The sequence below is a fragment of the Humulus lupulus genome, chromosome 1 (genome assembly GCF_963169125.1).
Source record: "Humulus lupulus chromosome 1, drHumLupu1.1, whole genome shotgun sequence".
NCBI classification, from domain to species: Eukaryota; Viridiplantae; Streptophyta; class Magnoliopsida; order Rosales; family Cannabaceae; genus Humulus; species Humulus lupulus.
Genome location: NC_084793.1, coordinates 203,465,467 through 203,537,555, shown reverse-complemented (window position 1 = coordinate 203,537,555; position 72,089 = coordinate 203,465,467).

Here is a 72,089-nt window from a genome sequence, read left to right as displayed (position 1 = left end):
GTTGTAGCTCGGGTATTTACTTTGTTATCTTCTTTCCGTTGTATTACTTACTTTCACCTTTCTCTTTCCTGTTTAACCTCTTGTGTTTACTTCCATGCAGATATGTCGACTCCCAACATCTTTGACATGTATCAGGCTGAGGAAGAAGAAGAAACCCCCCAACTCACTCGGAAGCCAAAAAATAGAACTGGTGAATCCAGTCGGGGCCCTCCAGCCAAGAAAAGTCGACCACAAGACCCTCCTCAGGGCACACCAACTGGGCAAACTCCTACTCCTCCTCCAGCTCCTTCTGAACAGCAAACTACTCCTGTTCGGCCGAATCCTCCAGCTGCGCCTGCCAGGGAGCATCTTTCTCGTGAAGAGGCTCATGGGGCCAGACTTATGGGCCGTGCCATCCGATCTGCCCGGGACCGCCTCGATCGCATTGGTAAAGGCGAGCGTGTTAGGGCCGCAATGGTTCAAGCTGAAGAGCTGCCAGTCGAACAGATCATGAACAGGGCTTTGAACGAAATCTCCAGCGTAAGTGCTTCTTTATTCTTTGAGTCTTTAGTTTTCTAGTCCTCGTGATAAGTTCTGACTCCTTTTTCTTTGTGCACAGGCCTTACTTTCTGCCATTACTGCCCGTACCCGAGCCCAGGCTTACCTCGAACAGGTCGAGGCAAAAGCCATCGAGAGGTTCCAGGTTAAAGCGGCCGAGGAGCTCTTAGCTGCTGAGGCTAAGCATGCTAAGGAGTTGGAGGCGGTGATCCGAGAGAGGGATGCAGCGGTGACTAAGCTGTTCGAGGATGAAGCTGCGAAGGAAGCAGCAGTCAAGTTGAGGCAAGAGTACCGGGAGATCAACAAAACCCAGCTCCGCGAAATCAAGCATCTGGGGGAGGTACTCAAGACCAAGGATAAGGCTATTCTCTCCCTCGAGGGCAAAGTCAAGCAGTTGGAGCTTGACAACTCCAAGAATCTGGAAAAGTATAAGAGGACAACACTCCGATGTTTCTACAATTTCTGGAAACACAATCAGGGTGCTGACTTTAGCTACCTTTCAGAGGAAGTCAGAACTGCAGAGCTGGCCCGATGTGCTGCCCAATTGGCCGAGGAGGAAGCAAGAGCCGCGACCCCTGCCACTCCAAGCATTGCTGGTTTGGAAGAAGAAGATGCTGTTGAGGACGTGACTAACCAGGATGCTGCTCAGGACCCTCCAGCCCCGAATGCCTCTTGAATTCTTATTTGTTTTTTCTTCTTTTTTTTGGATATACGACCCAAGGGTCGTGGTGTAAAGACAGTAATTTCTTTTTAAACTTTTCTGCACGGACAGTAAATCTTTTTTATTTGAACAGTTACATCCAAGCAGCGATGCTTGCGGTGTAAAAGCTTAACTCTTGGTGCTATAATATTTTATTATAACATTTATCCGTATGATCGGACTTAGCATAGTACTTTGGCATGATTTAACAAAACATAAATTTTAAAAATACTCTAAGTACTGTAGCATGCTTTCACTTATTTTGTTCATGTGTTTACATACCTTAAGAGTATGCTTTGCAATCGATGTGCCTTATATGCCCCCCAAGTGATCGAGGAGCTTTAGGTCCTTGGTCACTTGCCTTGACCATAACCTGTTCGAACGTTCCTGTTCGTAGTAAAACTGATACTTGTAATACAGCAAAATAACACACGTAATGAACAAATACTTGTAAATATAAATTCACAAAGGTTGGCAAGAATGACTGGCTGAGCACAGTCCCTTATAATCTCATATTAAAAATGGACTAAACATGTCTTTACGAGTGATTCTGAAATAGAATCTTACATATACGAGCAGTTAGCCATACATCGTGGCTAACCCTCTTTGCAAAACTTGTAAAAATTAAAAAGAGAAATTTAAACAAGCTAGTCCTTTAAGAAGGGTTGTTCATTGATAATACTTGCGCAGGTGTTCTCCATTCCAATAGCGCGGAACAAGATCTCCGTTTAAGCGTGCAAGTTTGTAGGTGCATGGGTGAAGGACTTCTTCAATCTGGTAAGGCCCTTCCCAGTTAGGTCCGAGCACTCCAGCAGTGGGGTCGCAGGTATTTAAGAAAACTCGTCGTAGCACCAAATCTCCGACGTTGAATTTTCTTTCTTTAACTTTGGAGTTAAAGTACCGGGCGACTTTTTGCTGGTAAGCAGCAACTCGGAGTTGAGATTTTTCTCGTATCTCATCGATCGAGTCTAGGGACTCCATCATCAACTGGCTGTTCACGTCCTGGTCGTAAGTCAAACGCCGATGTGAGGGGGGATCTAACTTGACAGGTAACATTGCCTCATATCCATAGGCTAGAGAAAATGGGGTATGCCCTATTGCTGTTCGATGAGATGTTCTATACGACCAGAGGACTTCAGGCACCTGTTCTGGCCACGCTCCTTTAGCTTCTTCAAGTATTTTCTTCAGGGTGTCCTTGAGAGTTTTGTTTACAGCTTCGACTTGCCCATTCACTTGGGGGTGTGCGACTGAAGAAAAGCTCTTAATAACCCCGTGCCTCTCGCAGAAATCGGTGAACAGGTCGCTGTCAAATTGGGTCCCGTTGTCTGAAACTATCTTTCTGGGCAAACCATACCGGCATACAATGTTCTTGATGACAAAGTCAAGGACTTTCTTGGTCGTGATGGTTGCAAGTGGTTCAGCTTCGGCCCATTTTGTGAAATAATCGACTGCCACGACTGCGTACTTTACTCCTCCTTTTCCTGTCGGCAGTGATCCAATCAAGTCTATTCCCCATATTGCGAAAGGCCACGGGCTCTGCATCTGCTTTAGCTCGTTTGGAGCTGCTCGTGGGATCTTGGAGAACCTTTGACATTTATCGCATCTTCGTACGTACTCCATTGAATCCGCGTTCATTGTTGGCCAGAAGTAGCCTTGTCTTAGAACTTTTTTCGCCAAACTCTGCCCCCCAGCGTGATCTCCGCAGAAGCCTTCATGCACCTCTTTCATGAGTTCCTTAGATTTTTCTGATGTAATGCACCTGAGTAGTGGCATTGAATATCCTCTTCGGTACATAACACCGTCGAGCAGTATGTACCTAGCAGCCCGCCTTTGCAGAGTTCTGGCCTTATTTCTATCTGCTGGCAATGTTCCATTTGTCAGATATTCCAGGTAAGGCGTCATCCATGTATCTTCTGCACGAATCTCCATGTTGGCTTCGGCCACTTCAATGCTTGGCTTACTCAATCTTTCTACCGGGACTATGTTCAAGGTGTCAGCATCCTTTGCGCTTGCGAGTTTAGATAAGGCGTCTGCATTCGAATTTTGGTCTCGCGGAATTTGCTGGAGGGTGTATTTTGTAAACTGGGCTAGCAAATCTTTCGTTTTATTAAGGTAGGCCATCATCTTTAATCCTCGCGCTTGATATTCTCCCAGGACTTGATTCACGACCAGCTGAGAGTCGCTGTAAATATCAAGCACTTTTATACTCATATCCTTGGCCATTCTCAGTCTAGCAAGGAGCGCTTCGTATTCTGCTTCATTGTTTGATGCTGCGAAGTCAAACCTGATTGCGCAGTGAAATCGATGCCCTTCGGGCGTTATCAATATCACTCCCGCTCCAGCGTGGGATTCATTGGATGAACCATCCGTGAATAGTTTCCACGAAGGAGTCTCGTCTTGAGGCATGGGCGCTTTAGGCTGTTTGCACAGCTCAATGTTGGGGAGTTCGGTGAACTCCGCAATAAAATCGGCCAAGATTTGCCCTTTTATTGCTGCTCGCTGTAAATAAGTTACATCGAACTGTCCTAATTCGACCGCCCATTTTAACAGTCGTCCAGCCGCCTCAGGTTTTTGGAGGACCTGCTGAAGGGGCTGGTCGGTCAGAACTGTGATAGGATGGGCTTGGAAGTACGGACGCAACTTTCTGGAGGCTAGAATTAAGCAATATGCTAACCTCTCGATTGGTGGATATTTCAATTATGCACCGATAAGCCTTTTGCTGACATAGTAAACAACTTTCTGTACGCCTTCTTCCTCCCGTATTAGTACCGCACTAGCAGCAACTTCGGTAATCGCCAGATAAATATACAAAGTCTCTCCTTCGATTGGTTTTGATAGGATGGGAGGTTGCGACATATGAGCTTTTAAGGCCTGGAATGCTCGCTCGCAGTCCTCCGTCCATTCAAACTTCTTATTCCCCCTGTGTAGATTGAAGAATGGAACGCACTTGTCAGTTGATTTTGAGATGAATCTACTTAGGGCAGCGATCCTTCCGGTCAGGCTTTGTACATCCTTGATTCTCCCCGGTGACTTCATGTCGATCAGGGCTTTTATTTTGTTAGGGTTGGCCTCGATTCCTCTTGAATTTACTATAAACCCCAAAAACTTCCCTGATCCGACTCCAAAGGAACATTTGAGGGGATTCAACTTCATCTGATACTTGTTCAACACATCAAAGCATTCTTGCAAATTCCTCACATGTCCTTCTGCCTTCTTGGACTTTACCAACATGTCATCCACATATACCTCCATGCTTACCCCGATCAGCTCCTTGAACATGTGGTTGACCAGTCGTTGGTAAGTTGCGCCTGCGTTTTTCAGCCCGAAGGGCATTACTTTGTAACAATATAAGCCTGTATCGGTCCGAAAGCTGGTATGATCCTCGTCAGGGGGATGCATGCTGATCTGGTTGTAATCTGAATACGCGTCCATGAACGAGAGGATCTCATGTCCTGCAGTAGCATCGACAAACTGGTCGATCCTTGGGAGTGGGAAACAGTCCTTTGGGCAGGCTTTATTGAGATCTGTAAAATCCACGCAGGTCCGCCATTTGCCGTTAGGCTTGGGGACCAGCATCGGATTGGAGACCCACGATGGATAAAATGCCACCCTGATGAACCCATTCTCTTTAAGTCTTTCGACTTCTTCTTTCAAGGCTTTTGATCTGTCTTTATCGAGCAGCCTTCTTTTTTGTTGCACAGGTGGAAAGGCTTTGTTTATGTTCAGGATATGGCTGATTACTGCTGGATCTATCCCAACCATGTCTTTATGCGACCAGGCGAAAACTTCCTGGTTCTCTTGCAAGAATTTCACCAGTGCCTGCTTTGCGGTAGGCTCTAAATTCTTCCCAACCTTCATGACTCTGGTCGGGTCTTTTTCATCGAGTTGGACCTCCTCCAGGTCCTCGACGGGTCCAAAATTTTCTTCAAAATCCCCAAAGCGAGGATCCAAATCTATATCCTCACTTTGGGAAACACCCTATTTGGTGACGTTACCACCTGATTGGGCTTGTCTGTCTTCTGTCATTTGCAATCGGTCTGGGGTAGTGCTCTTCGATGTTCCACTTTTTTCCTTTGTGATCGAGGCGTTATAGCGCTCCCTGGCTTCCCTTTGGTTTCCTAAGACGCATCCTACCCCTGCGTCCATTGGGAACTTCATGGCTAGGTGCCACATGGAGATGATGGCCCTTAGTTCAACCAGTACGGGCCTTCCAATAACGGCGTTATATGCTGAAGGACAATCGACCACTACAAAAGTGGTGAGTAATGTCCTTGAGGCAGGCGTTGTACCCGTTGTTACTGGGAGTTTGATCATTTCGGCTGGGGCGAGTCCTTCTCCAGAGAAGCCGTATATGGTTTGATTGCAGGGCTCCAGGTCTTTTACGGACAACTTCATGCGTTCAAGTGTTGACTTATACAGGATGTTCATTGAACTTCCTGTATCGACCAGTATTCTTTTTACCATCATATTGGCCATCTGGATGTCCACGACCAGCGGATCGGAATGTGGGAACCGGACGTGTTGGGCATCGCAATCAGAGAAGGTTATCCCATACTCCTCTGACCGAGCCTTTTTTGGCGGACGGTCCTCCACAGTCATCATCTCGATGTCCTGGTCGTGACGTAGAGTCCGAGCATATCGTTCTCTAGCCTTTCCGCTATTTCCCGCGAGGTGCAGGCCTCCACAGATGGTTAAGAGTGTTCCGGCTACGGGGGCAGGCTGTAATGGTGGCGACCGTTGGCGTGTGGACGTCTGCTCGTTGCCACCTGGAGCTTCTCGTTGGGAAGTTCCTGAGGCCCATACATACCTTCTCAAGTGTCCTTGTCTAATAAGGAACTCGATTTCGTCTTTTAACTGGTTGCATTCATTAGTGTCATGTCCGTAGTCGTTATGGTAACGACAGAACTTGGTAGTGTCTCTCTTCGAAATGTCTTTTCGAATGGACCCAGGTTTCTTGTAAGGTACACTAGAGCTTGTGGCCTGGTAAACCTCTCCCCGAGACTCGATGAGGGCAGTGTAGTTAGTGAACCTAGGTTCATTAACAATTACTCTTGGCTCGTTTATTATCGGAGGTTGAAGGCTCATTGTGCGGCCGTTTCCCACCGTTCTTGCCATTACCGTTGCTGTGCCCGTTGCCTTTGCCGTTGCCATCAGGTTTGGAACCATTGGCGGCTTTGGCGGGTTCGGCGGCCTTCTTACCCTTGTTCGAGGGTTTTCCATCATCAGCAATGGCCTCTTCGAGCTTGATATAACGATCAGCTCGGTCCAAGAACTCCTGGGTGGTTCTAACCCCGTCCTTACGAAGACTCTTCCATAGAGGCGAACGGCGTCTCACTCCTGCGGTTATAGCCATCATTTTTCCTTCGTCTCCGACTGTCTTTGCTCCAGCTGCTGCTCGCATAAAGCGCTGGATGTAATCCTTCAGTGATTCTCCATCCTGCTGGCGGATTTCGACCAGCTAGTTTGCTTCGGTTGGGTGCACACGACCCGCATAGAACTGTCCGTAGAACTCCCTTACGAACATTTCCCAGGAAACTATGCTTGCAGGTGGGAACTTAAAGAACCACTCTTGTGTTGCTTCAGAAAGTGTTGCAGGGAAGATCCTGCACCGAGCGTCTTCGGACACTTTCTGAATGCCCATCTGAATCTCAAATTTATTCACATGCGAGACTGGGTCCCCATATCCATCAAAGTTCGGGAGCGTAGGCATTTTGAACTTGCTAGGAGTTTCAGCGTTAGCTATCCTCTGGACGAAAGGGGTACCTTTCCTCCTGTCATGGTCGATGTAAGAAGTCCTTCCTTCGACCAGCTGCTGCACAACCTGATTGAGTGCGTCTATCTGGGCTTGCACTGCGGCAGGAATTGTGGTGGCCTCTGTGGCTGGGGGGATGTTCTCGCCGTGCCTTTCTCGATGATCGTTGAGTACATCTCTCAGGTCCTCTTCTCTTCTTCGTTGCTCGCTACCTCCGAGCCGGTTGAAGACATTATTTTGTCTGGGCTGCCCCCCAGCATCTTGTCTATTTGGCTGGTCACCATGAGGTACTTGGCTCCTGCCTTTACCGCTTTCTCCATTCCTCCCACCAGCATTTCCCTTGCCTGAGTCGGCCTCATTGTACCCGTGACCATCTCTGAACCGTGACTGGCTGTGGTGAGACTGACTGTTTCCTCTGTTACCGTCTCTGGCAGAAACGCCCCGAGCGTTAGAGGGGGGCCTGCGCTGGTCGCGGTGTCCCCGTGCATCGTTATGCCGTGGGGGTCCACGGACCGCAGAGCCTAGTTCCGAGTCCCTTCTGTTACCAGGAGGGTAGTGACCTCTGTTCGCTTGGTTTGGCCTGTCATTCTCATGGCGCCTAGGACTACGAGGCTGACGCTCGGTCCTATTCTGCCTTTGCTGCGGGGAATTACCCCGAGCAGCTTGGGATGGCGGATTTGCCTCGGGGTCCAACGGGACATCGTCATGGGGCGTCTGAGGCTGCTCAGGCCTTTGCGGACTTGAAGGCTGAACTGGTGGGCTAGGATTGGGACCCTTCTGAGGTGGCCCATTTTCAGGTTGGTTAGGCTGCGAGGCAGGTGTGGCCTGATTTCTAGCCAACAGCAAGGCCGCTTCAAGGGCTGCCATGGCCTCGGTCTGGCGGCGATCCACCTCTGCTTGTCTCTCGCTCAACTCCGCCAGCTGACGGTCAAGCTCCTGCTGCTGTCGCGCCATAACTTCTGCGGCAGTCTCTTGATTGGCCCTCAGACTAGCCAATTCTTCTTGCAACGCGCCCAGGGTGCTCTTCAGCGTCGCATCGTCCATTTCCTCCTCTTCAAAATCTAGTTGCAGCTCATCTTCCGCCATGCTTGCAGGGGGAGGAGGAGGTGGTGGGTTCGACGGTGTAGCGGCAGTTGCCTGCCCAGTTTTCCTTCCTGCTTTCGCCATTGGTTTTCTTAACAATAATGAATCGTCCTCTCAATGAAAGCACCAGAATGTTGACCCATGATTTAGCCAACTGACACGGAGTCAAAATATGAATGATGTAGACGAATGTATAGAGAATAACGTAATGACAAAAGTAAAGAAAACACAGTAATTTATAGTGGTTCGGCCCCAGGATCTGATAATGACCTACGTCCACTTAGAATGATATTGATATGGAACCAAAAGTGTGATCAGAGAACTTGGGTTCAATGAGTTTCAACACTTCTGACAAACAATACAAGTTTTCTAGGAGAAATTTTATAATCTCTATGATTCAGAAGCTCAACCAAACTAAAAGTCCCTTCCCTTGAGCTATCTCTTGCTATTTATAGGCTCATGGAGGGTTACAAAATATTGTTACAGATATTATCCCCTGAATAATGGGATATCCAGAAGATTGCATGAGATAAATTCGGGATTCACAAAGATCTTCCCATAAATGTTGCCTTGTTTGCGGAACTACCGACCAGACTGGTCGTGGGTAAGACAGGCTTAACCTGCTTCTGCTGTGAATCCAGGTCGATACTCTAGCAGACACCTTCCAGGTATCAGCCACGTGTCAAGAGATTATTTGCCACATCACAAATGCTAATTTATTGGATAACAGATACATGGGATCCCAAAAACAGGATTTGTGTGGTAAATACAACTCCCAAAAGTTGGTACAACTAAAGCCAGTCTAACGGCAAAATAAAATTTAGAGCTCTATTCCTGAAACTTTCCCTCGGTCATGGCGATCGATCAGCTGACGATGTACACTCCTCCCCCAGAGCTCTCTAACTCATGGTTGGTCCAATTTCCCTTTACCTTTACCTGCACCACATAGCACCCGTGAGCCAAGGCCCAGCTAGAAAACCATAAACAACAAACACTTATAGCAACAATAACACTCACTTATTCAACAAAGTACAAGCATTAAGCTACACAATGGTAAACATATATTCTCAAGCATACATCTCAATCAGTAATACAAATGTTTAGGGTCGGTGCCCTTAGGCCGAGCCCTCTGTTTATCTAGCTGATCCCGGCTCACTTAGGCCAAGCTGCATTCAGTAGGTTTATCATCAGCCCCGACACCGTTAGGCCGTACTTTCTTATAACGCATAACAACCATACAATCACACAGTACATATATTCAATTACTGGGAACCTCAGTCCCGTTCATAACCTCAAGGGTGCAATTTTCTTACCTCAAATCCCGAGTGATAAATAAAGAGCGGTCTCGAGCACAATCCTCAGTCCTGAGCCTTAACCATAATCCTAGTCACAATAACAATGGGTAACTATCAATTTCTAATCCAAATAAATGTTTAGGACACAAATACCAGCCTCTGGGACTCTGAATTCTGCTAAACCGATTAGTAGAATTCATCCCGAGCGATTAGGTTTGAATCCCCGAGCCTCCCCGAGCCTAAAACCTTAGCTGCCCTTTATCTCTTATTTAGGGCCGCGATTTTCCCATAAGTTTCGCCCCTTAGACAGAGGCCAAGCCTTCCTGCTGGAGGGCATAGACTTGCACCCCCTTGGGTCGTGGCGCGCCGGGCGAACAGAGGCATCCAACCTCTTCAAGCACACGGGTCGTGGCGCCTGAAGAACAAGGTCGCGACCCAAGGTCCCAAACCCATAAATTCCATCTTTTTTTTTCAGCATTTCCCTCAAGCCTTGACCTTAAAATCCAACCCAAATCTTCATCCAAACTCATAATTGAACCGATAACTTTATCCTTACAACATAGACATCATAACTAGCCTATAAACCAATTCTTACACTTATAAAACACCCAAAATCAGCCTAAAATCCACTATCATGCACACTCTAAACTCAAATAACAATTCATTATAATTGAGTAATTAAAAGTTAGATTCTTACCCCAATTTGTAGCTTGAATCCACCAATTATACTCTGTCTACTTCCAGCCTTAAATCCAAGCTTAGTTTCCTTGAGTTTTCTCCTTCAATTCTTCAAAATTTTCCTTAGGTTTTAGAGTGGGAGAGAGATAGAGAGAGAGAAAATGTGAGATGGAGAAAAAGAGGGAGAGATGATGACTTAGTATTTTCTGGTGGGTTCTAGCCAAGTTTAGACTTCCCACTGAGTTACTACTTGCATAAACAGAGACCAAATTGCCCTTAACCTTTCTCAGCCCTCTAATTGCATCTTGGGGTAAAATGGTCATTTCTCGATTCTCACTAGTTCCTCAATTAATCCTACCAATTCCCAATCAATCCCAACATATCCAAATAATTACCAAATACTTATTCGTTACTCAATAAACCCCAAATTGTATTCTAAATTCCTAAAATACCCCTAGGCTCACTCCGAGCCGGGTATTAAACCTCGTTGTGACTATTTCGCTGATCCGCTGACTAGGATCGCCTCGAGACATATACTAAAAATATATCCTCATAATAATGTGGTCTCATCCATTTATCACACATAATCGCATTTATGCCCTAACGGCCAAAATTACAGATATGCCCTTATAAACGATAAGGGCCCACATGCATATCTAATACTCATAAACATACATATAGTATAATCACATCATCATATAAGTCATGCATGCCACTTAGTCACGCATTTAGATCACATAATCACATACATATCCAATTATGCCATCTTGGCACACTAATCAAGGCTCTAAACCCTATTAGCATTTTTGAGTCGTTACATGCACTTTATAACTCGTGTGTGTGCATGTGCATGATTTCAATGTGAGCATGCAATAGTTTTCCCAAGCATTATTATAGATTTTTTCTTTTATTTCTTATTTGAGTTAATTTAATTAGAAGAAAAATAATGGGAGAAATAAAGAGAGAAGACTCTAGAAGTGTAACGCCCTGGATAACTAAGCCTGTAACGCTGTGTATTTTAAAATAGTGTAAGACTTGCTAATCTATTCTTAAAGTCAACTATCAGGTTAGGGTTAAAAGATTTTTATTATAAACAGTTAATTTTCATTAAAAAGGATGTTTAATACATGGGATCCCTAAAACAGGGCATAAGCGATAATTTACAATCTCCAAAAGATAATACAAACAAAAGCCACTCTAATGGCAAGACACAAGTTTTAGGGCCTTATTCCCATGCTTTCAATCCGTCGTGGCAGACGAGCAGCTGTCTATGTACACCCCGCCAGCAGAGCTCTCCAACTCATGGTTGGTCCAGCCTACCTTTGCATTTTCTTGCACCACGTAGCACCCGTGAGCCAAGGCCCAGCAAGAAAACCAGAATCAGCAAACACATATACAATAGTTGCATCCAATCAATCTTAACACAGTCATTCAGTAATTCCACATAATGTAATTATCAAGCTAATAATAGTAAACATGTATCATCAAGAATATATTTTAACCAACAATAAAAATGCTCAGGTTTGGGGTCCTTAGGCCGAGTCCTCTATTTACTAAGCTGACCCTGGCTCGCTTAGGCCGAGTCCATTTTTTATTTAGCTAACCCCGGCTCACAGTGGCCAAGCTGTGTCCAATGCGCTAATCGTCAGCCCTAGCTCGCTCAGGCTGTACTATCACATTTCACATAATAATAATACAATTACACAACACATATATCCAGGTATAGGGAACCTTAGTCCCAAACACAACCACATGGGTGCAGTTTTCTTACCTTGAATTCCCCAGCGATGAATTAAGAGCAGTCTCGAGCACGATCCTTAGTCCTAAGCTTTAGCGATAAACCTAGTCACAGTGTCAATAGGTAACCATCATTTCTGATCGAAATAAATACTTAGAGAACAAATAATAGCCTCTGCGACCTCGAATTCTACTAAACCGAGTAGTAGAATTTGTCCCAAGCGCCTAGGTTCAAACCCCTGAGCCTCACCAAGCCCTAAAACCATTCTAGGCCAAAGTTCCCTAGGCAGGCCGTGACCTGGCCCTGAGGGTCACAGTGCACCTCAAGTCAGAGGCGCAGCCACATTCCTCTTGGGGGGAGGCGGGCCACGACTTTCCCCCTAGCACCGCGGCATGCCTTCAAGACAGCAAGCCCTCCTAAGGCCTTCTGGGCATGCAGGTCGCGACGCCTATGAGCTGGGTCGCAGCGCGCCCCCTCGTACCCAGAAATCCTTGGGTTTCCAGCATGTTTTGCCTAACTTCCAAACCAGAAATCCATCCTTAACATGTATTCTACCCAAAACCAGGTTCAGGTACGAGTCTAGAACTCTTAGTCACACACCTTAAGCATAAAAACACCAAAAATCCTTATGAATTTACCATCCCAAATCATCACTTAACTAATACTCAAGAACCTAGACCAATTGATCATATGACCTGAATTCCTAACTCAAACTAGACAAAATTCTTACCTCAATGGCAGCTAAACCCTCAGCTTTAAACCTTCAATCCTTGAGCTTAAATTCCCAAGTTTCCCAGCTGAATTCCCTATTTTAATGCTTCAGTTCCTCAAAACTTCTTCAAGGACAAGAGAGAGGTAGAGAAATTGTGTCTAGAGTCCCCAAAGATTATATCCTTTAACCCCTAAAAAGACTAAATTGCCCCTTAGACTAATTTAGCTCCTCCTTCCCATAAGGGTATAACAATCATTTTCACCTAGTTTCCGCTAATTCCTCAAGTGTTCCTACTATTAACCAAGTAATCCCATCTTTCCCAATTAATTATCAAATACTTATTCGTTACTCAATAAATCCCAAAATACCCCCAGGCTCCCCCGAGTCAGGTATTTAAACTCTGCTGTGACTATTTTGCTAATCTGCTCACTAGGACCGTCTCGAGTCATATACTGCAAATATATCCACATAATAATATGGTCTCAACCATATATCACATAAAATCACATTTATGCCCTTAACGGGCCAAGCTTACAAATATTCCCTTATGAACACTAAAGGGTTCACATGCATATTTAATACTCATAAACATGCACATAACATACTCACACAATCATATTAATCATGCATGCCACATAGTCACGCATTTGACCAATTACACACACATATATCAAATTATGCCCTCCTGGCACGCTAATTAAGGCACTAAGCCATATTAGCAATTTTGGGTCATTACAAGAATGCTTGTGTTCACACAAGAAAAAAATAGGAAACAAATGGTAAGAAGAGAAAGAGTTGCCATTTTTTTAATTCCCGTAACTCTGGACCAGCCACAGTAAAATAGCGATAACTTATGTTGTATTTTTCCAATTTGGACAAACTTAGTACTGTTAGAAAGATAATTTTATTATCTACAACTTTTGTGAAATATCAGGTTTCCCAAAACGCAACAAATAAGAGCCAAAATCGAATCCCAAGTGGCAGGACCCTAGAACTACGAATATTAGACATTTCCTTATTAGTGTGGTGTGCCAAGGAAGGAAAGAGAGAAGTTAGTGTGCTTTGAATTGTCAAATGAATTTGATTGGCTGAATAATTATTATTTTATTTTATTTTATTTTTGATTTATTGTTAAAGGAAATAAAGGATTAATAGAAATTAGGTTGTCTTTTCTTTATATTGGAAAACCTACTACACTATAAATAAAACCTTAGAAATGGTATATATAATTTGATACTTGTATTTTAGAAAGAAAGAAAGCAAGAGGAAGAGGTAGTTAGGGATTTCAAAATCCCTAAGGGTATGTATTGGTTCTTAGTGTTGATTTCATTAGTCTTCTTCTTTTCTTTTCTTGATGTGGGTTTTGAAAACCCTAGGTGTGTTCAAGAGAGTGGCCATAGTTTTTGGGTCCTTGATTTCTATCTAGAGAGGTAATGAGAATTCCTAGCCTTTTTGTTGCTTGATTGTGATTTTGTAATATTGGTTTGTGTTTTGACAAGATATATGCATGTTGGATCTTTAGTTTTAGAGGAATTATTTCTATGTTGTAGATTAGAGATTTTATATTGAATAATGAAATGGTATATATAATTTGATACTTGCATTTTAGAAACATGCTAAAGATCTCTTTGTTATGGGTTTAGAATGATTAGTTATTGCTTTGAGCATATGGATTTAGGCTAGGGCCTGCTTTGGAAATCATGATCTTGTTGCATGTTATTGTTATTGGTGTATTCTTGTTTTATTAGGAAGCATGTTAGAGTAGAATAAGTGTTATTTCCTTATTTTGTAACCTAAAGTTTCTTGTAAATTGTTAAGAGTTTTATGTATGTATTTATTTAATTATTTGAACATATCTTTATGAAATATTAAAATGGGAGCATAGTGGTTTAAAGAGACAATGGTGTCTTATGATAAAAGTTGCAAAAAATGATGCTAAAGTCATGATAGGGGTTTCGATCATGGGTGTTTATTGTGGCCTAGACTTGTTTGAGTTAAGGTTGTTAGTTTTGCATGTTTAAATGTGGTGTGAGGTGCATATAAGCATGTGTTTCAATTTTATGCTTGCTGATTTTGTTATGCCTTATGTGGAAATGTATATAATTTTGCAAGGGAACCAATCATGTTTTTGTAATTCACATTTTAAAACAAACACAAGCAAAATGAGTATACTTCACATGAAAATATAGATTTTTCCTTCATCAAATGCATGTAGATTTTTTTTGTTCATACATAAAGAAACTAATTTAAAAAAAAAAAAAAAAAAGCTTACGAATGGAATTGTTAAAATTAGTATAATAAAATGCTTGCTGGAATTTTTAGTTTCTTGGAAGAAAGTTTTCTTTTAATTAAAAATATAAAGTATATGCTCAAATAATTTAAGTCCTATATTTTATACATGAAAAATGTGTTTTCTACACTTTTAAAAAAATGTGAATTCTCAATCTTAATAATGTAGTTTTTATTTGTAAAATAATCAATTAATTGACAATATATTTTGTTAAAAAGAGACTAAGTAATCTTTATTTGAATAAAGTGGAGTATAAATGAATTTTTCCAACCTATTAATTATGACTCATACGAAGAATGTGGTAACTTGGGATATAACTATCTTTTCAAAGTTAAATATTTAATTAGTATCTATTTTATCTGTTTGGTAAAGTGAGTGAGTGCCAAATTATTCAATACTAATTCATTTTGATAAATTAATTATTTTGTGAGAAAAGAAATATAAAAGGGTTACTATATTTTGTTTTATTTTATGTAAGATAATAAATGGAATTAATGTTTGGTAAATGGAAACTAAAACAAAAATAAGTCTTTTATTAAGATTTTAAGTACAATTTTAATGCGGCATTGCAGTATAAATCAAGACGGTAACATAATTTTTTATTTAACAAAATATTATGAGATTACTAAGAAATAAATGGACTAAAATCTACCAACTTCTACGTACGTTTTAAGAGTCTTCCCACGTATGCATGACGCATGCAAGTTTAGTTTTACGTTAAAAAATACGCCTATTATTCAAACATGTGATTTTTATGTAGTAACTATGAATGATTGATTAGTATAAATAACATTATTATTTTTATGATTTTATGTGGAATTATCGCATGTTTGAAATTGTAGTGCAACTTGTGCCACGTGTGCATGGCCAGTGCACACGTGGAGTATGTATGTTGGGCATGAATATTCTTACGTGATTTTAAAGACAAATGTTTGGTTATGATTATAGGCTCGTTGTGACATTTTTGCATTTTACTTTGCTCGGACCGGAGGCAAGGAAGTTAGATAGAATTTTCTATGTTTTATTCTATGAAAGATATGACTTCTTATGTTGTAAGAAATAAAGTGCTGTATAAATGGAAGTTCTATGTTTTTGATATGTCATGATGAGCCAAGTGTTATGAAAAGTGAAATTCTATGTTTGATATTCCATGATAAGACAAGTGCTTTGAAACTTGTAATATCTATGATTTTGATGTGAACTATATTACATGTGCTTGTATGATGAATGAAAAGATAAGGTTGCTAGTGTGATGAACATGACACAACAGAGGAGTTACTAAGGATATGACGTAACTCAAAGGGTGGACCCGCCGAGGTTATTCAAGGACCTGAGATCCTGTTTACCTCATAGAGGAGGTTTTACCAGCATTGTTTTACTAGTTACCTCAAGATGTGACATAGACAATAGAGGTGTCATGATCTCAAAGAGAATGTTTATGATGTGTGATTGTGATGTATGACTATGATTATGTTTATGATTATAAACTATGAGTATGAAGATGATATGTTTTGCCCTTATTTACAATATATGATCTTCTTGCGATTTCTTTGATATTGTTGTATTTTTTGTACTTCCTTACTAGGCTTTTAGTTCACCCCTTACTTTCCCCCTTTTAGGTAAATAATAGGGTTTCTCCTTGGCACGCTTAGTGATATGGGGAGTTCCGACGTCTAAGTATGTATGGCGTGGGGTGTCCTATGAACGAACAACGATCAAGTTGAGTGCCAAGAATAAAAGAACCTATGTTATGATTTTTAATTCAATCACGTTAGTTGGACATAAAAAATTATTTCATTTCAAAATATTTCATAAAGAAATTTTATTTTAATTTTAACTATTATGCCCAATTTGCATGTTTTATCAAGGCCTACTGAGTTTTTCCATAAAGTGTTATTTTTCTAATAATTATGAGTTGAGCAACGTTTTTATAAAGTAGTAGATTAGGGCGCTTTACAATTTCAAACTCTCAGAACAACTCAATCATAAACATGATTTTATCCTCAACATACTCCTCCTTACACCCTAGCACCATGAATAAAAAAATAAATAAACTTAAACCACCAAATTTCCTCAAAACAGTGAAGAACATCAAATAAGGCTTACCTCTCCAATGATATTCAAAATTTTCAGTTCATTATGGAGTCTGGAGCAGCTTCTATCCCTTCAAAACACCTCAATCCTCCCTAGAATTTCTTAAAAAATTTCCAAAGTTGGCCTTTGGTTCTTGGTTGAGTTGAAGGAATGACAACAAGAAGGACTTAGAAGTGGAGAAGGATACTTGAACGTAAATGGACACTAGGCTTCAGCACTTTGCCATTTTCTTTTTCTAATTTTATTGTCAAAAGACCATTTTGCCCAAACCTCCAATTAATCTCAAGGGTATTTTTGTAACTGTTGACGGTGAGAACTCGTCAACGAAGTTAAGTTGGAAAAATTATCAAATTAAGATCACTAATCGGAAAGCTGTAAAAACTTGAACAATAACCCAAGAACTAGGATAGAACAATAATGGAGAATTCAGTCTTTCATTCACACTCAAAACCTCTGCTACAGTAAAATTTCCAACCCCCTTTCAGGTGATCTTAGAGTTCATTTTATAGTAGGCTCTAATGGCCTTAGGTACATAGTGGTCCAGGGGACCAAGTGGTGCATACGTACTGTGTCAGGGGAGTGGCTTCAGAGGTCGTGGTTGTACAACCTGTACAGGAGCAGGTGTCAGGAGGATGTCTCCACTACTTGTCTGTACCCATGTCTGATGCGTGGTGGCAGGCGTAGTGGCACAGGAGGTAGTGGTGTCGGCTCTGACCTATGGCCGTAGACGTACGGACCATGATCCTTACCCCAGCAATCTCACTGGCACTGGTATCCGTACTTAGTACTTGGTCGTACAAATATGTCCCATTCGACTCGTACTAGATCTCCTAAGCATAGGGATCTCGAGGTGTAAGGAATGGGACCCTTGGTGTGAGGTGGAGATCTTGGGTCCTTGGTATGGGGTATCCGAAACCTCCTGAGGTCACTCACGAGTCTTAGCGATAGGCATGTGGCCCTGGAAGATGTCTAAGGATGCGTGGCGAGACGCTCTCCTTGCGACCCCCTTGAAGGCGTGGCTCCCTAGCTATTCACAAGGTCGAGTGCGTTGTGGATGTGGCCCTCATCAAGCCAGGGGTTCCGAGACTCGCGAGGCCACTTGGGAGGCGTGGCCTAGGCATATCGCGAGGCCACTTGGGAGGCGTGGCCTAGGCATCTCGCGAGGCCACTTGGGTGGCGTGGCCGAGACCTCTTGCGAGGCCACTTGAGGGGTGTGGCCTAGGCATCTCGCGAGGCCACTTGGGAGGCGTGGCCTAGGCATCTCGCGAGGCCACTTGGGTGGCGCGGCCGAGACCTCTTGCGAGTCCACTTGAGGGGTGTGGCCTAGGCATCTCGCGAGGCCCTTTGGGAGGCATGGTCTAGGCATCTTGCGAGGCCACTTGGGTGGCGTGGCCTAGACATCTTGCGAGGCCACTTGAGAGGTGTGGCCTAGGCATCTCGCGAGGCCACTTGAGAGGTGTGGCCTAGGCATCTCGCGAGGCCACTTGGGAGGCGTGGTCTAGGCATCTCGCGAGGCCACTTGGGTGGCGTGGCCGAGACATCTTGTGAGGCCACTTGGGAGGCGTGGTCTAGGCATCTCGCAAGGCCACTTGGGTGGAGTGGCCGAGACATCTTGCGAGGCCACTTGGGAGGCGTGGTCTAGGCATCTCGCGAGGCCACTTGGGTGGCGTGGCCTAGACATCTCGCGAGGCCACTTGGGTGGCATGGCCTAGACATCTTGCGAGGCCACTTGGGTGGCGCGGCCTAGACATCTCGCGAGGCCCTTTAGGCGTTATGGGCTGGCGAGGCCAAGCGAGGCCATGGGGCGGAGGGGATAGGCGAGGCCGTGGGGTGAGGCCGTGGGGCCGAGAGCGTGGGCGAAATGGGTCTCGCGAGGTTACTGAGCCTTGGCACTTATGCCTTGCCAACGTGGGCCACTTGGCATCGACTCCACGAGAACCGAACCCAGACTTGTGTTGTGATGGCGTGATGGCTTCCCGAGATGACGGTGGCCTAGGGGCCTTGCCTCGGCCTCATATTTTCTATTGATGAGATTATTAGCATCAACACTTGCCCCCCAGTCTAGGAGAGTACCTTTAGGTGCCCTTGTAGACTATTCACCTTGATTCCTATAAATAGGCCCTCATGCATGGCTTGATATTCTCACCTTACTCCCTTGGCTTAGTGGTGCATAGACCCTTATTCCTTTCAAGAGGTAAGGGGTTCAATCCCCCACAACCTCACTTTCACCATAGTTCCTTTAATTTGTTTTGCATATTTTTTCACTTCATTTTTTTTTTTTATGAACTAATTTCTTGGTGCGTATATTTTATGACTAACACACATTTCTGGTTAATTCTTGCAGACGCGCATTTTCGACGCTTTGGTGCTTTTCGCTCCCCGACCTTCTTTGGACCCCGACTTCGTTCTTCTAATCGCTTGAGGTATATTTTCTTTCCTTCTCCCTTTTATTTATTTATTATTATTATATTTTTTTATCGGGTCCAAACTAGCAGTACTTGGGATGGGGTACATCAGTTTGAGCTTGTAGTGAGTTTGACCATATGCACGCCCCTCCTCTTTGTTGTTTTTTTTTTTACCCCTGTAGTAGGCCATTTTAGGGCGTTTGCATCTAGAGGTATTAAGCCTATTCCTTTGTGTTTTGTAGCCTTCCCCTCGTTTATACATGAGCCCCTTTTTGCTGTTGGGACGTGGTTTCATGGCCAGTGACGGCCCGTCCGACATACCCCCAAGGGCTGAGTTTATTGACCTGTCCTCAGACTCAGAGTCCCCTGAGGGCAACCCTCACCAGGACTATGACTCTTTAAGACAAGCCCGCATCCGCCACCTTGAGTGCATGACCGAAATTAGACGTAAAATTTGGGTGGTGGAGAGCGAAATTGACTCGGTGTCGAGAGGGGATGGAGGACCTTCACCCCTGGGCCTTAGTGACCATATAGCGCGTCTTAGGATGACCCTTTTTGAATTGCGGTGGGAGTTAGAATTTATGGAGGGACACATTCCGCCAGAACCTCCTACTCCCTCTTCGCCTGATGACAGTCATGGGGCTGCTAGCTCCTCTCCCCAACCCCTAGTCTCAGTTTATCCTAGCTTAGTGCTTCCGCCATCGCTCCCTCGATGGAAAACTCTTGCTAGGAAGAAAAAATGGAGGGTTAAGTGTTCTGCCCCTTCCTCACATATTTCTTTTGATTTTGCAGATATGTCGAAAGCACGCAGACAGGTGTCTGCCCAGGAAGAGGACGACGCCCCCCTACTGGCGTCCAGTCTAGTGTCACACGTGTCTCTGAACAAATTGAAGGCAATCGTGAAGCACTACCGAGCTCCTCCAGAATACGCCCTGCATGTTCCTCAGGACGCCTGCCGGGCCGACCGCCCTGAGAAGGGCTTTGTGGCTTTGAGTGAGCAGATTTTGAAGGTGGGTGGCACCATTCGTCTGCACCCGTTCTTCGTGGCGGTTCTCAACTATTTTGAATTGGCCCCTCTTCAACTGTCGCCCAATAGTTGGTTGACTTTAAGTTGCCTCTTCATTTGGTTCAAGGATAACGTCCAACGCGCCCCGACGGCGCAGGAGGTGCATTCCTTGTATAACCTTATGGGAGTGCCCAAGTCCAAGGGCTTCTACTACCTGCAGAAGGCCAACAGTGAGCTTCCCTTAATAGAGGGCTCGGTGTCCAACACAGGGCCTTGGAAATAAGACTTTTTCTGGGTAGAGGGGCCTCTCTCGGTTCGTGAAGGCTTTCGCGCTGGCCCTAGTAAGTATCCTGGTCTTTCTCTTTTTCTTATTAGAACTTACTGTTTTGCACTCTTGCTTGTACTGACATTGGCGTGGTTCTTGTAGGGCAATTTGCTAATCCCTCGGTCATTGGGCCGGAGGCGGAGGCCATAGGCAAACTCCTTGCTGCAGACTCCGCCCTGAAGAAGGCAGCAGTCCTATTTACTGTGGTGAATCTCAACTGCCACCAATTGTCCCCGGTCTCTAACCCCAAGTTCCTGTGGTCAGTTACTGGGTCTAAGAAGGCTATGGCTATGCCGGTTGGGCCGTCACTACACGATGGTGAGGCTGAGGTGGAGATGGAGGATGTTCCCCTCGAATGTGGGGGGTCTCATCAGCGCCCCCTGTCCCCCGGAGGATGCCCTCCTTACGATTCCCATGACCAGGACATGGCCTGTCAATCTCCGGACCCGCAGGCCGCAGCGGGATGTTACGCTCCTCCTGGCCTTGATGGCAATGATGCCTTCCCTCAGGTCCCTCATGATATTGGCTTGTCGGATGATGATTATGTCAACCTCGCGGAGCCCCCTTCTAATGCACCAGGGTTCCAGTTTTTCCCCTTCCCTGCGCCTCCTCCTGCTTCGGCGAGTGGGTCGTCCGTTCCTGTCCAACCAGATGTTCCTAGCGTGGAGGCGGAGCCTTGGGTGACTAGGATGGCCTCATCCTATGCCCAGTGTTTCATTCAGATTGCCTCGGATCTCCCTACCTCTAACTGGAGAGGTCTAGGGAATGTGACCCAACCAGATCTTGTGGAAATCCTAAGGCGTGCCGCGGCCTGGGTGAGGTCTTGCACCTTGTGTTGATTAATATTATGTATAGGTGTACATGTGTTTTCCTTTTTGTTACTTATTGCTGACGCCATTGACTTTTTTGTGCAGATCTACATCGTGTCCCTTCGGCATGCCGACACGTCCGGCGTCCTCTCTGCATGTACTGCCGAGAGGGACGGCCTCATGGCCCAGGTCCAGGAGCTCAAAAATGAGCTTAGCGCAACCAAGGTCCAATTGTAAAAGGCTCGGACTAAGTATGCCAATTTGGACTCAAAGAGGGAGAAGCTGAAGGCCAAGATCAAGGAGCTAAAGGGCAAGGCTAGATGCTTGGAGCGTGAGCTCCGGGGGGCCAAGGCCGCTGCGACCGCGTCGCAGGAGAGGGTTACTCAACTGGAGACTGAAGTTGAGGCCCTTAGGGCAGAACTACAATCGGCTCAGGAGAAGGTCACTTCCTTAAAGGTGGAGAGGGCTTCCTGGGAGGTGGCGAGAGCTTCCTGGGAGGTGGCGAGAGCTTCCTGGGAGGTGGCGAGAGCTTCCTGGGAGGCGGCTCAGGCTTCTTTGGAGGCGGAGAGGGTCATAACCGAGCGCAAGTCTATAGACCGTGCTCTTTACAATGTGTGGAAGCAGGATCCCAACTTCGACTTCTACTCTTTTGGCGAACAGGCCGTTGCCCGAGCGGCCTGGTGGAGTGCCCACTACGGGAGACCTTGAAATAGTCTTGCTCCTTTTTTGTTTTCTTTTTATTTTGTAACATCATTACCAGTGCTACTTTTCTGTTAGTAACTCTTGTACTATCCCGAGAACTCTTTTTTTTTTTTTTAATGTATAAATACATATGTTGCTGTTTATTTCTTGTTCTATTGCATTCGAGACCCTTTTAAGCCCGTGTGATGGGGTTTAGTTGGTTCCCCTCTTTTATCTATCAGGCTGGAGGTCCTTTGGAGCCCCTGTGAAAGGGTTCGCTGGGACCTTTTTTGTTGCCTCTTGGTTCCTTTTATAAGGATATTTTGACCCCTTGGGTCTTAGTTATCCTTTTATGTTTTTCTTGCGCGCGCTTATTATTTCTTTGCGAGAAGCGTCCTTCTCGTCGTTATTCATAGTACTATTTTTGCAAGGGTCTCCTTTGGGACCCTTTTTGGCTAGGCGGCTTGGTGGCCGCTCTAGACTTATTATTATTGTTGTCATCATGCATTTTTTGTAAGTTCCTATGGCCTCCCTTGGTGTTCATAAGGGTAGCTAATCCTTGTGATCCCAAGGGATGCCTTGTAGGGACTTCGTTTGAGGCTCTATTATAGGGGGTCTATTTGGTTTTGGGTTACTTCCTCTTGATAGAGGGCCCTTTTTAGGATACTCTTGGTAGAGGGTCCTCTTCTTTTTATTTTTTTTAGGGGCTTCCTTTTTAGGAGGGCTAGGGGTCCTCTTGGTAGAGGTTCCCTTTTAGGGGCCTCGTTTTTAGGAGGGCAAGGGGTCCCTTTTTAGGATCCTTTGTTATAGGGCCCCTTTTAGGTTCCCTTTGCTAGCCGCCTGCTGTCGCCTCCTATCCTGCCCCCCAAGTGTCTGGTGAAATTTATTTCAGCAGGCACTTTGGCTGATGCCCACGTAGCGAAGGAAAATAATACATGAGGTCGAACAGTTTTACCCACAACATGCAGTTCCATTCATCACATTCATAATAAACGGTCTCATACAAATAGTTGCAATGGTACATATGAAGTTTTTATGTAAAACAAAAATAAAAGACTCACACCTACTTAGGAGGCTATCTAAGTAACCTCTTTGATTTCTTCCTATCCTATTAAGGCAGTATGCAACACTTGTTATTTTTCCATCGAACATGGGCGCCTTACTGGTAGTACCTCCTCAGGTGCTCCGCGTTCCATGCTCGGGGTATGAGGGTGTCGTCCATGCGAGCCAGCTTGTAAGTGTTCGGGGGGATGCACTGAGCAACCTGGTAGGGCCCCTCCCAATTCGCCCCCAGCACTCCTGTGCCTGGGTCTCGTGTGTTTGGGAGTACCTTCCTTAGCACCAGATCGCCAAATCTGAAAGTTCTCTCTCACACCCTCGAATTGTAATACCTTGCGGCGCGCTGCTGGTATACCGCCACCCTCATTTGGGCTTTTTCTCTCTTCTCTTCCAGCATGTCTAAGTTTTCGGCCAGGGCTACGCGGTTGGCTTCGTCTCCATATGCCTGTACCCTGTGGGACTCGACTCGCATCTCGACTGGGAGCACGGCCTCATACCCATAGGCCAAGGAGAATGGGGATTCCCCAGTAGTCATGCGTGGGGTGGTCCTGTAAGCCCACAGCACATTTGGTAGCTCATCTACCCAGGCTCCCTTCATCTTTTCCAGCTTTGTCTTCAAGTTCTTCTTAAGGACCCTGTTTATGGCCTCCACTTTCCCATTGGCCTGGGGGTGTACAACCTCGGAGAAACTCCTCCTTATGCCTCTTTCCTTACAATATTCATCGAAGGCTCCTCCCTAGAATTGGGTACCATTGTCGGAAATAATCTTGTAGGGTACTCCATATCGACACACAATGAATTTGTTGACGAAGGAGGTGATGTGCTTGGCGGTTATCTTCACAAGGGGTTCCGCTTCTACCCACTTAGTGAAATAATCCACTGCCACCACCGCGTACTTCGCTCCACCCCTGCCTATCGGAAGAGCGCTGATCAAGTTTATCCCCCAGATAGCGAAGAGCCAGGGGCTGGTCATGCTGGTCAGTTCGCTTGGGGGTTTCCAAGGGTAGTTGGCGTGCCTCTGGCATTTGTCGCATTTTGTGGCAAAGTCATGCGCATCTTTCTCCATGGAAGGCCAGTAGTATCCTTGTCTCATGGCCTTCCTAGCCGTGGAGGGTCCGCTCTCGTGGTTGCCACACTCTCCCTCATGTATCTCCTGTAACACTTTCAACGCCTCCTCCTCTTCTACACACCGCAGGAGTGGCATTGAGAATCCTCTTTTGTAAAGGACCCCATCTACCAGGGTGTATCTTGCAGCCTTGTACACCAACCTCCGAGATTCTTTTTTATCCGCAGGCAAGGTTCCTTCTTCCAGGTACCTCTTGATTGGCTCGGTCCATGATTCCCTCGGGACATTAATCATGTGCACGTCCGCGCCTTCGATGCTGGGTTTTGGTAAGTGCTCCACGGGTATTGATTCCAAGACATCACTATTCTTGGTAGATGCCAGCTTTGCGAGTGCATCGGCATGGGTGTTATTTTCTCTGGGGATTTGCTCTATAGTATATGCCACCAACCGTCCCTGATAGCCCTTCACCTTCTCCAAGTAAGCTGCCATCTTGGGTCCCCTCGCCTGGTACTCTCCCTTTACTTGGTATACTACCAATTGAGAGTCGCTGAAGATTTGGAGGCGCGTCACTCTCAGTTCCTGGGCCAAACGCAGGCCAGCTAAGAGCGCCTCGTACTCTGCTTCATTATTGGAGGCCTCAAACCCAAATCGGATTGCGCAATACATTCTATGTCCCTCGGGCCCAGTCATCATGATGCCCGCTCCTGATCCTCCTTCATTTGACGCCCCATCAACGTGCAAACTCCACTCCTCTGAACCTCCTAGCTCCTCCTCCGTAACAGGCTGCTCTCCTTCTTCATTCCTTCCTTCATTCGGCTGATGGGTGAGTTCTACTATAAAATCTGCCAGCACCTGTCCATTGATGGAAGCCCTCGGAGTGTATACAATATCAAACTGACTCAGCTCAATCGACCATTTCATTAGTCTCCCTAAAGTCTCTGGCTTATGTAAGACCTGTCTCAAAGGACTATCTGTTAAGACTTCAATTGTATGTGCATGGAAGTAAGGTTTCAACTTCCTTGAAGCCACCACTAGCGCATAGGCCAGTTTTTCGATCTCTGGATACCGGTTCTCCGCGTCCACCAAACGTTTGCTGATATAGTATACGGGTTGTTGCAGCTTCTTCTCTCCCTTAACCAGGGCTGCGCTGATGGCATGCTCAGACACTGCCAAGTACAGGTACAGCTTCTCGCCCTTCTCTGGCTTTGCTAACAGGGGTGGCTTCCCCAGGTGCTCTTTCAGCTTGACAAAATCTTCCTCACATCTTTCATCCCAAGCGAACTTTTTGCTCCCTTTGAGGATGTCAAAGAATGGGAGGCATTTTTCGGTGGACCTTGAGATAAACCTATTAAGGGCCGCCGCCCTTCCTGTTAGGCACTGCACCTCCTTCTTATTCTTTGGTGGGCTCATCTTGTCAGGACTGGCCTCGATGCCTCTGGAATTGACCATGAAGCCCAAGAATTTTCCTGAGGACACCCCAAAGGTGCACTTGACTGGGTTCAACTTCATCCGGTATTTCCTGAGCGTGTCAAACATCTCACCAAGGTCTTTGTTGAGCTCTGCTGCTACTTTGGTGAGATGTTTGAGTTTGGTCATGCACTCAAGGTGGCGGATCCACGCTTGTCTTAAAGAGTCATAGTCCTGGTGAGGGTTGCCCTCAGGGGACTCTGAGTCTGAGGACAGGTCAATAAACTCAGCCCTTGGGGGTATGTCGGATGGGCCGTCACTGGCCATGAAACCGCGTCCCAACAGCAAAAAGGGGCTCACGTATAAATGAGGGGAAGGCTACAAAACACAAAGGAATAGGCTTAATAACTCTAGATGCAAACGCCCTAAAATGGCCTACTACAGGGTCAAAAAAAAAAAAAAACAACAACAAAGAGGAGGGGCATGCATATGGTCAAACTCACTACAAGCTCAAACTGATGTACCCCATCCCAAGTACTGCTAGTTTGGACCCGATAAAAAAATAATAATAATAAATAAATAAAAGGGAGAAGGAAAGAAAATATACCTCAAGCGATTAGAAGAACGAAGTCGGGGTCCAAAGAAGGTCGGGGAGCGAAAAGCACCAAAGCGTCAAAAATGCGCGTCTGCAAGAATTAACCAGAAATGTGTGTTAGTCATAAAATATACGCACCAAGAAATTAGTTCATAAAAAAAAAAAATGAAGTGAAAAAATATGCAAAACAAATGAAAGGAACTATGGTGAAAGTGAGGTTGTGGGGGATTGAACCCCTTACCTCTTGAAAGGAATAAGGGTCTATGCACCACTAAGCCAAGGGAGTAAGGTGAGAATATCAAGCCATGCATGAGGGCCTATTTATAGGAATCAAGGTGAATAGTCTACAAGGGCACCTAAAGGTACTCTCCTAGACTGGGGGGCAAGTGTTGATGCTCATAATCTCATCAATAGAAAATATGAGGCCGAGGCAAGGCCCCTAGGCCACCGTCGTCTCGGGAAGCCATCACGCCATCATAACACAAGTCTGGGTTCGGTTCTCGTGGAGTCGATGCCAAGTGGTCCACGTTGGCAAGGCATAAGTGCCAAGGCTCAGTAACCTCGCGAGACCCATCTCGCCCACGCACTCGGCCCCACGGCCTCGCCCCACGGCCTCGCCTATACCCTCGGCCCCATGGCCTCGCTTGGCCTCGCCAGCCCATACCGCCTAAAGGGCCTCGCGAGATGTCTTGGCCGCGCCACCCAAGTGGCCTTGCAAGATGTCTAGGCCACGCCACCCAAGTTGCCTCGCAAGATGTCTAGGCCACCCCACCCAAGTGGCCTCGCGAGATGTCTAGGCCACGCCACCCAAGTGGCTTCGCGAGATGTCTAGGCCACGCCACCCAAGTGGCCTCGCGAGATGCCTAGACCACGCCTCCCAAGTGGCCTCGCAAGATGTCTCGGCCATGCCACCAAAGTGGCCTCGCGAGATGCCTAGACCACGCCTCCCAAGTGGCCTCACAAGATGTCTCGGCCACGCCACCCAAGTGGCCTCGCGAGATGCCTAGACCACGCCTCCCAAGTGGCCTCGCGAGATGCCTAGGCCACACCTCTTAAGTGGCCTCGCGAGATGCCTAGGCCACACCTCTCAAGTGGCCTCGCAAGATGTCTAGGCCACGCCACCCAAGTGGCCTCGCGAGATGCCTAGACCATGCCTCCCAAAGGGCCTCGCGAGATGCCTAGGCCACACCCCTCAAGTGGCCTCGCAAGAGGTCTCGGCCACGCCACCCAAGTGGCCTCGCGAGATGCCTAGGCCACGCCTCCCAAGTGGCCTCGCGAGATGCCTAGGCCACACCCCTCAAGTGGCCTCGCAAGAGGTCTCGGCCACGCCACACAAGTGGCCTCGCGAGATGCCTAGGCCACGCCTCCCAAGTGGCCTCGCGAGTCTCGGCGCCCCTGGCTTGATGAGGGCCACATCCACAACGCACTCGACCTTGTGAATAGGTAGGGAGCCACGCCCTCAAGGGGGTCGCAAGGAGAGCGTCTCGCCACGCATCCTTAGACATCTTCCAGGGCCACATGCCTATCGCTAAGACTCGTGAGTGACCTCAGGAGGTTTCGGATACCCCATACCAAGGACCCAAGATCTCCACCTCACACCAAGGGTCCCATTCCTTACACCTTGAGATCCATATGCTTAGGTGATCCAGTACGAGTCGAATGGGACATATTTGTACGAACAAGTACTAAGTACGGATACCAGTGCCAGTGAGATTGCTGGGGTAAGGATCATGGTCCGTACGTCTACGGCCATAGGTCAGAGCCGACACCACTACCTCTTGCGCCACTACGCCTGCCACCACGCATCAGACATGGGTACAGACAAGTAGTGGAGACATCCTCCTGACACCTGCTCCTGTACAGGTTGTACAACCACGACCTCTGAAGCCACTCCCCTGACACAGTACGTATGGACCACTTGGTCCCCTGGACCACCATGTACCTAAGGCCATTAGAGCCTACTATAAAATGAACTCTAAGACCACCTGAAAGGGGGTTGGAAATTTTACTTTAGCAGAGGTTTTGAGTGTGAATGAAAGACTGAATTCTCCATTATTGTTCTATCCTAGTTCTTGGGTTATTGTTCAAGTTTTTACAGCTTTCTGATTAGTGATCTTAATTTGATAATTTTTCCAACTTAACTTCGTTGACGAGTTCTCACCGTCACAGTAACGACCCAAATTTAATAATAAGGCTTAAGGGCCTTGATTAGTGTGTCGGGAGGGCATAACTGGATTATATGTAATTTAATGAATAAAAGTAGGTTATGTGATTACTTGGATATCTGTGATGCATGGCTATGTGTATTAGTATGCATGTAGGCTCTGATTAGGTTAGAAGGGCATATTCGTAATTTTGGCTCGTTGAGGGCATGAATGTAAATATCTGTGATAAATTGTTGAGACCACATTATTATGTGGATATATTTGTAACTTGTGACTCGAGGCGATCCTAGTGAGCGGTTTAGCGAAAAAGTCACGGCGGGGATATATACCCGGCTCAGGGCGAGCCTGGGGGTATTTCTAGGAATTTAGGAAATATATTGGAGTCTATTTTTATATTTAGGAATATAATTGGTGATTAGTTAGGTGTCGGGAAGTAAGCGGTAAACATTAGAGACATTCGAGGAATTAGCCGGAATTGGGTGTAATGACTAAAATGCCCTTAGGAGGTTTAAAAGCTTAGTTTTAAATGGGAGGGCAAATTGGTCATTTGAGTTAAAAGCAGGGATAAGTATTAAAATTCTTTATGCCTTAGTGGGATGTGTAGAAAGTGGTAGAAGTCTGAAGAAAAGAAAAAGGAAAAGAAAAGAAGGAGAAAAGAAATAAGAGGAAAGTAGGGCATTATCTTCCTTATGCAGTTTGGGATTTCTTCTTCAATCCTTGGGGTCTTTTGGAGCTGTAACTTAGGGAGAGTTTGGGTAGGAGCTTGAGGCTAAGGTCCTTGGTTTGGCTTGAGGAGTTAGCAAGGGTAGTTCATCCATTTGAGGTAAGTTTTTGGGTTCCTCTCTTGTGTTTTTGGTTTTGGCTGAGATGGTTATCTTAACTGAGTTTCTGTGGGAATTCTAGGGAATTAAGCCTAAGAGTTTGAGAAGGTGAAGGCTAAGGAAGTGTGGAGGATAACCTAGGATGAATTCATCCATCAAAGGTAAGAAATTCTAGCTTAAAATTCTGTGACTTCTGTTGTTCTGTTGAGTTTTTGAGCTCTAAGTTCAGCCACGGGGAGTTCTGTATTTTGGGGTGCATGTGAGTAAATTTTATATGGTTAGGTCATTTGGGGTGAGTCGGAGATGTTGGTAGGCTTGTTTTTATGTTTGGTTGAGTTTTGGAAAGGTTTGGCTCGGGGAATTTTGAAGGAAGAAAATCTGTGCTGGGCCTTGGCTCACGGGTTCTACGTGGTGAAGGTAAAGGCAAAGGCAAAGGCAAAGTTGACCAGTCTTGAGATGGAGAGCTTTGGGGCTGAATGTGTTAGGAGTGTGTCCTAAAAGCATGTAAAAGACATTTGTTTTTCTGTGAATAAATAAATACAATGGTTTATTATTATTGTTATATTTAGATTGTTAAATTATTGTTTGAATAATTTTGTAAATATCAGAAAAATTTTATATTCATTATTGAGGATGTGATCTTGTATTAGTACGAGAGAATTAAGATAACATGAATGAACAAAAATAGTCAACAACAACAAATTAAAGTTATGGAATTCTTTGATTTGAGTTGTAACTACGGTTTACTAAGTATCATAATGATACAAATAATCTAGATTCAGATTATTGATGTGGTAAGATATCTCGGTAAAGGTGCTTTATATAATATGATTATATATGACATGGACCGATATGAATTAAAGTCTTTATCCAAAAACCATTTAACAATAAAGACTTGTAATTCATATCATAACTGATGATTATTTATAGATCAACCTAAATCCTGAGTGTTCAAGTTTATTAAATCTTTTGATTCATTCGTTAAGGTCTCTTCAAAGATTGAGGCTAATGACTTTGGTTTTGGAGATTTAATATCATCGATGGCTGGGAACATGTATCAACAATATGGAATCTAATCTTTCCTAACGGATCGTATATTAGTTCACTTAAGGGTTAATTATGGAACTTATTGATTTTGAGCTCAAATCTATAATTAGATTGTTGACGCGGTTCTTCGCCAACAGGTAATTAAGAAAAGAAGAGAAAGGAATTAATGCTTATGTTGAACCGAAATAGATGAATGATCTTGGAAATCAGATGGTGACAAACAATACGTTTTTTTAAGTGGTTCAAAGGTTAAAATCCTTCTACTCCACTAGTCAATATTATTGCTATATACTGGATATTCTTTTACAGGGTATTTCTTACAATATAGAATCCAACCCTTTGTAACTCCCAGGGTCTCCATATTTATAGGAGAAGGCACCTGAGAGTTGGTAAGAAGGTCATCCCGTGACCTTCTTACCTATCATGTCAACTCTGTGACATTCATGATTAATTCCTAAACCTGACACATAAGTGTGGTCAAATCAATAGGTAAGGGGATAATGGGCCGCACGGCCCAACCCAGTCGTGGGTGTCTGAATACGCACGTTCCTGCTGCGTGTCCGAGAAGTCAGGGGTATATCAGACACGTGATGTCTGATATATCCATGTTTACCTTGCGTGGTTAACTTTATAAAGGGTCATAGCCTCCAACTCCAGCTCGTACCACGAGCTGGATGATTCCCTCGACCTGCGGTCTTCAGAGACTAGACTCAGTCCTTAAGCAATCTTGGCAACCCCTTGGTTTACCTCGAGCTAAGGAGGTAGGATCTTATGATGGCAGCTCTGGTCTTGGGGATGTCCACGTGGTAGTCATGATTAGGCCGTATCTCAGCTCGTTAATCAGCCCGTGGGAAAATCAGGGCGTACATCTGCCCCCCAAGCCTCTACTCGTGGTACACGACGTCGTGCAGGGCCACAGTAGGGGCTTTTAGGCTTCCCCCTGAACTCTTCATATTCCACATTCTACGCAAGCGCCGAATACGTGGAACATCGTGGTTGGTGGCGGTACGTCTTCCGAGAACCGCATTTAATGGCCTAGCCTATGCCCAGCCGTCGTTTCGTATTTCGAGTGGAGGGCCTTGGATCCCACATCAGGGCAATCCAACGGCCCTCTTCACGTGACTCTTCACGTATATAAAAGGGGTGGCCACCTTATGCATGGACCACCCTTTCATTTGAAAATTTTCAGAAATTTTCCTCTTCTTCTCTCTTCATTTCAAAAGAAAACCCTCTTCTTTCCGACCACCACTCCCAGCGTTCAAGAAACTCAGGTACAAGGACTCCTTCGAAGCTTTGGAACCAACCATTCCGACGAAGCCCCAACCCAGGCGATCCCTTCATCCTCTTCTCAGCCAAACACTCTGTAAGTCTCCTGATTGTGCATGTTTTGAAATTATTTTTCACTGTAGCTTAGGTAAATATTTACTGTAGCCACATGCAAGGGTTTGCTGGGTTTTGTGGGAATGAAGGGTGAAAACCTTTTAGGTTAGGGTATCTTTGCAGTAGAAAACCATTTAGGAGCATGGTTTGTAGGAGGTATTTTCTGGGGAAAATTTCTGGGTAGGATTTTTGGTATGCTGGTTTAAAGTATTCAGTATTTTGGGTGCAAAATCGAGTAGCTTAGGGGACACGCTTCACAGGAGGTTTTGCCTTCCTTGCCTACTGAAACTTTCCTTCCAAGGCAAACTCTATCCTGACCCTCGTGACACAAGAATTCCGAGTAATCGGTGAGCTGTTTGGAGCATAGGCGCGTGTTCATAGAACCGCGTGGTCTCACTCTCCACGGGCTGGGCTTACCTCAGCTCGTGCAAAGAAACATACTCATATTCTCTTCCATTTTAGGTCCCCTTTTTCTAAAATTTATTCTTTTTGTTTGCTAGGCGACCAGATGGGACCCAAGAAGCCTGTAGGAAGATCGTCCTCTCGACAAGACAAAGGAATGGAGGTGATGGTCGAATCCCCGATCCCCAACTTCGGGCCAGCAGTGGAACAGGAGCTCGAGGTGGCTCCCGACGCGTTCTTTGAGGCGGAAAGGATTGTCTCAAAGATTATTGACCAGGCGAGGGTAAACAGAATATTCCTCTCCCATAACATCGGGCTAGGGAGAGGATCCGTGGTTGCCCGTCCTCCTTTAGAAGGTGAGCAGAGCTATGCGCCGCTTGATGAGGCGTTCTCGGCCTGGAGCGACGAGCATTTCAAGGCGGGGGCCTTCCTCCCGTTGGATCAGTATTTCGCTGACTTCCTCAATTATGTGAGGTTGGCCCCATTCCAGCTCCCCCCCAACTCCTATCATTTGTTGGCGAGGTTAAGATATTTATTCTTGAAACAGGAGTGGGAGGCCCCCACTCCTGCAGACATTTTGTATTTTTTCTGCCTCAAGGCCAGCCCGGAGCAGCGGGGGCGAGGCGACGAGTTTTATTACTTAACCCAGTTCCCCAACACGGATGCGTTCATCGAGCTGCCCAGCCACCCCAACGACTTCAAAGATCAATTCTTTATGTCGACGGGGTTCCGAAACTGCGAGCTCCACTACTTCAATCGCCCTCGTAAGTGCCTTTCAACCTTAGCTCATAAGTTAAGTATCGTTTAGCTTCCCTTTTATCCGTTTCTGACTTAGGATAATTCTGCAGCTATCTATGCGAGGACAGAGAAATCTGTGACCCTCGGGGCCCAGTACGAGACACTGGCGGGCTTTCCCCCCAGTGAAAAATACTATCGTCAGCTCGTGACAGACGAGACGATGGTGGCTTGTAAGTTGATCTCCCCAGGCCAGACTCTGAACTTGAGGAGGTCCCGGGCACTTCCTCCAGCTCGCGATAAGAGGCCCATCATCGTGGAGGAGGTCGCAGGGGATGAAGATGAGGAGGACGAGGTTCCCCTCGTGAGGAACAGGAAGCGGGCATTGGAGGTCGCCCAGAGAACGGACGAGAAGAGGATCCGGTCCGGAGCAGCCGCAGGTCCTTCTGGCCAAGGTAACCCTTACATGTCTAGGAATTTAGATAGGGCCACTGCCGACCCCCGGCTAGCTAGGTATAATCCCAAACAGATCGTCCAACGCCACCGATGTGATCCGGACCTGGATACAACCCTGCTCCACTGTGTCGACCAGCTCGTGCTGGATTACCAAGATAGCCGCCCTAGGGTTACCGTAGTCGTAGATAACACCTTAGCTTTTAGGTCGATCCTATTCGAGGAGTATGGGACCAACCTTCGGTCATGGCCATCACTCCGGAGGGGTGCCGTAGCTCCGAGACTTAGGCAATATGTAGAAGAGTCTAGCCCTGAGCCAGCTTCGGATCCAGAACCCGCGCCAGCTCAAGAAGTAATTGACTTAGATTCTCCCACAGGAACTTCGGGGCCGATGGTCGTAACCATAGGTTCTTCTTCTAGCTCGGGGGGTAGGATCCCTTTTAGTATATATATATATACTTGAATTTCTCTTTTTCCCCCTTTGTTTTTGTTTTTGAATGGCTGTTAACTTGTGTACTAACCATATCTATGTTTTGACAGAAGAGATGTCTCAGCCCGGAGGAAGTCTGCGAGCTGCATTCGCCGGGGGGAACTCCTCAGCTGGGGCCTCTGTGCCCAAAATGAAGAAGCTCCGGACTTCAAAGAAAACCGCCGGGACCCCAACCAAGTCTCTTGCAAAGGAGAAAGAGCAGCCCCCAGCCGCCCAGGTCGTGGAAACTGTTCCTCCGGCTGCAGGGGGGAGCAGCATGCCTCTACCCCCTCCGCGAGCTCCGGCCTTCGTCCGGGACACAGGGGCAGAGCTCGGGACTTCAGCTATTTCAACCTCCGAGGTGCGCATCCCGGTTGATCCCCAGGATCTGGAGAAGATTCTAGAGGCCTTTCCGGGGCACGGTGTATGAGTCGGCGAACTACGCTGTCAGCCACATCTACAAATTCAACGAGAAGGAGCTCAGGGCCATCGAAACCAGGAGCCCGGTGGGCATGCTGGAGTCTTCATTGGGCATGGCCCTAACAGTAAGCTAAACCCACCCTTTTATGGTTTTTGATTATCATGCCTTGTCCTGTTTTTCCTTTCTCCCTTCTCTTTTTTTTTTTTTCTAAGGCATGTGTCTCTCCATTTTCGCAGAGCGCCGTTGCCCTTCATCGGAGCATAGCCAGGACCAAGGCCCAGCTCGAGGAGATGAGGAGTGAGCACCAGGGAGTTGTGGCCACTCACCAAACCTCCTTGTAGACGACTAAGGATGCCCTGGCGGCCGTGCAGGCCGAGCTGGAAGAGGCCCGTCCCAAGCTACAAGAGCTCGAGACCACCAAAGCCGCCCTCGCCGCTTCGCGGGCAGACCTAGACACTGCGAAGGCTGAGGCCAAGGCCGCCCTGGAGGCCGAGCAGGCAACTTCAGGCACCGCCATGGAGGACATGTTCTACCATTGCTGGGCCTATAACCAGGATGCCGACTTCTCCTTCTTGGCAGCGGACGTCTGGGAGCCCTTGCTGGAGAAGTTCAAAGCTCGCCTCGAGAAAGAAGCACCTTCCGAGGCCGGGGAAGTCTCTGGCGCAGCTGATCAGGGCGAGACGTTGACCTCCAAGGGGCCAACTGGTGGAACCTAGGGCTTTTCAATTCTTCCCCCACTCTTTCATTCTTATATTTTTTTTTGTTGTAACTTTTGCATGAGGTGTTCCCACCTCGAGACAATTAATTTTTACCTTTAAATTGGTTAACTCCCTTTTGCCTCTACGCATTTCAGTTACAATTTTTTCAAAAACTTAGTTCGCGTTAACTTTTATCAATATCTCGTGCTCTTTAAGAAGAACAACGATCAATCGATTTAAATCAACTTCTAAGTTTTTTGACCTGGTTATATCCAGGAACTTAATTTGAAAACATAGTTCGTGTTAACTTTTATCAATATCTTGTGCTTTTATTGAAAAGCAACAATCAATCGATTCAAGTCAACTTCTAAGTTTTATGACCTGGTTATATCCAGGAACTTAATTTGAAAACTTAGTTCGTGTTAACTTTTATCAATATCTCGTGCTCTTTAAGAAAAGCAACAATCAATCGATTTAAGTCAACTTCTAAGTTTTATGACCTGATTATATCTAGGAACTTAATTTGAAAACTTAGTTCGTGTTAACTTTTATCAATATCTCGTGCTCTTTAAGAAAAGCAACAATCAATCGATTTAAATCAACTTCTAAGTTTTATGAGGCGACCTGGTTAAATCCAGGATAGGACTTAGTTCGCGTTAATCCTTATCAATATCTCGCATTTTTTAAGAAAAACAACGATCAATCGATATGAATCAACTTCTACGTCATTAAGGCGACCATGTTATATCCAGGTACCATATGCCCCCCAAGTAACTGGGAAAGGGTCTTTCGTGGTTACTATAGATTACACTTGAAAACATGTACAAAAATAAGCGAAAAGTTAATTCTCATTGCTTAATACATAAAAAATGGCCTTTTAGGCCTTACAAGTGAATCATTGATAATATCTCTTCAATTGGATGGCGTTCCAGGTCCGTGGGACTGCCCCTCCATCAAGACGAGCTAACTTATAAGTTCCCTCCTTAATGACCTCGATGATTTGATACGGCCCTTCCCAGTTTGGTCCCAAGACTCCATCTTTGGGATCCTTTCCGGCCAAGAAAACTCTCCTGAGGACCAGGTCGCCAACGCTAAAGGCGCGCTTTTTGACTTTTGAGTTGAAATAGCGAGTGATTTTCTGCTGATAATGGGTGAGCTGGAGTTGCGAATCTTCTCCTCTTTCATCAACCAAGTCAAGGGAAGCGCACAGTAGCTCGTGGTTGCGGTCCTGGTCATACGACTGGACCCTATGCGAAAGCACCTTAATCTCCACAGGGAGGACTGCCTCACTCCCAAAGGTCAGGGAAAAAGGAGTATGACTCGTAGGAGTCCGATACGAGGTCCGGTATGCCCAGAGAACCTGGGGGAGCTGTTCTGGCCAGACCCCCTTCACTTCGTCTAGTCTCTTCTTGAGGCTCGCCTTTAACGTCTTATTGACAGCCTGGACCTGGCCGTTCGCCTGAGGATAGGCCACAGAGGAGAAACTTTTCACAATCTCGTACCTCTCACAAAACTCGGTGAACAGGTCGCTGTCGAACTGAGTCCCATTGTCGGAAACAATCTTCTTAGGTAGCCTGAATCGGCAGATAATGCTCTTAACCACAAAGTCAAGGACTTTTTTGGAAGTTATCGTTGCCAAAGGTTCTGCCTCAGCTCACTTCGTAAAGTAGTCGATGGCCACAACAGCGTAACGGACCCCGCCCTTTCCAGTAGGGAGGGCACCAACCAAGTCGATCCCCCAGACTGCAAACGGCCATGGGGGCGAGATCATCTTCAGCTCAACTGGGGGAGCTCGGGCAACTGTGGCGAATCTCTGGCACTTGTCGCACTTCTTCACGTATGAGATCGAGTCCTTGGACAGAGTAAGCCAGTAATATCCTTGCCTCAGGATCTTCAAGGCCAAGCTTTGCCCCCCAGTGTGATCTCCGCAAAAACCCTCATGCACTTCCTGCAGAATGGCCTTTGATTCGCCTAGAAGAACACATCGTAGTAGAGGTAGGGAGTGCCCACGTCGGTATAACACCCCATCTACTATAGTATATCTGGGAGCCTGATACAGAACTCGCCGCGCATCATTACGCCCCTCAGGTAGCTTTCCCTCGACGAGATACTCAAGGATGGGTGTCATCCAGGTCGGCCTAGCGTCGATCATCTCGACCTCCGTCCTAACTTCTTCTATACTTGGTTTCTCCAAGAATTCTATCGGCACCAACCCCAAGGTCTCCGTCTCCCCGGAGGTGGCGAGCTTGGCGAGAGCGTCCGCATTGGCGTTCTGCTCCCGAAGTATCTGCTCGATCGAGCCTCGCCCGAATGCGGACAGTTCAACTTTTACCTTTGCTAGGTAGGCAGCCATCTTGGGTCCTCGTGCTTGATATTCGCCCAGAACCTGGTTTACCACGAGCTAGGAGTCACTGAAGCACTGGACGGAGCTCGCCTTCAGCTCCTGGGCTATCCTTAGCCCGGCCAGCAAAGCTTCATACTCGGCCTCGTTGTTGGAGGCCTTGAATCCGAATCTCAGCGTCGAGTGGAATCTATGTCCCTCAGGGGATATCAAAATGATTCCAGCTCCAGAGCCATTCTCGTTGGATGAACCATCCACGAAGATCCTCCACGACGACTGGGACGAGGCGACCTGGGGTGAGTCCACTGCAGGATCCTCCCGGAATTCTGTGCACTCTGCTACAAAATCGGCCAGGGCCTGACTTTTTATAGCAGTTCGCAGAGTGTACAAAATTTCGAATTGACTGAGTTCGATTGCCCACTTTAACAAGCGTCCCGATGCTTCAGGTTTTTGCAAAGCTTGCCTTAAAGGCTGATCGGTCATGACGTGTACTGAGTGGGACTGGAAGTACAGCCTGAGCTTTCGCGAGGCCATGATAAGGCAGAACGCCAATTTCTCCATCAACGGGTACCGGGATTCAGCTCCGAGAAGTCTCTTGCTGATGTAGTAGACTGGCTTCTGAATCTGGTCATCTTCCCAGACTAATACGGCACTGGCTGCATCCTCCGTGATAGCCAGGTAGAGAAAAAGAGGCTCTCCTGCTTTTGGTTTTGATAGTATGGGTGGCTCGGCCTGATGTGCCTTCAGGTCGAGGAAAGCGCTTTCGCACTCTTCTGTCCATTCGAACTTCTTGTTTCCTCGGAGCAGGTTGTAGAATGGCAAGCACTTATCGGTGGACTTCGAAATAAACCGGTTGAGGGGTACCACCCTTCCTGTTAGGCCTTGGACATCTTTCCGCGACCTGGGTGAGGGAAGCTCGAGCAATGATCTGATCTTGTCGGGGTTCGCCTCGATTCCTCGGGTATTGACAATGAAACCCAGGAATTTCCCCGATGCGACTCCAAAAGTGCACTTCTGTGGATTAAGCCTCATGCCATACTCCCATAGTATCTTGAAGCATTCCTCCAGGTCGGAAACATGGTTATCGGCAGTCTTTGACTTGACTAGCATGTCATCAACGTACACTTCCATGTTTTTTCCGATCTGGTCTGCGAACATTCTGTTTACTAACCTCTGGTAGGTAGCACCGGTGTTTTTCAGCCCGAAGGGCATGACCTTGTAACAATAAACGTTAGTCGGGGTCATGAAGCTGGTGTGCTCCTGGTCCGCCGGATTCATGGCGATCTGATTGTAGCCTGAGTACGCATCCATGAAGGACATGAGCTTGTGCCCCGCCGTGGCATCCACCAATTGGTCAATCCTTGGCAATGGGAAACAATCCTTGGGGCAAGCTTTATTCAGGTCGGAGATGTCGATGCAGGTTTGCCACTTCCCGTTGGGCTTTGGGACCAGCACGGGGTTGGCGACCCAAATCGGAAACTTGGCCTCACGGATAAAGCCGCATTTCTTGAGACGGGCTACTTCTTCCTCTAAGGCTTCAGCTCGGGTTGTTCCTAGGCATCTCTGCTTCTTGGACTTTGCAGGAACACTTTTATCTAGATGAAGTGTGTGCATGATGACACTTGGGCTGATTCCCACCATGTCCTCGTGCGACCACGCAAGCACATCCAGGTTATCCCACAGAAATCTGATCAGCTCCGCTTTCCTCTCGCTACAGAGGTTTTTCTCGAGCTTGACCATCCGTTACGGGTTCTGCGTATCGATGCTTACTTCTTCGAGCTCCTCAATAGCCTGGAGCTTGGATCTGTCCTCGCCTATTCAGGGGCCGATATCCTCACTTAAGACGATATTTTCCCCTTCAGCGCTTAGAGGTTTTTCAATCTTAGGATCAGCTAAGGGTTCCTGAGATTCCTCTTCACCACCTTGGATGGCCATTGCCAGCTGCCCAGGTTTAGATTTTCCCTTCATGGAAATGCTATAGCATTCCCTGGCAGCGAGCTGATCGCCATGGACAGTGCATATTCCCGTTGAAGTAGGGAATTTCATCGCGAGGTGGCGGATGGAAGTGACGGCCTTAAAAGCTATGAGCGTAGGTCGTCCCAAAATTGCGTTGTATGCAGCGGAGCAATCGATGACCACGAACTCGAGGAGTTTGGAGACTGTCCGAGGCCCTTCTCCAAGGGTGATCACCAGCTCGATCGTCCCGATAGCCGCTGATCCTTCTCCCGAAAAACCATACAGCATCATGGAGGTCGCCTTCAGCTCGGCGACAGTCAAACCCATCTTCTCCAGCGTGGACCGGAATAGAAGATTCACCGAGCTCCCATTGTCTATCAGAACCCTCCTAACCCTCCGATTAGCGAGCTGAACTGCTACGACCAGGGGGTCGTTGTGCGGGAACTGGACATGGCCCGCATCTTTTTCTGTAAAAATGATCAGTTGTCTCTCCAATCGCTGCTGCTTTGGCTGACGCTGCTCCGGGACGAACTCTACTCTGTTGTGCACCTTGAGTTCGTTTACGTACCTCTTCTGGGTGCCCCTGCTCATGCCAGCCACATGCAGACCTCCAGAGATGGTGGATAGCTCCCCTCCTATCACGGGAGGAGGGACGTCCTGATCTACCCGAGACCCAGGCTGACTGACCGGGACTTCTGGAGCAGGTCGACTTGCTGGAACCCTATACCACGCGTACTGAGCCAAGGGGCCGGTTCGGATGAGAGTCTCAATCTAATCTTTTAAATGCCTTCAATCGTCGGTATTGTGGCCAACATCGTTGTGAAAACGACAAAACTTGGAGGTGTCTCTCTTCCCCTTTTGGTGCTTCAATGGCTCTGGCCTCTTCCAGGGGAGGCGAGTAGAGTTAGATAGGAAGATATTCTCCCTAGACTGGGTGAGCTCTGTATAAGTCGCGTATACGGGCTTGAACTTTTCTACAGACTTATTCTTCTTTGGGCCATGCTAGCTGCCCTCGCCATTCCCCTTTCTTTTGCCTCCACTGAGCTGGTTGTTCTGTGTGACGTTTCGGGTCGCTGCCACGACCTCCATCCCCACTCCAGCGGGCTAATCAGGGACCTGGCTGGTCCCTGCAGCTGAGGCTTCGACCTCCTCCAAGTTGATCCATTCCTGGGCCCTATTAAGGAATTCGTTAACCGAGCTAACTCCCTTCCTCTGTATATCCTTCCAGAGTTCTCCTCCGACAAGGATTCCAGTTCTCATGGCCATGATTTTGGAGCTGTCATCCGCGTCTCTGGCCCACGCAGTGACGTTTGCGAACCTGCTCAGGTAAGCCTTCAGGGTTTCGCTGGACTATTGCCTCGCGTTAGCCAGAGAGTCGGCCTGAACGCGGGCAGCCTGGGAGGCTCGGAATGCCCTTTTGAAGTTAGCCGAGAAAGTTTTCCAAGAGCTAATTGACTGTCTTTTGCCTTGCTTGAACCACTGCCTGGCTGGTCCAGTCAGTGTGGAAGGGAAGATTAAACACCTCAGCTCGGGGCCAATGTTGTGGGCCATCATCAGGGTGTTAAACATCCCAAGGTGATCTGACGGGTCTCCGTCCCCATTGAACTTGGACAGGTGCGGCATACGGAAACCAGGTGGGTACGTTGTTGCTTCTATGTTGGGGGCGAAGAGCTCCATGTCGTCCCCCGAATCGTACTCATCTTTCTCTTTCTCCGACAGGAGCTTCCTCATCAACTCCTCCATCTGGGCCAGGCGCTCGAGGGTTTGTTCCTGATGTCCATTGTACATTTTGGTGGGTTATTGCCCCTCCTTTCTTGAGATAGGTTATTTGGGGCATTCCCGCCATTACGTACTTCAGACAGGGCCCCCCCTGAGCGAGCATGGCTGTCGCCTCCTGCTGGCTCCCCTCTATGAGAGTTAAGGCGATCTCGCAGGTCGCCCCCTTGGGTGGCTCGAGGGCGTTGTGCCGAACTTAGACGCTGACGCAGGTCTCCGCCAGAGAGGCCGCTCCGGCAACTGCCGGTCCAGTAGCTCCTGTTAGAGAGACTTGGAGTCCGCCTCGGAGCCCTGCTACATCGGGAAGGTCCGGCTAATGGCGGGTTTCTCCTGCTACTTCCATAGGCTGGAATACCTCGGACGGGCCGAGGAGGAGATGGATATCTGATTGGAGACGGAGGATGCCTGACCGGAGAGGCGATCCTAGTTCCGTCAGGATGGATCAAATTAGGTTAGGGCCTTTCGGCCCTGCCAACCTGCGGGTCCCGCGCCTGGCGGTCTGGACGAGGCGGAAGACGGCTGTTGGGGACGGGCTGACGCTGTGAGCCCTCCCCGGACCTCCTTCTGGAATTTCCTCGAGCTCTCCTGGGTGCGCTCGAGGCTGGTTGGGAGCTAGGAGTTGAAGTTCTGACCGAACGACTGTACTGCTGTTGTTCGGCTCTAGGCATTTCTCCGAAGTTTTCCTCTTGATGGTGCGATGAAGGGATGGAGTTGGCTGTCGGAAGTCTGTCCGAGCAGATATGCCTGGACCGATTACCCCGGCGAGACTTAGGAGCCTCGCCTTGCCTCTCTCCGACGTTAGTGTCGGTTGTGAGAGGGGGTATTCGGGCCAGCACATCCTTGATCTGGTGGTTAGCTATTGCTAGCTGGCACCTCAGCTGAGCATTCTCCATCTCCACCGCAGTGTAATAACATGGGTTTGGATTAGGTGGCCGAGGCACCGAACTTCTAGTGTCTTCTTGGCCCGCCGGCTATTTTCCTGGCCTCTGTTGGACTTCAGGAATTTGTTCACTAGGGATGGCAATATGATGAGCCTCCTGCCCATCATGCTGTTCTGTCTCGTTACCGTGTCTGGATCGAGTAGTCACCATAGTTGGATGTTTGCGACAGCACCAATCTAACTTGCCCTCAATGAAAGAACCAAACTGTTGACGCGGTTCTTCGCCAACAAGTAATTAAGAAAAGAAGAGAAAGGGATTAGTGCTTATGCTGAACCGAAATAGATGAATGATCTTGGAAATCAGATGGTGACAAACAATACGTTTTTTTAAGTGGTTCAAAGGTTAAAATCCTTTTACTCCACTAGTCAATATTATTGATATATACTGGATATTCTTTTACAGGGTATTTCTTACAATAGAGAATCCAACCCTTGGTAACTCCCAGGGTCTCCATATTTATAGGAGAAGGCACCTGAGAGTTGGTAAGAAGGTCATCTCGTGACCTTCTTACCTATCATGTCAACTATGTGACATTCATGATTAATTCCTACACCTGACACATAAGTGTGGTCAAATCAATAGGTAAGGGGATAATGGGCCGCACGGCCCAACCCAGTCGTGGGTGTCTGAATACGCACGTTCCTGCTGCGTGTCCAAGAAGTCAGGGGTATATCAGACACATGATGTCTGATATATCCACGTTTACCTTGCTTGGTTGACTTTATAAAGGGTTAGAGCCTCCAACTCCAGCTCGTACCACGAGCTGGATGATTCCCTCGACCTACGGCCTTCAGAGTCTAGACTCAGTCCTTAAGCAATCTTGGCGACCCCTTGGGTTACCTCGAGCTAAGGAGGTAGGATCTTATGATGGAAGCTCCGGTCTTGGGGATGTCCACGTGGTAGTCATGATTAGGCCGTATCTCAGCTCGTTAATCAGCCCGTGGGAAAATCAGGGCGTACATAGATTATAGATTAATTATTCACTAGTGAATTAATGGTACTTAAGGAATAAGAAGTAAATTAGAGAGGTAAAATGGTAATTCTTCCATTCTAATTTATGAACTAATTAATTAGAGGGTTGAACTATTGTAAGATGGTTATATCAATGGACGACTTAAGAAAAGATTTATGTAAAAGTATATCTATAACATAAAGAGTGCAATTCTGAATTTATAGTGGAGAAATATCATAATTAATAAATGAACTATTATAATTAAAGAGTTTATTTATTTAGTTTCAATTTATTGGAGCTTAATGTTATAGGTCCATGGTCCCCGAAATGGCTCAAACAAACACTGACAAATGTAAATACAAAAATGGGCAAAAAGGACTTATGTGATAAGTAAAATATTTTTCTATGTATCAAACATAATTATGTGTAATTAATTAACTAAGAATTAATTAATTATTTGATTTAACAAAACAATATAATTAATTTTGAATTAATTTATTTTTGGGATTTTTGGTATTTAAATAATAATAAAAATTGGGAAAAATCACATGCCATCTCTCGCATGTGGTACACGTGTAGCACACTGCACAGTCACTGTGCTACACGCATAAGAGACTGAGAAAGTTTCTTGGTTCCACAATTTTAGTTATTTAAATATTAAATAAATAATGAGATATTGTAATATGATTAAAATATTATTATTTAAACAAAAATCTGATAACTGATTAGTTATTTTCAAATTGTTTAAAATAACTAAGATTTTATTTTAATATATTGGATATATTAAATATAGGATATCAGTTTTTTCAGAACGTAACTTTTCAGGGATAGAAAAATATCTAGAAATCTCTCTCAGAGAAAGAGAACAGTGAAATATACAAAAGTCATTGTTCTTTACAATACCTAGGTCCAAACTTTATCAGATCTCATGTGTTGAGAACATCTGATAAATAGATATTGCCTATTATTTGTATAGCGAGCCCACACTCGTTCTTTGTGTGCTGAGAACATTTTGGAAGATCTTGGTGTGAGATCTCAAGGATTTTGCCATACAAAAAGATAGCAGCAAGGAAGGACCTGAGGTAATTTTTCTATTCATGTCTTTGATTCAATATATATGCATGTGAAGAAGTAGATCTAGAAATCTTATGGGATTAAATTGACAATTTGATTGTTGTTCCGCTGCGTATAATCTCTGATTTGATCAATAAAAACCAACAAATGGTACCAGAGCCATCTTCACATATATATATACTGAATCTGTGTGGGTTTAGTTTTATGCATTTATTTATTTTGATGAATGAATGGATGGCTTAATATAATTGAATGCATGAGAATGTTGAATCGTTAATTGTATGGTGTTTTTGGGTTAGGATTTGTTTATGATTAGTTCATTGTGTAAGCCATTAAAGGGCATAGGGTTTATGTAATTTTATTTGGTTTTTGACACCGTAAAATTGTAATTCTGATCACACAAAAGTCAGAATGGAGCCCGGGATTCAGAATTCAACCACCGCTCCTCCGAAGCCGCCCTCCAAGCCACTGCCGGGACGTCGTACAAACGGATCCGTACATCCCGGCCCCGGCAACCCCGTTTGACGCAACGGGTCCCCGTCCTGCTGGTCCAGAATTGTTTTTATTTTTCTGAAATTATTCTCTTATTTTTTTTTACATTTTAAAATGTTAAATAGCATATTTATTAGAAATTTGATATTTAAATAATGTGATAATTTTGTTATCCTAACAAATATATTTTTTTAAATCTTATTTCAAAATTTAATTTTGAAAAATAACAGATTTTATTTAATTATTTCAGTTTCTAATTTTAATTAAAAGTTGTTTTATTTAAAAAAAAAAAGAAAAATAAGAATAATTATTATTTAAAAGTTTGTTTCAAATTAATCAAAATAATTAGAAAATTGTTTTCTTATTATTATTCTGGACCAACAACGACATATATCCTACCGACAGTAAGGTAAAGAAGCCCGATGGAGATCAAGGCGGTTTTATTTTATTTTTTAATTTTATAAAGTGGTTATAAAATTAGAAATACCCATAAGCACCCGGTTCAACAATTATTGTTTATTTATTTATTTAAATAATTATTTTCATGTGATTAATGTGATTGATAACATGTTCATGCATTTTATGCCATACATAAAAACCCACATAGTCATAATCATGCATCTCATTAATAGAAACATGATTATTAGGATTGTCCTATATGTTTATATGAATTGTTTTGTGAAATCAATTGCATGTAAATTACTTAGTTTTATATTTGAAAACTTGGTAAAATATCACACCAATTTTTAAGTCTTTATAACTTATTTTCTTTAAACCAACTTTATTTTAAAAAGTGTTTTTTTAAGTAAAGTTTAGATGAACATGATTGGTAATTTAAAATTGGATATGGACCTAGAAACTCGCTTTCTTTCCAATTTTAATTATGTTCATAAGGTTTAAAGATGTTATAATTAATTTGGAATTAATTAGGGTAAAAACACTTATTTCAAAATAGTGATTGGGAGAGGGTTGATATCTCAAACATAACCAATGGTCTCCATTATTAATATAACACCGTGAGATGTGAATAGCGCTCCGCGACGACTTTGTTTTCATCCCCCTAAGGAAGGTGTCTAGACATATCAATAGCAAGGTTGTATTTCTTACATAGATAGGAACTAATGATGTATTTTAGGCTTCACCGACCCTAAGGCGGCATGTCCTAAGTTAAGCCATGAACTCTGAAATAGGTTAGCGAAAACCACAAGTTTGTCCTAAATGAGGAATGTCCTGAAGAACCTGGCGTCAATGCCCCGAAACATGTTTGGGACAAATTTGATGCATGGATTCAATCCAACAACAAAGCTAAGTTCTATATGCTTGTAAGCATGAGTGGTGTCTTACGAACAAAACATGAATCCATGAAAATTGCTTTTGAGATACTAGAATCTCTTAAGGAAATGTTTGGGCACCCATCTGATCAAAGCCGTCATGAGGCTACTAGAACCTACATGAATGCTAAGATGAAGAAAGGTCAATCTGTGCATGAGCATGTTTTGAACATGATCAGTGTACTTCATGAAGCTGAGACGCATGGAGCAGTCATGGATGAAAAGACACAAGTAAGCATTATACTTGAGTCTTTAACTCCTGCTTTTTCTACATTCACAACAAATTATGTCATGAACAAATTGGATTTTAACATGACACAATTGCTGAATGAATTACAAACTTTTGAGTCTTTGAATAAGACCATCTCAAGTCAGGCTGAAGCAAATGTTGTTGAAGCAAAACCATCTTCTTCTAAGAAGAAAAGAAAAAGCAATAACAATGACAGCAAACCTAAAAAGGACAATCCGAAAAAGGCAAAGAAGTCATCAAGGCACCTGAGAACAAAAAGAACAATGACCCCAAACAAAAGGCACCCAATGGAATGTGTTTCCATTGTGATGTAGATGGTCATTGGAAGAGAAACTGTCCAAAGTATCTCGCCGAGCTAAAAAAGAAAAATAAAGGTAAATCAGATTTACTTGTACTCGAAGCTTGTATGGTGGAACAAGATAAATTATCATGGATAGTTGATTCTGGTTCCACTAACCATGTTTGTTCTTGTTTGCAGATGCTTGAGTCCGCAAAGCAGTTGGAGCAAGGAGAGATGACTATGAGAGTGGAAAATGGAGCGCTTGTTTCAGCTAAAGCATGTGGAACAGTCCGTTTAAATTTTAAGAAGAATTTTCTAGTTTTGAATAATGTGTTATTTATTCCTGAAATTACTAGAAACATTATTTCTTTATCTTTGTTACATGAACAAAAATTTGGCATTTCTTTTAATAATAATATGATTTTTATTTCAAGGAATGCGAACAATATTTTTCATGCAAAACAAAATGACGGATTGTACATGCTTAATCCAATAGAAAAATTGCTCATTAATTCTGAATTATTTAAAGTAGCTGTTCCACAAAGTAACAAAAGACAAGGTTTCTAAAGAAAATGACACGTATCTATGGCACATAAGATTAGGTCATATTAGTCTAGATAGGATAAGCCGGTTAACTAAAGATGGACCTTGAAGGGAACTAACAGTTGGAACCCTACCGGTTTGTGAATCCTGTTTAGAAGGAAAATTGACTAAACGACCTTTTACTTCAAAGGGAAACAGATCCAAAGAACCACTAGAGCTAATACATAGTGATCTATGTGGTCCAATTAACATTCAAGCTCGAGGTGGTTATGAATATGTTGTCACATTTACTGACGAATATTCTAGATACGGTCATGTTTACCTAATGCTTAAGAAGTCAGAAACTTTTGATAAGTTTAAAGGCTTCAAAGCCTTAGCTAAAAAGCAATTAGGTAAATCTTTAAAAACACTCAGATCTGATCGTGGTGGTGAATATTTGGATTCTGAATGCAAAGATTTCTCGCTAGAGCATGGAATTCAATCCCAACTCACAGCACCTGGAACACCACAACAAAACGGATTTTTAGAAAGAAGAAACTGGACCCTGTTGGACATGGTCAGGTCTATGTTAAGCTACTCTTCACTTCCCTTAACGTTTTGGGGATATGCACTTCAAACGGCTAACTACGTTTTGAATGTAGTTCCGTCCAAAGCTGTGACAAAGACACCTCTAGAAATATGGAATGGAAGTAAACCTAGTTTACGACATTTCCGTATTTGGGGTTGTCCTGCTCATGTGCTAAGACCTAAATCTGGAAAACTGTATTCTAGGTCTGAAGTGTGTATATTTGTGGGCTATGCTCCAGAAACAAGAGGTGGATATTTCTATAGCCCAAGTGATCAAAAGGTATTTGTTTCGAAAAATGCAACCTTTTTAGAACACGACTATATGAATGATTTTAAACCTTGGAGCAAAGTAGTTTTAGAGGAACTAATGACAGATAAAATTTCATCTCCATCTTCTTCATCAGTTGATGATGAAACAACCAAAGAAACCACAATTCCTGAAAAGGAAAAACCAGTGCAACGTCATAGTGGGAGGATTGTGAGACAACCTATTCGCTACGAACATGAGGCACACGTTCTTGTATCAGATACTGAAAAGGACGATCCATTGACTTTTAAAGAAGCAATGGAAGACCCTGATGTTGATAAGTGGCAAGATGCCATGAATCAATAAATGGAATCAATGTATTCCAATTCAGTCTGGGAACTTGTAGATCTGCCTGACAATGTTAATTCCATTGGATGCAAATGGATCTACAAGAAGAAAAAGGGTGCAGATGGAAAGGTAGAGACCTATAAAGAAAGGCTTGTGGCCAAAGGCTACACAAAAAAAGAGGGTGTGGACTATGAAGAAACATTTTCTCCTGTGGCCATGCTTAAGTCCATTCGCATACTTTTATCCATAGCTGCCATCTATGATTATGAGATATGGCAAATGGATGTCAAGACAGCCTTTCCGAATGGACACCTTGATGAAGCCATTTATATGGAACAACCAGAAGGGTTTATAAAGAAGGATCAAGATAAAAAAGTATGCAAGTTGTTGAAATCCATATATGGATTGAAACAAGCATCAAGATCTTGGAACTTAACATTTGATGAAACTATTAAAACATATGGTTTCGAACAAAATGTTGATGAAGCATGTGTTTATAAATACATCAAAGGAAAAATTATGGTTTTCTTAGTTCTTTATGTTGATGATATCCTACTCATTGGGAATGATGTAGAGACATTATCAATTGTAAGGAAATGGTTGGCTGACAAATTCCAAATGAAAGATTTGGGAGAAGCGAGCTATGTTCTAGGCATTAAAATTCTAAGAAATAGAAAGAACAAGCTCCTAGCACTTTCACAAGCAAATTATATTGATAAAGTGCCTGAAAGATTCTCTATGGAGAATTCCAAAAAGGGTCAATTTCCAACCAGACATGGAATTACTCTTTGCAAAGATCAGTGTCCAAAGACACCACAAGAGCAAGATGATATGAGAAAGTATCCCTATGCATCAGCTGTAGGGAGCCTAATGTATGCAATGTTATGTACTAGACCTGACATATGTTATGCAGTAGGTATTGTCAGTCATTATCAATCAAATCCAGATTTGGAACATTGGATTGCGGTGAAACATATTCTTAAGTATCTCAGGAGAATGAGAGACTATATGCTAGTATATTCGGGTAGTGACCTCGAACCTACTGGATACACTGACTCAGATTTTCAATCTGACAAGGATAGTAGAAAGTCTACTTCTAGGTCAGTATTCACTCTTGGTGGTGGAGCAGTTGTCTGGAGAAGCATTAAGCAATCCAGTATAGCTGATTCAACCATGGAAGCTGAATACGTAGTAGCTTTTGAAGTAGCTAAGGAAGCAGTTTGGCTGAAAAAGTTCTACACAGATTTGGAAGTAGTTCCAGAAGTGGAGAAACCACTTGTTCTTTACTGTGACAACAGTGGAGCAGTGGCTAATTCTAAAGAACCAAGAAGCCACAAGAGGGGAAAGCATATAGAGCGCAAATACCACTTAGTCAGAGAAATCGTACATAGAGGAGATGTGTCCATTCTGAAAATCGCAACAGAACAAAACCTGGCAAGCCCGTTCACGAAGATGCTTCCAGCAAAGTAATTCGAGGGTCATGTACATAATATGGGATTGAGAGAAATGCCTCACTTTCTATAAGTACAAGTGGGAGATTGTTAGGAGTGTGTCCTAAAAGCATGTAAAAGACATTTGTTTTTCTGTGAATAGATAAATACAATGGTTTATTATTGTTGTTATATTTAGATTGTTAAATTATTATTTGAATAATTTTGTAAATATCATAAAAATTCCATATTCATTATTGAGGATGTGATACTGTATTAGTACGAGAGAATTAAGATTGCATGAATGAATAAAAATAGTCAACAACAACAAATTAATGTTATGGAATTCTTTGATTTGAGTTGTAAGTACGGTTTACTGAGTATCATAATGATACAAATAATCTAGATTCGGATTATTGATGTGGTAAGACATCTCGGGTAATGTGTTTTATATAATATGATTATATATGACATGGACCGATATGAATTAAAGTCTTTATCCAAAAACCATTTAACAATAAAGAATTGTAATTCATATCATAACTGATGATCATTTATAGATCAACCTAAATCCTGAGTGTTCATGAACTCCTGTTCATGTTTATTAAATCTTTTGATTCATTCGTTAAGGTCTCTTCAAAGAATGAGGCTAATGACTTTTGTTTTGGAGATTTAATATCATGGATGGCTGGGAACATGTATCAACAATACAGAATCTAATCTTTCCTAAGGGATCGTATATTAGTTCACTTAAGGGTTAATTCTGGAACTGATTGATTTTGAGCTCAAATCTATAATTAGATTATAGATTAATTATTCACTAGTGAACTAATGGTACTTAAGGAATTAGAAGTAAATTAGAAAGGTAAAAAGGTAATTATTCCATTCTAATTTATGAACTAATTAATTAGAGGGTTGAACTATTGTAAGATGGTTATATCAATAGACGACTTAAGAAAAGATTTCTATAAAAGTATATCTATAACATAAAGAGTGCAATTCTGAATTTATAGTGGAGAAATATCAGAATTAATAAATTAACAATTATAATTAAAGAATTTAATTATTTAGTTTCAATTTATTGGAGCTTAATGTTATAGGTCCATGGTCCCTGAAATGGCTTAAATAAACACTGACAAAGATAAATACAAAAATGGGCAAAAAGGACTTATGTGATAAGTAAAATATTTTTCTATGTATCAAACATAATTATTGTATAATTATGTGTAATTAATTAATTAAGAATTAATTAATTATTTGATTTGACAAAAAAATATATTAATTTTGAATTAATTTATTTTTGGGATTTTTGGTATTTAAATAATAATAAAAATTGGGAAAAATCACATGCCATCTCTCGCATGTGGTACACGTGTAGCACACTGCACAGTCACTGTGCTACACGCATAAGAGACTGAGAAAGTTTCTTGGTTCCATAATTTTAGTTATTTAAATATTAAATAAATAATGAGACATTGTAATATGATTAAAATATTATTATTTAAACAAAAATCTGATATCTGATTAGTTATTTTCAAATTGTTTAAAATAACTAAGATTTTATTTTAATATATTGGATATATTAAATATAGGATATCAGTTTTTTCAGAACATAACTTTTCAGGGATAGAAAAATATCTAGAAATCTCTCTCAGAGAAAGAGAACACTGAAATATACAAAAGTCATTGTTCTTTACAATACCTAGGTCCAAACTTTATCAAATCTCATGTGTTGAGAACATCTGATAAATAGACTTTGCCTATTATTTGTATAGCGAGCGTACACTCATTCTTTGTGTGCTGAGAACATTTTGGAAGATCTTGGTGTGAGATCTTAAGGATTTTTCCATACAAAAAGATAGCAGCAAGGAAGGACCTGAGGTAATTTTTCTATTCATGTCTTTGAATCAATATATATGCATGTGAAGAAGTAGATCTAGAAATATTATGGGATTAAATTGACAAGTTGATTGTTGCTCCGCTGCGTATAATCTCTGATTTGATCAATAAAATCTAACTGAATGTATATAGTCAGCTAATCGGCCGCCTCGACTGAGGAGTGGTACAGGACGAGAGAAGCCTAATTGTCTGTTTTGCCCTTAGAGTGGCTAGTAACTGTACTTTTATCCAGAAATTTTGTAAAGTGTCTTTTAACGCTTCTACTTTTGAGATCCCATGTAAAAATGTTTGATTTAAGAAATGAAACTTTTGAGACCGAAATCTTTTAACCCTAGTACAATTTTAGTTACTGTAACACGTTTCCAACTAAATGGCTTGATTAGCAAGTCTCGCACATTTGTAAACACACAGTGTAACGGTCTTGGCTATCCAGGGCATTACAATTTTGGTCTTTCTACTTTAAATTCTAAATATACCTCAAAATTCCTAATTAATCCACAAATCCCTCAAACACAAATATTTCACCAATTTATTTCATAACCAAAAAATCCCAAAATACCTCTTCGCTTGACCCAACCCGGGAATTTACCACCGTGGTGACTTTTCTCCTAAAATGCTTGACAGGATCTACTCATGCTGAATAATGCAAATATATCCACATAATAATGTGGTCTCAAGAACATAGCACATAAAATCACAAATACACCATCAAATAGTAGTAGTAGTGGTAGTGGTAGTGGTAGTGGTAGTAGCATAGAGTGGTAGTGATTAGTGATTTAGTGGAGTGATTTAGTGGTAGTGGTAGTGGCCCGCTGTTGTCACATTTCATTAATCTGTGCTGGTGTATATGGCGGAGCTACAAAAAATATAAAGTACAATATATTATTTAATTATTATTATTTAATTATATCTACTTTAATAATAAATAAAGCGTAAACTTTTTATAAATTTATATATATACATACCTCTTTCTTCAAGTAACGTCTAGGTCTATCCATATCTTTTCCTATGTATATGAAAAATTAAACAATAAAACTATATAAGCATACAGAAAATTGGCCAACATTTCCCTTATATTAGTAACCTAAACATCTGTCAATCTAATCAAATAAGCACAACACAATACAAATATAATAATAGAATACATAATTTTAGACAAAATCGAGCAGCATTTCCCCTATAATAGTGATCTAACCATCTGTGAACAATAAATCAAACAAATCAAACAACACACAATAAGTTTCTTCCTTATAGCTCCGCAGCACATAAACATATTTTCCAGAACCTACTTCACTAAAACACCCAATTCTCAACCTTCTGTTATCACTGCAACACACAATTTTAATCTCATAACCTACTTCACTATAGATGAATATTTAAGATATTCAAACTCTTCTAACAAAAGTTTAATAATACTAAAACAAGAAATAAGATAATGTAATTACCTCTTGCAATTAATAGTCCTTGCTAGCAAATTTACTTCACTTTTGCAATGCGCGCACTATGTTATTAATGAAATAATAAAAGATTAGTAAATCAATAAAAAATATAACTATATATAAATAACCTACTTAAATGTTAATAAAGATTACAAATATATATAATTTTCTAATTAAATAATAATATAATTTAAAAAAATTTATAAACATATTAACTTGAATTATTTTAGACAAAGTTATTAAATACATTTTAGCAAACATATTTACATATATATACTTAACAAACATTAAAAATTAATTAAAAATATATAATTTTCGGAATAAATAGTAAATAAAAATTTATAAATAGTAAATAATGTGGTAACATGTTAAAATTAAACAATGTAATATCTCAAAAATACATAAAAAATATTTTTCATACTTTAAACTAATATTTCTAATAAAACCCACAAAAACTATAAAAAAATAAGCACAAAAACAATTTTTTCAACCATTATAACTACAATACATTGTTTAATCTTGAAATCATACCTCAAATATGCTTTAAATCCACTTTGATGAGCCAAAAATCACCCAAAACCGCAACTATCATAAACCCTAAAATCTCAATATCAATCCCTTAATATTTAGAGAAAATAAGCATAAAAATTATCCTAACTATTATACAGTACTTATAAATGATAAAATCATACCTCAAATGGAATTTTATGGCCTAAAATTGGCCAAAATCGTCAAAGAAAACCCGAAAAATCGCCTGAAAATGCCTCCTCTCCGCCTCTCTGTTTCGTGCGTATGCTCTCGGGGAAGAAGAAGAAAAAGGGATATGTAATATAGTAAGGGAGGCCTTTAACGTCTCCCCTGGGAAGACGCGCCTAGCCTCTAACATCTCCCCTTCGGAGATATCCGATGTGGCACGTTTTCCCAGGGGAGACGTTAGAGGCTAGGCACGTCTTCCCAAGGGAGACGTTAAAAGTCTTCCCTTATTTATATTTCGCCCAATTTCTGATATTTAAAAAAAATAAAAATTATATCATATTTTTAAGTATAACGTCTCCCACCACTTTTGATGACGTACCTAGCTAGTCATCAACAAAAATTTTTAATGACTTACACCTCTAGACTTTAAATATCACTGAATACCTTTAATGACTTACACCATTGGTGAAAGTCATTATAGAGAGTCATTAAATGTCAATTTTGTTGTAGTGGTTTAACCTATAGTTTGGAAATAGTAATTATAACATAAGGTTTGATTAATATAGCTGGTCCTAGAAATATTATTTATTATAACCTAAGGTTTAGATAGAATTATGAAGAGCGTGACACTTGTCACAAGCACGTTTATTAAGGATTTAAGAACTTTGGATGAATAATTTAATAAAAGAAAGATCTAGAAGCTCTAGAACCTTCCAGCAGTTGTTAGGATTACGTTTTACTAGTAGTAGTAGTAGGGATTTAGTTGGAAACTCATAGAAATAGTTATATATTTTATAAGTTTAACCTATAGTTTGGAAATATGAATTATATCATAAGGTTTGATTAATATAGCTGGTCCTAGAAATATTATTAGTTATAACCTAAGGTTTAAATAGAATTATTAAGAGTGTGACACTTGACACAAGCATGTTTATTACGGATTTAAGCAATTTGGATGAATAATTTAATAAAAGAAAGATCTAGAAGCTCTAGAACCTTCCAGCAGTTGTTAGGATTACGTTTTACTCAATGAAAGTTGTTTAATCATTTTCAAATATGTTGAAAGAGTGCAAAAATGTGTTTGATATATCCACGTATGTCGATATATCGCAACTATAGGGGTCGATATGTCTTCTACGGAAGATACGAAAAACACGTCGACTTCGCACGAACGAAACAACAGAAGCTCGGGAATATGGGGGAGGTGATATATCGCCTATAAGGGGCGATATATCGGCTCCACACTCATATTTTGAAAGTCCGTGGAATCCGAGCTAGAAACAGCCCTCAACCACTTGGACTTGCTCTTGAACGTTTTTGATCGAGTTCTGGGCATCTGTTGAAACAAAAATTCAAATCTTTTCAATTATGATTCATTTATTTATTCATTTTAAAAGGGGTTAGTTTCACTCCTTGAACTCTATAAATAGAACCCAGTACTCAGCCATTTCACTCATCATTCAAGCATTCATCAGACCATCCAAGCTACTAAGATTATCTAGAGATAAAACACTTGGATTTTAGGATAAAACCTTTTCCAATCTAAGTTATTCTAAACACTTGGGAAGTAAGATAGAGTGACTTTTCGGTATCGAGGTGTAGATCAAAGTCATAGTCCATTCAATGTGTTCTTATCCTCAGATTTAGTTCATCATAGTTCTTTTATTTTCTTCTATTTTCTTTCAGATCCTAACTCATTGTTATGACTTTTGGTTAGGTGTTTAAGTTATTGAAACTTAAGGTTCTTTTGTAAGTTTCTACTTCGATGATTTAGTTCTCTTTTTCATCTCCTTTTCTTTAGAAACTCATGGTTTTTACTGTTTATTTTAGGAGTATTCCAATCCCGTTCTTGTCTCCATATCCCATTTTTTGGTAAGGAAAATAGGTTCAATTATATGTGATATGATATGTTATATGTATGAATATGTTTTGTAGTCACTTGGGTCTTATAGTTGCTTAGATAGCAAACCCCAAGATTTTTATCATTATCGTGGAGTAGAGTTATGATTTACCCTACCTCGATTAGTAGACAGAGGACCTAGATGGGTTATCAAATACTATTTTGTGATCTAACCTACCTCGATTAGTAGACTGAGGACCTAGATGGTTTTATCACATACCACAGTAATGAGTTAATGTCCATTAATATTGTAGTCCTATATGATATACATTTTATGTCATATGTTTTATAGTATATGTTTTATGATATAGTCTTATGATTTATGACATATGTTTTTAGTAGATTTTCCTTGCTGGGCATTAGGCTCATTCCTTTTATTTTAGATGGTGGAGGAAAATGAACTAGGAAGGCGAGACAGATCCACAGTAGCTTGGCATGTGTATTGAGGATGGATGGATTGAATGGATTGCGGGAAAATTGAGGATGACGTTGTTTAAAGTCTTTTAATTTATGCTTTATGTATTTTCACACTTATTATTTAAACAACTGATTAAAGTTTATGTTTTTATGTTTTATGCACTAAACAATGGGTACCCATACCTTATTTTGTACTTCGTACACTATTTTGGGTTTTAAATAAAGTTATGTTATTTCTTATGTATGTATTCTAAAATTGTAGCTATGTTTAGTAGTTCTTAATGGTCCAAGGTCTAGAATTAATTGGGGCATTACAGTTGGTATTAGAGACCACAATTCATATAATGAAGTTCTCCTTGATACACACGCACAAGCTCCGGATCTAACTGCCAATATAAGTGTTTATGTCAATAGCTAACGTTTTAGTCATTATGTTTTCAGTTAAGAATGGATGAAGCCTTGACTTATCATGATATCCGAGCCATTAAGGCATGGAAAAGGATTAGAGAGCCAAGGAATGCAATAGGAGTGCTAGAAAGAATCTCTCAGAGATTGATCTTATTTCACAAGGAGATAGCTCACCTTCAAACTACTAAGCAAATTATGATGAGAGCTACGGAACAATATATCCTAGTAATAGGCTTTTTAAGGATTTTCCTTCTGTAATTTCAATATTAGAAGAATTAGGAGAGAAAATAGATGATGAAGATGATTTACCGGTAGCCATGAGATATTATTTCCTTATACTAAGGTTCACCTCTAAGTTTGATTTTCAATTCACTAATGAACAAAAGCATAGCATCTTCATGAATCTTCCCCGAGGTAGTTTTGAGGCTAAAGATAAAGATGATTATGAAGAAATAGATGATGATATGCTAGATGAAGGGTCAGATGTAGAAGATCCTGATTTTTAGATTTACCCTAGTTATTTTTAGTTTAGTTTATTTCCTTCTTTCTTTTTTTTTTCATTTATTTTAGAATTTATGATTGCACTTAGTGAAAATCTTTTTCCAAATGAATATACATGTTATTTTTGAATGACATGTATGAGTTTGATTTTTTTACAATCATAATAAATAATAAATTCAATAAATAATGACTGAGTTCAGTGAGGGTGGATACAAATCAATGGATCGGGTTCTATATTGAGAGTTTAGGGGGTCATAGTAGTGGGAATGATTTTATTGATCTCAACCCTCCCTCAATATGGTTAACTTTGGAACAACAACGAGTTTTGAGCCTGAGAATTAAGTCATATAGGATGATTAGAAACAGACATAGAAAATAATAAATATGGTGGATTTTCTAAGTATAAAATACACCCTAATTATAAAGAAGGCTTACATAATTTTTTCATAACAAATCTTAACTGATAGGTCCGAGTTATGTTTGCTTAGACTAAGTTTTATCTTAACACCTATTAGGGTAAGTTCTAAAATGTTTTTCTCAATTGTTAGAACTTTGCTAAAGATGTCACTCAAAAGGTCTGTATGCACGGCCGGCAATGCCTCAGTCCGAAGAAGGGGAACGCATGCTACCAATGATACTGCCAACAGAAATGCACCGCCACCTCCAGTTGACAACACTGCTGAGATTGTTAGGCTACGTCAACAAGTGGAAGAATTGATGCAGCAACAACGACAACAGACTCATCCGCAGCCTTGGACTCAGCCCCATCCTCAAGCGCAACCGCAACCTCAGCTAGCGGCTCAAGTGCCCCAGCAAGTAGATCCATAAGGGGGTAGGCTGATAGCAAACTATGCGCCTTATCTAACTCAGCACATAGAGCCAGTCTACGAGCATTTCCGTAAGCAACACTCTCCAAACTTTGAAGGGACAACCGACCCCTTCGAGGCAGAAGAATGGCTCAGGAATGTAGAGTCGATCCAAGCATACATGATCGCATATCTTGCGTTTCGTCTCTTCTGAAGAAGGATGCTAGAATCTGGTGGAATTTAGTACAGCAAACCCATGACGTCGCCACCAAGACTTGGACTAGATTTGTGGAGCTGTTTCACAAAAAGTACTACAACTCAGCTGTCATTGCTACATGGGTAGAATAATTTGACAGTCTGAAGTAGGGCAATTTGACGGTAGTCGAGTACGCTCGACAGTTCGATCGACTAGCCAAGTTCGCGCTAGAATTGGTTCCAACCAACTTCTTGAGGGTCACCAAGTTCACTAGGGGACTCAGACCCAAGATTGAGCTAGGATCCAAGCTAGCAAACCCTAGAACCACTTCTTGCGTCAATGCTATAGAAATGGCTATAGAAGTGGAAAGGCTTCAGGCAAATGTTAGTAAGGAGGAGGGCAGCAAGTCTGAACCTAAGTAGCAGAATCAGACACAGAATGGTCAGAACCACAACAACAACCATCAGCATAGCAACAATAATGGGCAGAAGAGAAGGCATCCTGATAGTAAGCAGGCCGATGGTGACAAAAGAGCACGGACAAGTAATGGAAGTAGTAGGTCGGGTAATGTAGAATACCCGCAGTGCTCTAAGTGCCAGAAAAGACATCTTGGGGAGTGTCGTGCGAACACTAAGGGCTATTACAATTGTGGCCAGGAAGGTCATCAAAAGAAGGAATGTCCACAGCTCAAACAAGAAGAAAAGAGGGACAACAAGATGGTTCCTGCCAGAGTCTTTGCCTTGACCCAGGGAGAAGACGAAGCTAGTAACAAAGTGGTCACAGGTCAGATTCCTATCGTCGATAATATATGTTCTGTATTTTTTGATTTGGGATCAACACACTGGTATATCTCGTTAGGAATGATAGATAAATTAGGCAAGCCTTGTGAAAGATTTAGAACTAGGTTTGTGACAAAATTTCCTTCGGGCGAAGTAGTCCTATCATCACGGATAGTACGAGGAGTACCAATCGAAATCGAGGACATTGAACTAGAAGGAGACCTGATAGAGCTAGAGATCAAGGACTTCGACGTAATACTGGGCATGGCTTGGCTAGCAAGGCATGGCGCAACCATCAATTGTAGATGCAAGAAAGTGATGTTCGAAACTCCTGATGGTCAGAAACTATGTTTTATGGGAAAGGTTTCAGGATTATGGACACCACTTATCTCATCTCTCAAAGCTCAAAGGATGATAGAGAAAGGATGTATCACATTCTTAGCCAGCGTTATGGATGTGGTACAAGAAACACCACTAAAGGTTGGAGACATCCGCATTGCAAAGGAATTTCCAGAGATATTTCTTGACGACTTACCATGGTTACCCCCTACTCGAGAAATTGAGTTCACAATCGAACTAGCACTGGGTACTGAGCCTATCTCTAAGGCACCATACCAGATGGCACCTACCAAACTCAAGGAGTTGAAAATGCAGTTTCAAGAACTCTTAGACTTGGGTTTCATTAGACCAAGTCATTTTCCATGGGGAGCACCGTTTCTATTTGTGAAGAAGAATGATGGAAGTATGCTAATGTGTATAGATTACCGCAAGCTGAACAAGGTGATGATTAATAACACGTACCCACTACCCGGATCGATGACTTATTGGATCAACTCCGAGGAGCGACAATGTTTTCTAAGATTGATCTACGCTCTGGTTATCACCAGCTTAAGGTACGAGAACAAGATATACCAAAGACAGCTTTTAGAACTCGATATGGACATTATGAGTTTCTAGTTATGTCTTTCAGTCTTACCAACGATCCAGCAACATTTATGGACTTAATGAATCGGGTCATCTGGATAAATTTGTCGTAGTGTTCATTGATGATAATTTGGTGTACTCCAAGGACGAAGTCGAGCACGAGGAACATTTAAGATTGACAATGTTGCGACTGAAGGAGCATCAACTTTACGCCAAGTTCAATAAGTGAAAATTTTTGTTGTCGCAGGTGTCGTTCCTCAGCCACATAGTATCCAAAGACGGAGTTGCTGTAGACCCAACTAAGGTAGTGGCTGTGAAGGATTAGCCAAGACCTAAGAATGCGTCAGAAGTTAGAAGTTCTTTTGGGCTAGCAGGCTATTATCGGAGGTTTGTAGAAGGCTTTTCTAAGATAGCCACTCCGCTTACCAACCTGACCTAGAAATAGCAAAAGTTCAATTAGACAGACAGATGTGAAGAGAGCTTCCAGTTGCTCAAGGATAAACTATGCTCAGCAATAGTACTTTGTGTACCGACACCCAATGACAAGTTTGTAGTATACTGTGATGTGTCAAAGCAAGGTTTGGGTTGTGTGCTAATGCAAAATTACAAAGTGATAACCTACGCCTCAAGACAGCTGAAAGAATACGAGCAATGCTATCTAATGCACGATATGGAGTTGGCAGCGGTGGTCTTCTCATTGAAAATCTGGTGCCATTATCTTTATGGAGAACGATGTGAGATTTATACGAACCACAAGAACTTAAAGTATTTCTTCACACAAAAGGAGCTCGACATGAAGCAGCGCAGGTGGTTAGAACTAGTAACGGATTATGACTGCGAAATCCTATACCACCCAGGGAAAGTAAACATGGTTGCAGATGCGCTAAGCCAGAAAAGTTATGGAAATCTAGCAGCATTATCCAGAATAGAAAAGTCACTCCAGCAAGAGCTGATTAATGTGGGAATAGAAGTATGTATTGGTAAACTGGCTAACTTGTCCATCTAGTCAAATCTGTTAGAAGATATACGGATCAGGCAAGGGCATGATGACACATTAGTAACACATATGGCTGCGGTCAAAGAAGGCAAGGCTACAGATTTCTCCTTATCAGGACAGGGGTTCTTAAGATATAAGGGACAGGTATGCATGCTGAATGACCATGGAATTAAGATGAAGATTTTAGAAGAGGCACACAATACCCCATACTCAGTTCACCCAGGGTCGACCAAGATGACTCAAGACCTTAAGGCACTATATTGGTGGCCGGGAATGAAGAAAGATGGAGCAGAATATGTGTACAAATGCCTAATATGCCAGCATGTAAAAGCGGAACATCAGTGTAACGCCCTGGATAGCCAAGATCGCTACACTATGTGTTTATAAAGATGCTGGACTTGCTAATCAAGTCCTTTAGTTAAAACATGATACTGAAACCACTAATGAACTAGGGTTAAAAGGTTTTGGTGTCAAAAGTGTACATTCTTTTTAACAAAACATTTTATACATGGGATCCCAAAAAGGAACAGCGTTCGAAAGTAAGTTTACAAAATTTCCAAACTTTAAACAACCATTAGCCATTCTAAGGCAAAATAGACATTTCTGGTTCCCCCGCTCTTGCCTCCCCTCAACCGTGGCAGCTCAGCAAATGGTCATGTACATTCAGCCCACAGAGCTCTCCAAGTCAGGGATGATCAAGTTTGCTCTCCAAGTCAGGGATGGTCATGTACCTGCACCACGTAGCACCCGTGAGCCAAGGCCCAGCAAGAAAACATAATATGCTTCATAAACAATCAATAATAGATAGATAATCCTTTAAGCATGACCAGACACTTAACATTCGACATTATTCACATAGCACGTATTCAGAATCAAAGATGCAACTAAGCGTTAATAACAATCAAGTCACATGATAATTAGAGCCGAAACCTTAGGCCGCACCCTCTGTTTACCCCACTGACTCCGGCCCGCTTAAACCAAGCTCAGTGCAAAATAAGCTGTCCTCGGCTACCAGTGGCCGAGCCGCGCCCTGTGCGCTAGTGTAACCCTTGGCACTCTTAGGCCATTGGCTTACGGTGTACATGGCATAATACCACCCTTTCAAGCATACATATTAGGGAACCCTTAGTCCCACCACAAATACACAACCAGGTGCAGTTTTCTTACCTTTAACTTCCACGTTCACTGACTATGAGCGACGTCCCTCGAGCACGATCCACTTCCCGAGCCCTAGCTTAACACCTAGTCACAACCAAGGTAATGGATTCCATTAATATTAAAGTAAAGGTTTCTGGGTATAATTCTAACTTCCGGGACATCGAGTTCCACCAAACACGGTGGTGAAATCGATCCCGAGCACCCTAGGTTAGGTTCCCGTGCTTAAAATCCCCAAAAGATAAAAAAATGCACCTAAGGGCTGCGGCCCCTGAAACCTAGCCGTGGCCCATCCCTGAAACAGAAACCAAGCCCCCTGAAGGCAGACACGCGCTGCGACCCTGCCCTGCGGCGTTGCGGCGCTCCCCTTCGGCAGAGCCTCCCTGGCTCATTTGCTTCGTAGGGCCGCAGTGCTCTAGAACAGAGCTGCGGCCCAACCGTTCGTGACCAGAAGACCCACATTTCCAACATCCTCACCTTATTCAAAACCACCCCAAAGCACCCTAATTCCTAAACCCATTAATCACAAGACTTTTAGCATGATCCTAACAACATAATACAAAATAAAACCTTGTTTAAAACTCATTAAATCCCATTTTGATTTCTGAAACCCAGGTACTTAAGAACACAAAAACCAGCAATGGAACACCAGAGTTCAGAGATTAATTCATGGATTCAAGCTTACCTCCACAATAGAATCACCTCTCTAAGCACAATCCAAGCCAACTCCTAAGTCTTCCCACCTTAATTCAACCTTGAAATTAAGAACCTAGGAGCCCTTAGATTTTAACCCATAAACCTTATAATCAACTAACGAAAAATGAAATTCAATGCTTACCTTAGTTTATGGTTGAATTCCCTTGGCTGAAACGAAGCTATTTTCCCAAAACTCCAGCCCAAATCATAAAGTTCTCAGCTGAGTTTCTTAGGTTCTAATGGTTTTCTTTGAGAAGAAGAAGAGAGAAGAAGAGAGAGATAAAATGGGTCGGTTTGTCTCTTTTGTTCTACAAGTTTCTATTCTACTTAATCAACCTTGATTAATTAAGTTAATCCCGGGGCTCGGGGTACTAGAAACGTCCCTAAAGGCAAAATGGTAAATTTTCCCAAAATTCCTGCCTAAGCTTCCTAACCTCAAATATATCTCCATATATTTATTTCCATAATCCGATAATCTAAATAACCACCCGATACCTGAAATACCCCTAACTTATCCAAAGTCAACTATTAAATCCCGTTGTGCCTTTCCCGCTATCTAGCTCTCTAGGGTCGCCTCAAGTCGCATGCTGCAGATCTACCCACATAATAATGTGGTTCTCACAGATATAACATTTAACCACACTTACATTCATATAATCATACAAGCATGCTTATCATATAATCATGCATTAAATCAATAAATTCGCACGTAAACCAATGATGCCCTCCCGGCACACTAATCAGGGCCCTTAAGCCATATTAGTGACTATGGGACGTTACAACTATCCCCTCCTACTGAGAATTTCGTCCTCGAAATTTACCTGAATAGCTTGGGATACTGATCCTGCATCGCTGCTTCTAATTCCCAGGTCGCTTCCTCGACCTTGTTATTTCTCCACAACACTTTAACTATTGGAATCGTCTTATCCCGTAGAACTTTGTCCTTTCGATCCAAAATCTGAACTGGTCGCTCTTCATAGGACAAATATGTCTATAACTCTAAGTCCCCATACTTCAGCACATGCGTCGTATATGCAACATACTTCCGCAACATGGAGACATGGAATACATCATGAACTCCTGACAGCGACGGTAGCAAGGCCAACTTGTAAGCCACCTATCCAATCCTTTCTAGGATCTCGAAAGGTCCAACAAACCAAGGGCTCAGCTTGCCCTTTACTCCAAACTTCCTATCCCCTCTCAGTGGTGAAACTTGCAGAAACACGTGGTCCCCAACCTGGAACTCCACGTCCCTATGCTTAGGATCAGCGTAGCTTTTCTGTCTACTTTGTGAAGCAATCATTCTGGCTCGAATCTTCTTAACAGCTTCATTAGTCTTCTGAACCATGTCTGGCCCCAAATACTTTATCTCACCCATCTCATCCCAATGAATGCGTGATCTACACTTTCTCCCATATAACATTTCATAAGGAGCCACACCGATCATGGATTGGTAACTGTTGTTATACGAGAACTCAATCAACGGAAGATACTTACTCCAAGATCCTTCAAAATCAATGACACATGCCCTAAGCATGTCTTCCAACACTTGAATCGTCCTCTCAGATTGTCCATCAGTCTGAGGATGAAAAGTTGTGTTAAACTTCAACTGAGTCCCCATGGCTCTCTGCAGAGCTCCCCAAAACTTGGAGGTAAAGATAAGGTCTCGATCAGATACAATAGACTTTGGAACCCCATGGAGACGTACTATCTCCCTCACATACAGCTCTGCATACTGCTCCACTGAGTACGTCGACCTCACCGAAAAAAAATGAGCTGACTTAGTGTATCTGTCTGCTATTACCCACACCGAGTCATAAAGTCCCCCTGTCTTGGGTAGTCCTCCCACAAAATCCATTGTGATGTCCTCCCACTTCCACTCTGGGATACCCAAAGGCTGAAGCAATCCCGTTGGTCGCTCATGCTCAGCCATTTCCTGCTGACATGTCAAACATCTAGCCACATACTCTACCACATCCTTCTTCATCCCGGGCCACCAATATAATGTCTGTAGATCCTGATACATCTTCATGGTACCCGAATGAAGCGAGTATGGCGTAGTGTGAGACTCATCCAATATCTCTCGTCTGATCCCCTCATCTTCTGGAACACAAATCCATCCCTGATATCAAAGCATACCAGTCTCAAAGATAGAATAATCCTTAGTTGTCCCTGCTAAGACATGCTGCCTAACATCTTGCAATTGCGCATCCATCAATTGTCTCTCAAGCAGAGTCGACTGCACGGTAATATTAGCTAACTGGCCTACCACTAATTTTATCTTTGCCTTGGCCATCTCATCGGCTAACTCTCTTGAGATCTGGGTGGAACTATACAATTGTCCTGGACCCCTCCTACTCAACGCATCTACCACCACATTGGCCTTCCTTGGGTGGTAAAGGATATCGCAGTCATAATCCTTAACCAACTCCAACCAATGCCTCTGCCTCATGTTCAGATCCATCTGAGTGAAGAAATATTTCAAACTCTTATGGTCAGTGTATATCTCACACTTCTCTCCATACAGGTAATGATGCCACACCTTCAATGCGAATACCACTGCTGCTAGTTCCAAATCATGAGTAGGATATCGCTGTTCATACTCCTTCAGCGGCCGCGATGCATAGGCTATAACTTTCTCATTCTGCATCAGCACGCAGCCTAAACCCATCCTCGATGCATCACAATAAACCACAAACTTTCCTTCCTCCAAAGGAAGACTCAGCACAGGTGCAGAAATAAGCCGTCGCTTCAACTCTTGGAAACTGTTCTCACACTTCTCTGACCAAACAAGCTTCTGATTCTTTCTTGTCAATTCTGTCATTGGTGAAGCAATCTTTGAGAATCCCTCCACAAACTGCCTGTAATAACCTGCCAACCGAAGGAAACTCTGCACCTCTGAGGCGTTCCTTGGCCTCAGCTAATCTCTCACCGCTTCCACCTTGGACAGATCCAAGTTAATCCCTTCTGCGCCAACTATATGTCCAAGAAAAGTCACCTCCGGCAACCAAAACTCACACTTCTTAAACTTGGCGTATAACTGATGCTCCCTTAACCTCTGTAAAACCTATCGAAGATGCTGCTCATGCTCTACCTCTGAACTGGAGTATACTAGAATGTCGTCAATGAAGACAATAACGAACTGATCCAAGAAGTCCTTGAAAACCCTGTTCATCAAATCCATAAAAGTTGGTGGGGCATTGGTCAAACCAAAAGACATGACCAAGAACTCATAGTCCCCATATCATGTCCGGAAGGCCGTCTTTGGTATATCCTCACCTTTTATCCTCAGCTGGTGATAACCAGATCGTAGATCAATCTTTGAGAACACCGTCTTTCCCTGCAGCTGATCGAACAAGTTATCAATCCTTGGTAGAGGGTACTTATTCTTGATAGTCAACTTGTTCAATTCTCTGTAGTCTATACACATTCTTAGAGTCCCATCCTTCTTCTTAACAAACAACACTGGAGCGCCCCATGGTGAGTAACTAGGTTTAATGAATCCCAAATCCAGAAGCTCCTGCAACTGTATCTTTAGTTCCTTCAACTTTGCTGGTGCCATCCTATACGGTGCCCGTGATACTGGTTCTGTCCCCGATGCTAACTGAATCTCCCTGCGCGATGGCAACTCTGGTAGATCCTCAGGAAATACGTCCAAAAACTCACACACTAATCTGTTCTCTCCAAGCCCTGCTGGCATAACCCTAGTAGTATCCACTGCACTGGCCAGAAAACCTATGCATCTCCCTTGCAACAAATCTCTGGCTCTCAATGCTGATATCATGGGTATGCGGGGTCCACATACCGCACCCACAAAGACAAAAGGATCCTCGCCCTCAGGCTCAAAAGTCACCATCTTCTTCCTGCAGTCAATAGTTGCCCCATACCTAACCAACCAGTCCATCCCTAAGATCATATCAAAATCCTCCATGTCTAACTCAATCAGATCCACCGAAAGTTCCCTACTATCAACCATAACTGGCAGTGCCCTAATCTATCTCCTAGAAACTACTAGTTCCCATGTAGGTAACAAAGTCCCAAACCCTGCAGTTCGATATTCACTAGGTCTACACAATCTATCAATAACTTTACTAGAAACAAAGAAATGTGTAGCACCAGAATCAATCAATACAATAAAAGGAGAGCCAGCGCTAGAAAGCTGACCTATCACTACCGAGGGACTAGCCTCAGCCTCTGCTTGTGTCAAAGTGAATACTCGAGTTGGAGTCAAGCTATCCACCTTTCTTCAATGTTGGGCAGTCTTTCCTGAGATTCCCCACTGTTCCGCACACAATACAAGCATTGGCCCGACATTCACCCAGGTGATGCCTTCTACACCTTGGGCACTCTGGGTAGGTCCGCCATGCCTCGCCGCCACCCTAACCACCCCGACCCCTCCTATCAGGACCAACAGCGGTCGAAGTGTCAGGGGTCTTTCTCTTGAAGTCACTGGGGCCTCCGACCCTACCTGTCCCTGAATATGCAGGCACCACTCTGCGGCTCTCGCGCCTCATCGCATTTCCCTCCAAATCTTATTCTCTGCTTCCTCAGCAGTAAGAGCCTTCTCAACGGCCTGGGCATAAGTTGTTCCTCCAGGTACCGTTGTAAACTTAACATCCCCGGCTATCATAGCATTAAGCCCCCTGATAAATCTATCTTGCCTAGCAGCATCAGTAGGCACAAGATCATGTCCAAACTTCGCAAGCCTATCAAAGTTTAAGGCATACTCTGTAACAGTCATATTGCCCTGCACCAAACCCACAAACTCATTATCTTTTGCTGCCCTGATGGCAACATTATAGTATTTCTGGCTAAACAAATCTCTGAAACCTTCCCAACTCAAAGTAGTGACATCCCTGATCTGTGAAGCCACCTCCCACAAGATGCGGGCATCCTCTCTCAACATGTATGTGGCACAAGCCACTCTATCATGCCCCTCTATCCTCATTAAATCCAGAATAGTAGTAATCATAGTCAGCCATTGCTCGACCTTTAATGGATCAGGTCCTCCCTCAGAGATTGGGGGTTGCTGCTTCCTGAACCGCTCATATAACGGCTCCCACCTGTTCCCAACCTCCCCAGACTGCACAATTGGTACCACTGCAGGTGGTACAATAGGGGCAGCACTCCCTGATGGAGCCTGCTGTCGAAATAAGCGAATCTGTTCATCCTGGCTTTGTAACCGAGCTTGCATATTTGCCATGAGTTGCTGCCAGTTCTCAGGGACTGGCGGAGGAATCTGGCCTTGGTCATCACCCCCGGTCCCAGACATAGTGCCGGCTAGTGGCGTAGATTTTCTTGGACGCATAACTATCCAAGTCAATCTGCAATCAACGACTCAGCAGTCAGACCATGATGAAAGGGTAAAAGCTTCCCCAAAATCCATCATAGGAACATAATTAATCACAAACATTCAGAATATAGGTAGTCATCCACATGCACCGGCTGCTGATAAGAATGCCCCAACACTACCACACTACAGCTAAGATAAAAGCATTCACCAATACACAATATGCAGTTAATCATCCAAATATTCATTTACATGCACAGCGATGCTAATAAGCATGCCTTAATATTTTCATACAGCAGTCAAGGGCCAGGCCCTATCAGTATCTCATGCTTCATATTGATCCAATAAATAATAATGTTAGTATTTCATTCCAAACATTGAAGCATATATGCACATATACACATTTCCAAACCCTGAATTGAGCTTGTCTCTAGCAGCGAATGTATATGTCTAGCCGGTCTTCAGGAACACTTAAACCTAGGAAGATCTGATACGAAGTTGTAATGCCCTGGATAGCCAAGACTGCTACACTGTGTGTTTATAAATATGCTGGACTTGCTCATCAAGTCATTTAGTTAAAATGTGATACTGAAACCACTAATGAACTAGGGTTAAAAGGTTTTGGTCTCAAAAGTGTACATTCTTTTTAACAAAACATTTTATACATGGGATCCTAGAAAGGAACAGCGTTCGAAAGTCAGTTTACAAAATTTCCAAAATTTAAACAACCATTAGCCATTCTAAGGCAAAACAGACATTTCTGGTTCCCCCGCTCTTGCCTCCCCTCAACCGTGGTAGCTGAGCAGCTGATCATGTACATTCAGCCCATAAAGCTCTCCAAGTCAGGGTTGATCAAGTTTGCCCTTGCCTTTACCTGCACCACGTAGCACCCGTGAGCCAAGGTCCAACAAGAAAACATAATATGCTTCACAAACAATCAATAATAGATGAATAATTCTTTAAGCATGACTAGACACTTAACATTCCACATTATTCACATAGCACATATTCAGAATCAAAGATGCAACAAAACGTTAATAACAATCAAGTCACATGATAATTGGGGCCGAAAACTTAGGCCGCACCCTCTATTTAACCCACTGACTCCGGCCCGCTTAAACCAAGCTCAGTGCATAATAAGCTATCCTCAGCTACCACTGGCCAAGCCGCGCCCTGTGCGGTAGTGTAACCCTTGGCACTCTTAGGTCGTTGGCTTACGGTGTACATGGCATAATACCACCCTTTCAAGCATACATATTAAGGAACCCTTAGTCCCACCACAAATACACAACCAGGTGCAGTTTTCTTACCTTTAATTTCCACGTTCACTGACTACGAGCAACATCCCTCGAGCACGATCCGCTTCCCGAGCCCTAGCTTAACACCTAGTCACAACCAAGGTAATGGATTCCATTAATATTCAAGTAAAGGTTTCCAGGTATAATTCTAACTTCCGGGACATCGAGTTCCACCAAACATGGTGGTGAAATCGATCCCGAGCATCCTAAGTTAGGTTCCCGCGCTTAAAATCCCCAAAAGATAAAAAATGCACCTAAGGGTTGTGGCCCCTGAAACCTAGCCGCGACCCACCCCTGAAACAGAAACCAATTCCTCCCTGAAGGCAGACACGCGCCGCAGCCCTGCCCTGTTGCGCCACGGTGCTCGCCTTCGGCAGAGCCTCCTTGGCTCCTTTGCTTCGTAGGGCCGCAGTGCTCTAGAACAGAGCCACAGCCCAACCCTTCGTCCCTAGAAAACCCACCATTTCCAACACCCTAACCTTATTCAAAAACACACTAATTAAAAAAACCATTAATCACAAGACTTTTAGCATGATCCTAACAACATAATCCAACAGAAAACCTAGTTTAAAACTCATTAAAATCCCATTTTGATTTTTTAAACCCAGGTACTTAAGAACACAAAAACCAGCAATGGAACACCAGATTTCAGCCATTAATTAATGGATTCAAGCTTACCTCCACAACAGAATCACCTCTCTAAGCACAATCCAAGCCAACTCCCAAGCCTTCCCACCTTAATTCAACCTTGAAATTAAGAACCTAGGAACCCTTAGATTTCAACCCATAAACCTTATGATCAACTAACAAAAAATGAAATTCAATGCTTACCTTGGTTTATGGTTGAATTCCCTTGGCTGAAACTGAGCTATTTTCCCAAAACACCAGCCCAAATCATAAAGTTCTCAGCTGAGTTTCTTAGGTTCTAATGGGTTTCTTTCAGAAAAAGAAGAGAGAAGAAGAGAGAGATAAAATGAGTCGGTTTGTCTCCTTTGTTCTACTGGTTTCTATTCTACTTAATTAACCTTGATTAATTAAGTTAATCCCGGGGCTCGGGGTACCAGAAACGTTCCCGAGGGCAAAATGGTAAATTTCCCCAAAATTCTTGCCTAAGCTTCCTAACCTCAAATATATCTCCATAGATTTATTTCCATAATTCGATAGTCTAAATAACCTTCTGATACTTGAAATACCCCTGACTTATCCAAAGTCAACTATTAAACCTCGTTGTGACTTTCCCGCTATCTAGCTCCCTAGGGTCGCCTCAAGTCGCACGCTGCAGATCTACCCACATAATAATGTGGTTCTCACAGATATAACATTTAACCACACTTACATTCATATAATCATACAAGCATGCTTATCATATAATCATGCATTAAATCAATAAATTCGCACGTAAACCAATTATGCCCTCCCGGCACACTAATCAGGGCCCTTAAGCCATATTAGTGACTTTGGGACGTTACAATCAGTGACCTACAGGCTTATTGCAACCGCTTAGTATTCCAGAATGGAAGTGGGAAGACATAGCCATGGACTTCGTGACAGGATTACAACGAACTAATAAGCAGCACGACTCGGCTTGGGTACTGGTAGATATTCTAACCAAGTCAGCTCACTTCTTGCCTCTCAAGACTACGTACACTGCAGACCAGTACGCAGACATTTATGTTAGAGAAATAGTAAGAATGCATGGAATCCCTAAGACCATTGTATCAGATAGAGGATCGGTGTTTACATCGAGATTTTGGAGAAGCTTGTAGCAAGACATGGGTACCAAGTTAAGTCTTAGTACGACATTTCATCCTCAGACCGACAGTCAGTCCGAGCGTACCATACAGATTTTCGATGATATATTGCGTGCTTGTGTACTAGACTTCGGAGGATCGTGGAGTAAGTATTTTTCACTTATAGAATTCTCCTAGAATAATTGTTACCAGGCAACGATCGATATGGCACCCTATGAGTTATTTTATGGAAGGAAGTGCCGATCGCCGTTACATTGGGACGAGGTAGGAGAAAGACAACTTCTTTTGACCCGAAGCTATTAGAGAGGCTCATGATGCAGTGGTGCTGATTAGAAAGCGTATGCTAGCTGCTCAGAGTCGACAAAAAAGTTATGCGGATGCCAAGCGGCGAGATGTGGAATTCAAAGTCGGAGATCAAGTCTTCTTATAGATATCTCCTATGAAAGGAGTGAAGCGGTTTGGGAAGAAAGGCAAACTTAGTCCCCGATTTATAGGCCCTTTTGAGTCATTGGACAAGGTGGGAAATGTTGCATATAGATTAGCCCTACCGCCAGCTTTAGCAGATATCCACAATGTGTTTCACATCTCGATGCTGCGTAGATATGTGTCAGACCCATCTCACGTCCTCAAGTATGATACGATAGCACTCCAAAAAGACTTGAGTTACGAGGAATGATCAATTAGCATCCTAGAGAAGGGGATGAAGGAATTACGGTCTAAGAGCATTCCAATAGCCAAGGTCCTATGGAGTAATAGTTCAGAACGGGAGCCAACGTGGGAGTTTGAGGAAGACATCTTAGCACGGTATCTGAAATTGTTTGGTTAGTAAATTCGGGGAAAAAATTCTTTTATGTAGGGGAGAATTGTAGCATCTCAGAATTTTACTTAGCTAGATAGAATTTTACTTAGTATCGTGGATATTGGTTCAAGATGGGATTTAGTTGGAAACTCATAGAAACAGTTATAGGTTTTATAAGTTTAACCTATAGTTTCGAAATATTAATTATAACATAAGGTTTGATTAATATAGCTAGTCCTAGAAATATTATTTATTATAACCTAAGGTTTAGATAGAATTATTAAGAGCGTAACACTTGTTACAAGCATGTTTATTAAGGATTTAAGCATTTTGGATGAATAATTTAATAAAAGAAAGATCTAGAAGCTCTAAAACCTTCTAGCAGCTGTTAGGATTATGTTTTACTCAATCAAAGTTGTTTAATCATTTTCAAATATGTTGAAAGAGTGCAAAAACATGTTTGATATATCAACGTATGCCGATATATCGCAGCTATAGGGGTCGATATGTCTTCTACGAAAGATACGAAAAACACGTCGACTTCGCACGAACGAAACCACATAGGCTCGGGAATATGAAGGAGGCGATATATCATAGCTATAGGGGGTGATATATCAGCTCCACACTCATATTTTGAAAGTCCGTGGAATCTGAGCTAGAAATAGCCCTAAACCACTTGTACTTGCTCTTGAACGTTTTTTACCGAGTTTTGGGCATCACTGAAACAAAAATTCAAATCTTTTCAATTATTATTCATTTTAAAAGGGGTTAGTTTAACTCCTTGGAC